Raw genomic sequence first — 70,190 nt, 5'->3', positions numbered from 1 at the left:
GAGGTGACTGGAACAAGTTCATTCTTCGGGCGATGCGTGTTGGGTGCGTAGAGCTGGCAAGACCTACACTTTCTGATGTATGCCAGCGCATCCGTATGCATCCCCGGCCAAAAGTATCCCGCGTTGTTTAGCTTAGCTACAACAGCGCGTGGACCTGCGTGTACTCCACAGATGCCTTCGTGTACTTCCCTTAGGAGGTAGTCAGCATCTTGGTTGTCCACACATCTTAAGAGTGGGCCAAGAAAGTTACGTCTGTAAAGGATGTCGTCTATGAGTTGATAATTCAGTGCTTTACAGCGTAGTTTTCTTGCCCGTGTTTTTGACTCTGGTAGTATACCCGCCGCAAGGTAATTTATTATTGGTGTCATCCACGTTTCTGTGCCGGTTTGGATGACACAAATTTCCTTGTGCGGGACTGAAGGTGCCCCGAGGAGTTCAATGCGGATGTCCTTTCCCAAGTGGGTGAAGGCTAATGACGCAAGCTTGCTTAACGCATCCGCAGATTTGTTTTCGCTACGCTTGACGTGTATGACTTTGCAATCGTTAAAATCGCGCATAAGGGTTTTTGCTTGTGCGAGGTACAAGGTCATTGTGTCGTTCACGGCCGTGTACGTCCCGTTTATTTGGTTGGCTACTAACATGGAATCCACGTGGGCTTCCAAGTATTTCACTCCCATCTTACGCGCAATTCTCAGCCCGGCCAAGAATGCTTCATACTCGGCTTCGTTATTCGTACTTGGAAAATCCAGTCGAATAGCGTAAGTGTATTCTTGGCCTGCTGGGTTGGTTAGTTTCAACCCTGCGCCTGAACCCTCATTACTGGCTGCTCCATCAGTGTAGAGTCGCCAGACATCATTGACGTCCTGTGCTGGAGAGGGTTGAGCCTCTTCCTGGCACTCTTTTTCCCGCGATGCAGGCACTTCCGCAATAAAGTCGGCCAAAACCTGGCCTTTTATGGCTGGTCTTGGCTTATACTTTATCGCGTATTCCCCCAACTCAATTGCCCATTTGGCTAGGCGTCCCGATAACTTGGGTTTGCGTAGAACGTTTGCAAGTTTGAAGTTGGTGAGAATGGTGATTGGGTGACCCTGGAAATATCGTTTTAACCTGCGTGAAGCGTGTACAAGTGCTAAGACTAATTTTTCGAGGGTAGAGTACCGGGTTTCTACGTCTGTTAGGATACGGCTGACATAATAGATTGGCATCTGGATGCCTTTCCGTTCTACTAGCAGGACCGCCCTGGTTGCTCTATCTGTTGCAGAAAGGTATAGGATTAACTCCTCCCCCGCTTCTGGTGCTGTGAGCGTTGGGAGTTCGATCAAGCGTGACCGAATCTCCTGAAAAGCTGCTTCCGCTTCTGGTGTCCAGCGGAAGTGCGTTTTCTTTAAACAGTTTCTCAATGTTGACACGAAAGGAAACGACTTATCCGCGTGGTTTGCCAAAAAGCGATTAAGTGCGACTAGTCGTCCATTCAGTGTCTGAGCCTGTTTGATGGTAGTAGGTGATTCCATTTTGATAATGGCTTCGACCTTTTCAGGGTTCGCTCTGAAGCCATCTTTAGTGACGATGACCCCTAAGAACTTCCCTTCTTCCATCCCAAAGGAACACTTGCTCGGGTTGAGCTTCATGTTTATCTTCCTGAGCATGTTGAAAGTTTCTTCGATGTCTTTCAACATCGCTTCTGCGTCAGGGCTTTTGATAACCAAGTCATCCATGTAGACTTCCAAGTTCCTCCCAATTTGGGCATGAAACTGGTTGTCCATCAGGCGTTTGTATGTGGACCCGGCATTCTTAAGTCCAAATGGCATCATTTGGTAACAAAATGTGCCATCGGGCGTCCGAAAAGCGGTTTTGTCCTGATCATCAACGGCCATGTGGATTTGATGGTACCCCTTATACGCATCTAGGAAGCATTTAAGGCGAAATGGTGCTAACGAATCCACCTTAAGATCAATTTCGGGTAACGGATAACAATCTTTGGGGCATGCTTTGTTTAAGTCCTTGAAATCTATGCACATGCGCCATTGTTTGTTATTCTTCGGTACCATAACGGGATTTGCAACCCATGTTTGATATCTGCTAACGCGTACGATGCCTGCGTCAAGGAGTTCCTTGACTTGGGTTCTACACGCGTTAGTTTGTTATGGCCCCATTACTCTGCGCTTTTGTACGACTGGCGTAACAGCTGGGTCGCACTTGAGCTTATGCTCTGCCTTACTTCGGGGTACGCCAGTCATGTCAGCTGGTGTCCACGCGAAGATGTCAGCGTTTTTCTGTAGTAAGCGTTTGAGTAAGGTGCGCGTGGGATCAACGACTGTTGGGCCAATGGTAACGGCCTGGTCAGGGTATTTGCCATTGAAGGCCCATCTTTCCGGTTCGGTGATGGTTGGTTTAGCCATCTTTGGTTTGGGTTTAGATGAGACAGATGCAATGCATACCTGGGGAATGCCGATGATCATCGCTACACCCTCAGCTGTTGGCCATCCCATCATGCCGTGGACTGACGATACCACGGCGTTGAATCTTGCCATCCCGTCTCTCCCGAAGAGAATGTCGTATGTGTGGTGTGGCTTCCTCATCACGACAAAGTCCACATCTTCTGTGCGGAAGTGTTTCCCGTCCGTAAGAGTGACGGGAAAAGATAGGATACCCAGGGGGTGTTTGTGTTGCCGTCGAACCCTTCCATCGAGGCGTAGATCGTTTCCAGGCGTTCCTTGTCTTCGTCATCTAACTTGTCGAAGAACTGCCTGTACATCACCGTTGACGAGGCGCCGTTGTCAGCAAGAGTGCGGGAAGTGAAGTAGTGCCCCAGCTGGCTTTTGATGACGATAGGGCCTTCTTTGCTGGGTCCTCCTGGCACTCGCGGGAAGCGCACCTCAGCTTCCTTCCACGCGCATGGTTCTGTCGTTCGCCTTTTTCTTCCTCTGATGTTGCCATGAACCATGTTGATGCTGATGTCAACGGGCTTTCGTCCGTTGCCTCTGTACCGGTTATCATTCCTTCCTCCCTTCTTGATTGATGCCACAAGGTGTGCAAGTCTTCCATCCTTGACGAATGTTTCAACAATATCCTTCAATGATGTACACTCCTCCGTACTATGACCCTTTGTCCCGTGGAAGTCACAGGATTTGCTTTGATCCGCATTAGGTCGCTGCCGGATGATTGAAGCTTTTGGCCATGGTAGTTTTTCGGTGGCAAATATCTCCGTGACGCTTTTGGTGAGTGGCGTCCACCGGTGTTTTCGGCTTGAAGGGTGTGTATTATCCCTTCCGCCAACAAGAGGGCGAGAGCTGGGTGAGGTGTCAAAGTTTACCCTTGACTGCCAAATACCTAGCTTCCTCTTTTTGTTCTGCCGGGCGATCCGAACATTGTTTTCTCTGGTCCTCTGCGTGTAGAGGTGTGTACTCTGGGGATGATCCCTACCCAGTTGTTTCTCAGTCTCGGCAAAGCGCTTGGCCGCCGTCATGATGGCATCCCATGTGGATGGCATGCCGTCCTTACCCGTCAACGTGCGGATAAGTTCTGGGTATTCGGCGCCCTGGATGAAAGCGGCGCGAACAAGATCTTCACTTATGTTGCCCAGACTCAGCTTTTTGGAGTTGAAGCGAGTGTTGAAGTCTAGTAAAGATTCATCCTCCTCTCTAACGCAGTTGAGGATCGTCCACTGTTCTTCAGTATATTTCCTCTGTTGGCTGAAGTGTTGGCTGAACTTGTTCTGAAAGTCCGCCCAATCATAGATGTGGTGGACCGGTAAACGATCGAACCATGCCCTGGCCGCTCCAACCAGTGTCATCTGGAACATATAACACCACGTGGGTTCCGTCCAGTTGCTGACGGTTGCCCCCGCAATGAATCTGTTCAAGTGATCGTCTGGGTCGGATAGACCATCATAAGTGCCGATGTTGGACATCTGTTTGGCACTTCTTGGGGCGATTGCTTCCGCAATGTCCCTTGCAAACTTGGACTTTCCTGCATTTGCAGCAGTTGGTCTAAAGGTTTTGGAGAAGTCACGTGGGTTTCTCCCCGCGTTCGTTGGTTTAAAGGTTACTCCAAAATTCCTTGTCGGTTGGAAGTCTGTTTCCTTACGCTTCCCTTTCGCCTTATGGCGAGGGTTTGCGTCGGTATCGGATTCTTCCCGCTCATCGTCCGAGTACTCGCACTCACTGTTCATGTTGAGATGTTGGCGAGTACTGCCGAATTCGTCAGCCTGTTGAAGTGAACGCAAGCGTTCATCCAACTCAGCTTGGAACTCTTTCTGACGTGCTTCGGCCCATGCCTTAACTTGATCGAGTGTTTGGCGAGGGAGCCTCGCCCGTTTCTCCAATTGGGCATCAGTGAACCCCAGTGAAATATTGTTTACTGCACTTGTCCCGGCTTGGGTAACCGGGGTAGTGTTCGTAAAATTTGTATAACCGCCGCTGTTCCCCCCAGTTGCTGGGGTTGTGGTTACCGGGGTTTCTTGGTCACTTACTGGCCTTAGGACCGGAGTAACGTTAACCATTTCTTCAGAAATTTTGAAAAAACTAAGAATTAGTTATAGCTTTTATGCACGGATGGCGCCAATGAAGAAACACTAATCGACCCCGGGCAGATTACGGATAATCTGGGGGTTAAATAGATGTTTCCCACGAGGATGAGGTCCAGCAAAGAAAGTTGTTCTTCAGGTGACCTGCAAAACAGACACCGTAAGCTCGTCACTGAGAAGGGGGGGTTCCTCCTTGTGACCACCCTCCGGTGTGAGAATCAGACTAGATTGCTCTGAATATAAGTGTATATTAAGAGATTGCTAGAGAAGATAAGATAATGAGATATCTCCTCATGTCCTTACCATTCCAAGGTGTTGGAGTATTTATAGCCGAAGGTAGGTTTCCAAGAAGGTACAGCCGGCTGAATAGTATTCATGTTCTACCAACAGTGGGCTACGCACGAGCCATGCTGATTGGTGGATAGGCTGCGGCTGATAGTGACAAGGCCGGCTGTATACTGTTCCTTTACTGCCGGCTATGCACTGTTCCACCAACTGTAGGCTACGCACGTCCCACAGTGAGGGTTGGTGAGTAGGCAGCGGCTAATAGTGACAAACAGTACTAGAGGGTGCTCCTCCTCGTACTGTTGTCGGTGAGCTGTCACCCTGTGATTGGTTCATGGGCTGCTTTGGTCAGATCTTGTCTATTCTGTCCATACCTTGGCAGGTATAGTACAAAAGATCTTCCAGAAGCATACGGACTGGCTCATTTGGGCGGGAGTATTCCCGCCTTGCTCATTCCTTCAGGTGACATTACTGAAGTATCAAGAGTTAGTGCCTTGTGCGTGTAGCCTTGCTATTAGTGCGGGTAGCCTTCCCTGATGGCTTGTATCCGCAGCTGCGGGAACAGGCGGGGTACTTCACCATTGGGAGGCTTTCCCTGCGGGAACAGCTGACATACTGAGCGTAAGGTCTTCATCTCTGAGCATGGTGGGTCATGCGGAAGCAGTTGGTCCTTGCGCAGACGTCCCTCTTCAAGGTGAGTCTTGCGGGTCCAACTGGGCTCTGCTGGGACCTACCTCTTCAACTATTAACATAGAGAAAGTCAATTAAATTAGAATAACTAACTTAGTAGCTTATTGGAACACAATATTAATCTACATTTGATAGACTACCTTCAATTATTATTATTTTTTATTAAGATAACAAGCATTATAATGTAAAATGGAATCATAAATCACAACACTATACAATAGAAAAAAATGATCGTAAAGTAATATCAGCACAAGAGAAAGGACCATTTGAGACCCTCGGTTACGAATGTTTTGATAAGAAAATATGTTACCATAAATCACCAAGCGTGACACAGAAATTGTCGCGCTGTGGATTTTGAAACGGTTTTAACCAAATATTAATGATTTTTGAACCAATGTTCGTATTATTTATTCTTTCAATAGTTGTACCTATAAATCTATAATTAGTATCTATTACATCCCCTTCAACTCATTACAACCACATAAGATATTAAGATTTGTCATGAAATGAAAGCTCGAAGGTTTTGGTAGACTCTTGTGACTTTGAAAGGTCATGTGTGATCGATTGCCTACTTTATTCTTATGCTATTTACTTTCGATCCCTTTTAATTTATTAGTTGCTCTCTTTTATGAATGCTTTTTTTAAAGAAACAAATTAATTACATTTTAGAACCGAAACATGTGACACAACCCGTGAACTATGCAATGTGTTGGCTCACTTGTTGTCTGGCCTGAACAAGCAGTGTAACATGTGAGCTACGAGGTGTTGGCCGGCCCTAAAAGAGTAGATTTTATGGTTGATTTCTTGTTACCCAAGTCATGTTAGCATTATAAATAGATGTTACCGAGTTATGGTTTTATAAGAGAGATTGTATAAAGTTTTTGAGTTGCGTTATCTTAATTATACATGTTGTGAGAGTTATCCAAATTCACGTGTGTTTAATTATTGCTTGGTTTAGGCTTTAAGAATTAAAGATCTAAAGTTACTTGTATATGGTCCCACTATAAGTGTCTTAGTTTGATTTTCCAAGTCTCTCTTGCTTAACTTTGACCGACAATATTTTTGTTTGTGTTATATAATACTTGATGTAAAATATATGAATGAATTGAGTTTTAAATGTATTTTACATTGATATAATTTTCATCAAGTACTATATGACACAAACAAAACTATTTACGGTCAAGGTTGCAAAAGAAAGACTTGAAAAGTCAAATTGGGACACTTATAATGGGATGGAGGGAGTAATTATTCTATTTGTGTATGTAATTACTCTATTTCACTATTTGATTATCACAATTAGCACGTTAATTTCATTTATACGTTAATTTTAGCCTATTTATATAATAAATATATAGAAAAGTTATGTCGGGTATATATTTTGGTAAATGGGACAATGTTATCAAGTGATCGGTAATATTACAAATCCCAAACCCATGAAAAATTTCAAAACTAATCATAAACTTGTTCCAAACCCTAATGGGTCGGGTATTACCGTTTCTATTATGTTGGGTTTCGGATTTTCCCATCGGGTTAGGGTTTTACCGCCATCATCAATTTGGATATAAAACGATTCCAAACGGATTTCAATAGAGAGGATCTGATATGGATGTCAAACCAAACCAGATTTTGATCGGTTCGGTTTTGGTTCAAGAATCAGTTTCGGTTCGTTTTAAGAAAATGGTTTTTCTTTAGCCCAATAATAAGTAGGCCCACCAAAAAAACAATGTCAGTGGCCCACTCCGTTACTGCACATTTGGTGTTTGTTAATGTTGTAATTAAGATACAAATTCATATTGCTAATTGATTTGAAATTTAATATCCAAATTCACAAGACAACTAACATGGTACACAACTCATATCCGTTTTAGGACTTGATTAATGTTCTTAAAGCCAATTAATTATATGGCATTTTATATAAGAAGATATACACATTTATTCAATCACTATCTCTGATAACCCTCCCTCAACTCCAAACTGTTTGTGCCCACAACATTCCTTTAGGTAGCTTTTGCAACACGCGCCTACATGTTGATTCTCCAACCCATGACTCTCGCAACAATGCCTTACCATTTTCCCGAGTTCCTCTTCAGTTATGACCTCTTTTGCATTATGATCATGATAAGTTTCATCATGACAGCAGTCGGTTTTCTTAACTACATTCTCACAACTACGAGAGCGTCTAGTCTGCGATTCTATATCTAAGCCTTGGTGTACTTCATCACTAGCATGACCACAGCAGCCATGGTTTTCATGCTTCACCTCTTGTACCGAGTGCTTTACATGCAAATGTTCATTATCATGTCCACAATGCTTCACTTCATGTTCATGTTCATGTTCATGATCATCATGTCCACAACAACCATGTTTATGTTCGGTTTCGTGTACCATGTGCTTAACCTCATGCACCTTATCAACATGCCCACAACAACCATGTTTTTGTTCGGTTTCTTGTACCAAATGTCTTGCCTCATGGACCTTAGCATCATGTCCACAACAACCATGTTTACGTTCCGTTTCTTGTACTCGATGCTTAACTTCATGCACCTTAGCATCATGCCCACAACAACCATGTTTATGTTCATTTTCTTGTAGTATATTATTAACCTGATGTACCTTATCACTATGTCCACAACACCCTTTCTTCTTTTCACAACTTGTAGACTCGTGCTTAGACGAATACTTGCCATGTTTATGCGACGAATGACAATGTTTATGACTATGTGAAGAACCCGTGACAGTTGTAGTTCTTAACAACAACATGCTGTTAAGAATAACCACCAAACACGTCCCGACATCTGCTAAAACCGCAGCCCAAACTAACGGATGACCCGCAATAGCCAATGCAATAATAGCAGCCTTGGTGATAACAGCTAGAAAAATGTTTTCAAATATTTTTCTTCGTGTTTTCCTTGCGAGTCTCACTGCTATCGGTATTTTTCTTATGTCATTCGACATTAATATCACATGCCCGGTTTCTGTTGCGAGTGCAGATCCCGATACCCCCATAGAGACTCCGATATCCGCTGTGGCTAAAGCGGGTGCGTCATTGATCCCGTCTCCAACCATTGCGGTTGGAGATAGTTTTTGATAATCTTTAATGATTCGGGTTTTATCTTCGGGTAAAAGTTCTGCATGCATCATATCTAGTGCACCCTCTAGCTGCAAAATTATAAATAAAAATGTTAAAAACTAAAAATAAGAAAAAAAAAAAATTGACTTGAAGACTTATGGTTGACTTTTGAGTTTGACCTGTTTTTGTGCATGACTGGCTGCAGCTTGACAGTCTCCTGTAAGCATAGCTGTTTTAATGCCCATTGATTTGAGTTCTTTGAGCGCTTCTTTTGCACCAGTTCGACATGTATCCGTGAGGTTAAAGATTCCGGCTAGTGAAGAGTCTAAAAATATGTATCCGGTTGACTTTCCTTCCGTGCTTTCACTTGCATTATGCAAAGCTAAATCTACAAAATAAATACAGGTTTATAACTTACAAATGTATGCAAATAAAATGGATAATTGAAATATATGAAAATGGGCTTTTTTTTCTTTATAATGGTTATTTAAAACAGAAACTTGACAAACTTTTGTGAAGGATTTATGCAACAATCATCATAAAACCAAACTAAAAAAACACAAATAAAAAAATAATAAAATAAAAATAAACTTTATTAAAAAACAAAAACAAGATAAAAAAACAAATGGCAGTCTTTACCTGTTGAATTACATCCTGCAAATAAAATGGATAATTAAAATATATGAAAATGGGCTTTTTTTCTTTATAAATGGTTATTTAAAACAGAAACCTGACAAACTTTTGTGAAGGATTTATGCAACTAATCATCATAAAACCAAACCTAAAAAAAAAAAAAAACTTTACTAAAAAAACAAATGACAGTCTTTACCTGTTGAATTACATCCTGCTCTAACAGCAATCTTTTGGTTCCCAACATAAATATTTTTCCCTTCAATTTTACCGCAAATTCCTTCACCGGGAAAGTTTTCAAATCCTTCAACATATTGTGATTGCGCTTCGACCGACTTAGACTGTGCATATTCTATAAGTGCTGCAGCCATAGGGTGACCAGACATACTCTCTACACTTGAAACCCTTCAAATTCCCAACAAAAAAATTTATAAAAAACATTAAAATAACCAAAAGGTTTTTTTTTTGCATAATATAATTTTTTTTTATTAATGTTAACACATTTGAACATGTTATCAATCATGTTAATAGTTTATAACTATACCAGTATAGCAATTGTTCTTGACTGATATCGTCTCTGAGTGAGCGGAAGTTTGAGACAGAAAACTCTCCTCTAGTGATGGTCCCGGTTTTATCAAAAGCGAATATTTTAACGTTTGAAAGCGTTTCTAGATACTCTGCACCTTTGATCAAGAGCCCGGTGGTTGCTGCTTTTGATAATGCACAAAATGTAGCAACCGGTGTTGATAAAATGAGGGCGCACGGGCATGAACTTACTAAAACTACCAAAGCTAGATGATACCATTTGTCTAAATTGTGAAGCTTCATTGCAGCCGGTATTATAGCCAAACAGGCTGCTACCACTACAACGGCTGCAAATTCTCGTAAACAAAACTTATGTTAGTAAGAATGACTGATGTAAATCTGTAATCAAGGAAACTTATGTTATGGAACGACAAAAACGAAGGAAACAATTTAGTATTTTTACTTTTTTAGTTTTTGATTTATATTTCAAGTTATAATTTTTTAATTATTTTTTTTTTGAATTTTTTAATGAGGGGTTTCAGAAATCTCAACCCATTTTGACCCATTTCAAAAACACCTCATTAAAAAATTCAAAAAAAAAATAATTAAAAAATCATAACTCAAAATATAAATCAAAAACAAAAAAAAGTAAAAGTACTAAAAAGTTTCCTCTGTTTTTCTCGTTCCATAAAAAAAAAAAAAAAAAAAAAGCTCGAGAACTGTCGACCCGTTTCAGTCTTTTTTTTTAGTTTGACCCATTATATACATTTTAATACAACCCAACGGGTCACATTTGCCGCCCCTAGTTTTAACCATGGATTAGAAAGTTTTACCTGGGGTGTAATATTTTGCGCATTCATCTATATATCTTTGAGTTTTACATTTATTATTTTGAGCTTGTTCAACAAGCTTTGCCATTCTTGCCACTACACAACCTTCAGCTAGAACAGTAGTATTAATGCTAATGTAACCTGAAGAAAGATAGCAAAATACAATATAGGTTAGCAAACTTTGACTTTTTAAAGTCAAAATAACCACTTTTAAATCAATAACTATAACAACTGTGTTATAAAATAATTAAAAAAATTTCAGAAATATGATTTATGTTACAAATTATGATGTGGGTAGCAATCATTTTTTTATAAATAATATAAAATGGATATCATTTTTAAGCTTGAAAAGTATAATTTTTTACCACAAAAGTCAACGCATACCATTTAAGTTTATTGTGCCAGCCCAAACAATAGAGTCTACTTGTTTTGACACCGGAAATGACTCTCCGGTTAAAGCTTTCTCGTCAACTTCACACGTTCCCTGCACAACGACTCCATCAATCGGGATAACATCGCCTGCCTTGACCGCGAGCTTTGTGTTGACCATGACTTCACTAGCGTTGACTTCTTCGCCATTGCTAGCCAATACTGCCTTCTGAGGTGCCATGTTCATCAATGATGACATTACAGCAGTGGCCTACAAATTTTTATTAGATTAGTACTCTTGAAATTATTTATATATTCAAGAACAAATATTTTTTTTAAACTAGTGAACCTTGTGAGATGCTCGCGATTTGAGCCATTCTGCTGTGGTGAATAAGAACACTATTGTTCCTGCTTCCCAATAATCTTTCAGAAAAATCGATCCCGCAACTGCATTATGGTATGTATTCGTTAAAGAAAGATAAAACGATAAACACGATAAAGAAGAATAAAGACAAAAAGAGAGGAAATTTTATTATCTCAGAATCAACTGTTACAAATGAAAAACAAACAAACCATATATATACACAAACATATACGGCGTATATGTTATACACATATACGGCGCATATGTAACATATACGCTCACATGGTATTAGGTGATACCTACTCAGTTACCTGTATCGAAATCAATATACGTACGTTATTATAATCATTAGTATTTAGTAACTTGATGTTATCAAAAACTAAGGATTTGTTAGGATGTATTTGAATATTTTATATTTCAAGTTGGTTTTTAAGTGAGATTAAGATTATATTTTGGGTAGTAGACATGTTAACAATTAATTTTTAACCATATTCATGAGTATATTCATATTGGTAGTGCGAGACATGATTTTATATCCTTCATCTTCACGTGATAGTAAAGAAAAAAGATGGTACAATAAATAATATATCAAGCTAAAATACAAATTACATCACATCATGTTTTAATATTTATTAAGAGTGGACACCACTAGTCTTTCCACCTTTAATTTCCTTTTCATTTTTTCTTATCTTTTATCTTTTCCAATAGTAATTTTACTTTTCTAAGTGTTATTATTATTATTAAAAAAACCTATGTAATATAATGTAAACAAAAATTGAAGTCTTTTGGATTTTAAAATATGTGTGTATGACTTCAAAACCGAACTGTATGAAAACAAGTTACAAGACTTGAAAGTTGAAACATATTTAATATTTTTATAAAAGTAGCAAGAGTTATTTTAGAAAAAAAATATTAGGATAACTTTTTTGCACTTTTTGTAAAGGTAGGATAACCTTTTTTAAGCCATAACATTTCCTTTTTTTCTTTATGGTGAAAATGTCTTCAAAAGAGGAAATAAAAAGGTTGGAATGGCTAACAAGCAATGTTAAAAGTAATGCATGCAAAATTGCATAAGGCTTTATAATACAAAACAATGAATTTATAAAAATAAAGAATCGGTTAACAGATAAAATCAAACTGTAAAACCGTCTCGCTGGTAAAAATCGACCAACTTAACCAGGCCGGTTTGTTTTATACTTTTCCAATGTCATAGTTAGTATGTGGGTCTTTAGTGTTTTAGAAAAACATGTTAAATTGGACCACAACACCCTTTGTGATCACTTGTAATCTGGACTTAGTTTTTGACTTATTGTGACTTGAAGAACCCTAATTTGTTCTTTACTTTCTGCCTCTTGTTTTAACATTTTGTTGTAGCATCCTAAACGTTTAAAAAACTTATTTATTAATGTTAGAAAATATCGTACGTAAATCGGTTTTTTGTTTTCTTTAGGAAAATTAATGAAACTAATTATTCAAGTTTAATGTTGACTTATGTCGTCTCACCTAATAATGTTGAGGTTACATTCCCATCTAAACGACTTTAAGCGTGCAAGGGGTAGAGCTTATGTTTTATACACGAATAAATATATGGGCCTTGTTTAGACTTATTAGTTTAATCTGTCAATCTGACACGAATACTTAAAATAAATAGTTCAAAATCTAAATTTTACCTGCAATAAGCATGAGGGTGTTTACATCGAGCCTGAAATTGCATAACGAGGCATACGATTTCAAAACGATTGGATAAATGCCAACAGCAACAGCTCCGAGTGCCAACCATTTGAAGGGTGAAAAAACGTAACTCAAAAACGATAACAAAAGCAATACACCGCAAGCCACTGCAAATGGGCTTGGCCATTTGTTCCTGTAGTTTGTATCTCCTTTCACTCGCACGTTCGCTTCTAATCGAGCTTGGTTGAGCACCTTAACTGAAACCAACTTAAAAAAATCGCAATTAATTTCAAGAAAATGTAAAAGTATTATCTATTTTCAAATAGCAGCCTGCCCATCAACCAATGTTATAATTACTATGTAGTTACCAAATATGGAATACATATATAACTAAAATCTAATAGGAAATAATAGGTATGAAGTTAATTATGCTAATTATGATATATCTAAATAATGTTTAAACAATATATAGGAGACAATTTTGGGCTTGTTGGTATGATATCCCTTTTGCCCTTCAAAAATAAAGATAAATAGAAAAAGAAAAATCTTATACACAAAAATCATAAAAAATGGATGCTTTAAAAAAAAGTTTTTTGTGTTTAAAAATGACGCGAATATTTCTTATGCCAACTACCAATGCATTGTTTGCACGTCAATTGTGTAACCTTTAATAGTATTTCTTTGTTGTCTGTGAGACTCAAACTCTACATTCGAGTAAACATTAAAATTTGTTATTCTATTTTTATATGTTGCGTAAACATCTATAGCATTACACATTACACGGTATAAAACTTATAGGATATCACGTAAAGGATCATACTTATCATTATCACCATTTAACTTAATATAAGTTACTTTATAACACTTAGCCGGGTAAAAGTACTTCACATTATTCATCATCCTATGTATATTATTTTTAAACAGAAAAGATAAATATAACAATATGAGTTGTGCAACTAGTGCTTATCAAAAGATGTGAACACTTTTTAAATTGTAAAACACATACATACCTCAAAAGGTATATTCTTGCAAGAATAATATATTTTAAATAATCAAATAATAAATTAGTTGATGACTATACTTTCAAAGTTTCTTGTAACCAAAATAAATAATGTAAATTATATGATTATTATAAGAAACTAGTTACATGACTAATCATCACAAAATTATTACACAAAATCTATAACCACTAAGAGTATAATATAATGTTTTGTTGGTGTAATTGAACTTTTAAATATAAGTAAAATAAATGTATATAAGTAAAACTAATATACATGGATTTTTATATTCCTTTTTTTTGTGTTAGTTAATGTAAAATTATATATTTATTTAAACATAAATATTTAACTACTCTATAATCATTACATCATAAAGCAAGTCATCCAAACATGAAAATCACAATAATCATTATAGAACCCTAGATATGAAAAATGAAATAACATAAAATGAGAACTCAAAGTTACTTTACCAATTTGAAGAGGAGAAACAAGGGCAGGATCATGAACAACAATGACCGTTCTAGACGGAACGACGACAGAAACATCATGAACACCTTCAATCGGTCGTAAAATATTCTCAATCAATGGCACCTCAGACGAACAACACAATCCCAAAACATCAAAGTAGCTTTTCTCTAGCTTCTTTGATGAAGTATCCATCTTTATAATAACTCTCTATAATATTGCAAGATAGCTTAATGTATATAGAGAATATATATATAGATAGATAGATATATGTAGGAGAAGGAATGGTGTTAAAAGTTGGTTGGTGATTGAATATTTGTAGAGGGAGAAAAGTGTAATCACAAAATAATTTTCATGGAATCTACGTGTGAAACCCATGTTCCATGTGTGGGGTCGAATCTTTTATGATATAAATACGTTAGAAAAGATTTCCAAACATACTGTTTTGTCTCTAGGTTCCTTTGGGGAATTGATATATTCGTGACTTGGTATATATTACTAGTGAAAATGTTTATAATTTTTTTTTTTAAAAAAAACAAAATAAAGAAAGAACAATTAATGATTACCCTATATATAAAGTATATGTAATCTTATACTTTTAGCGATTTTATCATGTGTATCTTTTGATGCGCCCATTGTTTTAGCTATACCGGTATTGGAGTGAAAGGCCGGCCATAAGGTGTGTTAGGGTGGTCGATAGCCACATGACCGACACCTTGCTAGTCCTGAATTTAAAAAAAAATAAATGTATTTTTATTAAAACAATATATATATTTAGTGTTTAAACTCAATTACATAACCATTAGCTTGTTCTAGTAGCAAATAGATTATAGCCAAGTAAGCTCATATAAAAAATAAATTGTATAAACCCAACAAAATACTCCTTCTACTTAAGACCAAAAAAAATTTTCACCTTCGGCCCAAATATATATTTTTTTAATTTTTTTGTGTTCTCATAGCCGACCCTAGGAGTGAAAGTGGAGATTGAGATAGAGGCCTTATGTCTCAAGTTTGAATTTGATTCTAACTGGGTTTTACTGCATGCCTAAGGGCAACGGTTTTTTTTTGCAGGTTATGAGATGGTGGGCTTAGAATACATAACACTATCTACTATCGTGGACGTATAAGATCGTCTTTTGCAACTAAATTACTTCGGATAAACTGGCTTTATGTGTGGCGTTAAAAAAAATATATATTGTGACATATAAAAGTACGTAGCACATTATTTTTCTCCCGTTCACGAGGTTTTGCATATAAAAGTATAAAGAGTGATAAATAGACAATGATTATATCTCATTATTACAGAAAGAGATATGCGGTGACGACAAAATTGCGACAGCCAAAATCGGTCTTAAAATAAATCAAATAAAAATAAATATTTATCAGTTGTACAACCATCAGTGAATAAAAACTAAGACTAAAATTAATATTTGCATATCTTTTTTTTTAATCTTTGTTTACTATATGTGTAATACGCATAAAATATATTAATCAAAAAATTATTTTAGTTTTCAAATTTAGTGTTTTTTATTTTCTTAAAATATATGCTTTTGAAGATCACTAAAAACCTTTAAAAAGTATTTATTTCATTAGAATTATTTGGAGAAAACAAGGCAATTTACCTCCTTTATAATGGGGTCATGAAAAGAGAAACTATAGACACGAAATAGATATAATATTGGTCACACAGGGACCAATAAACAAACTCTAACAAACTAAAATAATAATAAAAAATAATAATAATAATAGTAATATTAAATAAATAAATAAAATTATTAAAAAAAAACTACACACTACATTAAACTATCCAGCATTACCTCTCAACCAAAACGGATGTACAACGTAAAGCTTAGACCTAAAAGTGTTAACGCAGGTAGATAAAAATCTTTTGGTCAAAATTCAGCAATCTCAGAAGAGGTGGTAACATATCGGATAGTGAGAGTTCGTACTAAAACTGCATTTCGAATGAAAACTTTGTTTGCGTCTGAAGCTATTTGTTTCTCCGCGGTGGAGATTGTATTATTAAACGTAACTAATTGTCGTATGCTAGACGAACAAGCATACAACTCTTTGTTTGAGGAAAATGAATTCTGACCCTAAAGTTTCAACCATTATTGAAAAGTAATTTAGCTTTTGTGTCCATCATATATTTTCAAAACAAGTGTTTCTTGTCTGGTCAATTATATTGCACTTTCCAGATGGGAAAACATAAAACAAAAGCTCCTAAATGCATATTGAATATTCCTATATTAGTCCATAAAAATGATAAAATTTAACAATTCTTATAAAATAAATGAACATGCTAACCTTTACATATCTTTTTCTTGCTGTTCAAAAAAAAACATATCTTTTTCTTTATAGAGTTTGTCCGGTCTAAAACCGATGGACCACGCTATCAATATCAAACTTCATGTATTACATCGCTCTTAACTATAAAGCCGTAGATCAATATGAAATCTTTATTTTGTGCTTTAACTTCTTCATTAAGGTGCGAACCATTCAAATTTTGCTATAGAACATGCAAAAATTGTACAAGGTGTGCTGTCACATATTATGTTTGTACTTGATTTGCTATAGTCTTAGGAGTTTGTGGAGACAAACATGTACAAAATGGGTAACGGGTCAGCATTGTATTATATTTAAAATACAAAAAGATTTTGGTGTTGTTTCTTACACATGGTGGGATGGGGTGTGTGTGTTGGGTTTGGGGTGGGTGAGGGTGGGGGGGGGGGGGACCCTCTATGATTACATGGCTTTCCGGTAAAAGCAAGATTGTACCATTGATGAGAGGGTAAAAAATCTGTTTTTAGTGTTTTATACCGTATATTATAGTTGCTTGTTTATATTGAACATGATTATTTTGACTAGTTTTATGTGTTTAGGTGTTTGGAGTTTAAATGAGCTAATTTAGATCATTCAAGATTGTGAATAATAAAGTTATAGATAAAGGGAGCAATTAACCATGGGATCGGAACGGATCGCGAGCATCAAGAAAACGGAAAATGGAACATTGAATATTGGGCAAGCCGTAAGGAAAACTAGGAGGCGGATACATTCACCATCATAACGCGTTTTGGGTGCTTAATGGTAGTGGATGAGAGAAGAACTTTACAGTTAAGCATGCTCAGGTGGAATTAATATCAGGATGGGTGACATCTTGGGAAGTCTTCACATGGGCAACCAAAAGCAAATACGTGAGGTAATCGGTGGTACGTTCAGGCCAAAGCAAACAATATTATGGTGCGGGTAGCTGTGTTGTTACAGAGCAGAGTACATAAAGTGTGTTCGCTGTCGTTCAAAAAAATATTCTTTCTGTAATGACACGTGTTAATGTTTTATTGGTTGTCGTAAAAAGTAAACTTCTTCTTATGCACCAATGTCTAATCAGTCCAATCGCAACTAAGTTTTACGCCAATTATGATATGTGTCAACACTCAACATGTTAATGGTTTTGCCAGTCTAATTGACATACTAGTGTAAAACTTTAGAGCTAATTTTTATTTGGCACAAAGGTGGTAACACTGGTAAGTTATATGCAAAATGGTTCACGTGTCTAGTATTGATTATTATATATTTAGTTAACTCTTAACATGGCTATCCAAGTAAGTTTTCTTGGTACAGGCACATATAATAAACAGCAGATTAGTTTATGTCATCAGTACATTTTTATAAAAAATTAAGGTTATAAAGTTTAGCTAAAATAATGGAATTTGTAGAAGAAGATTAAACTCAACATGAGGATTATAATTAGCATCCAATAAGGGGGGGAGGGGTGGTGGATGTGGTGTGATCACTCATCACACACCCCACCCAATTATATTGTATCATATCACCAACTCAAATTCCATCACATGTGATGGTTTTTTACTAGGGGTGGTGGTGTGGTGTGATGGTGTGTGATGGAATTTTTTATTTTTTTATTTTTTTTTGTAACTTTAAAAATTAAAACAATATTTAATAGAACTTAAAAATAAAAACCATAGTTTAATAGAACATAATTCAACTTAAAATTTAGAAATAAGAAATAAAAGTTACAACGAACGTCTACTCCTCGTCTGAATCCGGAAATTCCAAACCTAAAGAACCTATATGTGAAACAAGATCTCATCTCAACCGATGATGAATATCTTCATCCCGCAAGTCTAATTGGACATCATCGGGAACGGGAACATAAGTCGGAGGATCTGGTACCCAATCTGGAGAAATTGCATTTCCATCTTCTTTTATTAACATATTGTGTAATATGATGCATGCATACACGTAGCTATAGATCGTGGGTTTTTTCATTGCACGAACCGGTCGACTGAGTATGCACCATCTACCCTTTAAAACATCGAAAGCTCTCTCGACATCTTTTCTTGCCGATTCTTGCAACTTCTTGAATGCCTTTTCATTGGTCTCGACAGGAAACGAAAAGACTTTCACAAAAACAGACCATTGCGGGTAGATACCGTCGACAAGATAGTAGCCACGTCTGTAATATCTCTCGTTGACAAAGTACGGACAGAAAGGTGCGGTGCCATCTGCTACGCTCTGAAACAAAGGTGATGTGTACAAAACAGTGATGTCGTTGTTTGAGCCGGGAACACCAAAATAAGAATGCCAAATCCATAAATCATTTGACGCAACCGATTCTAGTGAGATGGTCGGTCGTTTGATATCAACCCTAACATACGCCCCTCGCAACTCCCGTGGACAATTCCTCCATTCGATATGTGTACAATCGATGCTACCGAGCATCCCTGGAAAATGCCATCTAGCCTCGTGTGCGGCGTAAAGACGTGTAATGTCGTGTCTTGTTGGTTTTCGTAGAAACTCTTTGGCATACAATTTTATAATCGCGTTACAAAAGGATTGTAGACATTCACGTGAAGTTCTCTCAGACATTTGTAAGTATTCATCGAATTGGTCGGGTGGGTTACCTGTCGCTAGTTGACGAATAGCGGATGTGCATTTTTGAAGCGGCGTAAAACTTCGTTTGCCTCTCGCGTCGTAAGATTCTTGAAACCATTCTTTGTTTGCTTCGACGTCGGCTACAATCTTTAAGAATAAAGATTTCGGAAAACGAAAGCGTTCCCTAAACGTCTCGTCGTTGTACTTCGGCTCCTCCACAAAATAGTCGTTCATTAGCATGTCGTGGGCATGTATACGATCACGCTCCACCACCTTTTTCTTTGGACGGCTCGGGCCTTCAAGTTCTTTGTATAGCAACGGGAACCATTTGAGAATGTCATCGTCCGAAGACGAAGAGCTATCGGTGTCTAAGGGCATCGAGTGTTTCGGAAATTCCATATTTTTTTGTTGTGAATGAAGGGGAAGTTTGAGAGTGTTTTTGAGTTGGATTTGGTTTTGATTTGGATTTGGTTATGTTCTGGTTTTGGTTTTATATATATATTTTTTTTATTTAACCCCCCCCCCCCCCCCGGCTAGATCCCCACCCAACGGCTACATTCCTTCTTGGAAATCGCCCCCACTAAGCATGATGGCCATCACGCAAAATACCCATTTTCGCGTGACCATAGGACCGGCGGCGGTGTGGCTTTTCTCATCACGCGTGACGGGGAGGCCACCACGCACCGCCCCGTCCGCCCTAATGCTATTATATCATATTAACACACACACACACCAAGTGCTTTCAGGATTAATTAATTAACTAATTAGTTAGTCGGAGATAATAGATTCTTCTTACAAATATTTAATCTCTACTAAAGTATCATTAAGAAGAGCATGTGTTTCTTGATAAGAATCAAATTTAGTGGATTGTGATTTATGTATTCATGTTTGCTACTTTTTGTTACATATCACATATGTGTATCATCAATCCAACGATTTTCGATAAGTTAAACGTGATTACAATGATGATATTGACAACGATAATCACTTGTTTTGAAAAGAGACAAGTAAAATTTAATTGATAGTCATGTACGAAATATACTCTACAATTAGTAACTACCAAAAATTTACTCTATGTAATCATAATTGTTGTAGTTATATATTAAATATATTTGATCCTGACACTATATAAAACATGACAAATAGTATAACTTCTAATCGTGATTATTATGATGATTAGTCGTTTGAAAAAAAATATATATATAAAAGGAAAATTGGATTTTAATAATCCCAACTTAGTGAAGTTGACCAATAATAATTACAACTTTAAAAATAGCTGTCACTGGTCCCAACTTTCACATTATTTGTTTTCACCGGACCTCCGTTAAAAAAAATTTAACGACATTAAGTTTTTTTCAAATTTCAGATTGATATTTTAGGGCTTTTGATCAGAATGAGAATATGAATCGACTGATGTGACACATAACTCGAAATGACGCTTTAAACAGTTTGATTTTTGTTAATTAAAAGTTTAAACATCGGAATTGAAACATCCTTTAGTCGTGTGGACCACCGTTTGATGGTAAATTTTACATCAATCGACTCGTATCCTCATTCCGATCAAAAGCCCTAAAATATCAGTTTGAAATTTGGAAAAAACTTAACGTCGTTAAGTTTTTTTTAACGGTGGTCCAATGAAAACAAATAGTGTGAAAGTTGGGATCAGTGACAGCTATTTTCAAAGTTGAAATTATTATCGGTCAACTACGTTAAGTTGAGATTATTAAAATCCAATTTTCCTATATAAAATAGATTTGATTGATGGTAAGATAAAGCAATGTATATATCCTATTGGTATATATGCATATATCTCATTGTCGAAAGTAGGGTTAGCTTAATTATTAATGATGTGTTACGAGTCGTAGCATCCAATAAGAAGTGGGAGTGGTGGTAGAAAGCTACAAAATATGGTCTATGCACTTCATTGTTCCACATATTAATTAGTGCTAGAAAGCAAAAGAATATGGTCTCTCACATTAATCCACACCACATTTTGGCCGATTTCAAATGTCTCGATCATGCTACTCTCGATCCACTATAATCATAATGTTCTTTATAATATTATACATAGAAGGTTTAGTACTTTAGTGTATACATATATAAGGCTATTTATTGTAGAACTTAAGATAATGTTGAGTATTGCAAAAACTAATTAATATGTGCCATTTAGTCTAAAAGATTAATTTTTTCTTTATAAATGATTAAACCTTCAACCTTTTCTTTTGCTTGTTACAAGTTGTGTACGTCTTTATTAGTCAGTAAGTATGATTACAAATTAAAAACAAATAAATTGATCCAATTATAATATAAAGACAAGTAAGCGGGCAGATATGAGAAGACGATGTTCTTTTTCCCTATAAAAATTAAAAACAAATAAAATGATCCAATTATGATTCTTATACGCTTAATAACCTCATATTCACTTTTCATATATAATTTTTTTTACTAAACTCAAAGTTCGCTTTAGTTCAATAAATAGGTTAAAGCGCCTTTATTTTCAATAGTTAATTGTTGTCGTCTTCAAACTGCTATTTTGTTTGCATTTTTTGGGTTTAATAATTTGTCATATATTCTCCGATTAATATATTGTAGCAATCATCTTGTTAAAAAGTTGAATGTGATTTGGAATTATTGGCATATAACGTAGGATGCATGTAGCATAAACTGAAGAATCAAAACTCAAATGTTGACATTATATCACTTGTCTGGTTCTTGTAATAGCTTTTTCATGTTGGCTCTCAAATTGATCGACGGGTTATACAAAACCTAAATTGAAAATGTGTTATCTAATTATATTTCTCTGCAGAATCGTGTAACATAAAGTAAAGGTTGAAGAATGTAATCCTGATATCATATGTTTTTTCTGTAATTTATCTATTTGTTAGGTCATAAGATTTGTGTTATTAAATTACCCAAGCCTGAAATATAAATAATGTTGGGATTAATTGGATCGAGCAACACAAATAACACGATATCTTTTGCGTTAACTCGTCACAACTCTTTCAATATTGTTAGCTTAAGCTAAAACTTGATCGAACCAAGAAATTACAATACCCTATCAATCTATTTATACCAACACTAACTTGTATCATGATCCAATTCTAATTCCTAATAATACTCGAACAAATAGTAAACTATATCTCTAACTCTAACAATTATCTTCAAATAATAAATTAACTATTTATAATTCAAACTTTAAAAAAAAAAGATCTTTATCTTCAATATCTTTATCCATTTCACTTTTTTTTTACTTCTCAGTTGCTCACACTTAACCCTCCTTCATATGTAAAATCAATATTACATCTTTCAAATACTATGTTGGTATCAAATCATAAAGTTATATAGATTTACAAGGATATATACATGTCTGGATAAAGTTTGAGATGATACTTGTCTACAAGTGTACAAGTGGTGTGAAACTGTGAACAACTTAGCGGGTTGACAGGTTGATGGGTTTCGAATTAGGGTGTTGAGATTCATCAGCCCTGATAGGCCCATATACTTATTCGTGTCATGTCGACCCATTTAAACTCCTATTGGATAATGTTAGAATTTCCGCACATGTAGAAGGCATATAACATAAAGGGAAGGTCTTAAGAATAAAATCTTGATGTCATATGCATTATCCATGTTTATGTAGTTTCTCTCTTTTTTGTACGTTGCAATATCTGACAATGGATTACAAATATATGTTATGAAATCGTGATCATAAAATTATTATAGATCTACAAAGATATATTTTACTATTTTAGGACAAAGTAGACAATCAACATGATACTACCTTACATGGATACACGTCATATTTGATTTTTGTTCAATAACCACTAAAACCAGAAGCTCGTAATGGCTACACCATATATGGCCCACTACGTCAACAACCAAGAATCCATGTTTGGTAGTAACGGCAGCCCAACCCATATACGATACTTATTCAGCTCCTAAATCCCAAAGCTTTGTTTTTGGTATGATTGACTTTGTCATTTAAAAGGGGCTGCGGCACAATTTGTGCCCGTTTGTTTGCCACTTTATTGTAATCGTTTTGAGTTTAATAATAAATTTTCTATAATACAAACTGCTATTAGAGAATATTATAGAATATATTATTAGAGTTTTAGTAATATAGTGTTACCATAGTTAGGAGATTGTATTTGATTTGGTTTCCTTGTATTTATCTCAATTGTACTCCTAGATATAGTTGATCAATAATAAATTACACATTACGGAGTTTTCATTGTTCTACAACTGCTTTTTCATATAAAATTTCCGATTTTAATTTCCAATGTAAATTCAAATATTCGATATTTCGTAAAAGTCTAATGCAATTCTTGCTATATAACCATAAATCGTATTAGGTGATGTCTTGTTTAGTCTTTGATCAACATGGTCATTAAATAAGTTTCATACCTTGTTTCATTTTATTAAAATTGTCTTCATGATTGACACATTTGATAATCTAGAAAGAATGATTCTTATAACGAGACATTTAACTTAATTTACATTTGAAACTAATGTGTCTTTAACCGTGTGTTTTAATTTATATGGTTTTAGTTTATAAGTGTAAAATCACTTTAAAAACACACATGTATGAATTCAGAGGCAGATTTAGTATAGATTTCCAGCCCATTAGTGTTATTTATATAGGAAAAGACTTTAGGCCCAACCAATGTTACCAAGAGAAATGAAAATGGAGACAGAATTCAAAAGACGCATTTTTCAAAGACTTAAAAATTTGTAAAGATCATGTAGAAAATAAAAAAAATAACGTATGGAAATACTACTTTTGAGTAAAAAAAATTTAAAGAAATAGTATGGACGGCTTCCTCAACCTTTAAAACTTTTTGGCTAGATTTGTCAGATTCTTTACACTTGTCAGATTTTAATTTGTCAAAAATCTCGTCAGAACGTTACCCAAAGTGTCGCCCAAGTCGAAATTTCTTGTTCCATTTTATTAAAGATTAGTGAGTCATTTTCCATTTTCTCATCAAATGATCCATTTTGAGAAACTTTTCATTAATTTTTCTATTAAAGAACCACATCTTTAACTGATCCTTTTTATCTTCACTAACCAAAAAACTTGAATTTGTCAGAATTTATATTTATTTAGAAGAATTTATTATGTGTACACTTAATAGCCAGCTACTTGATGCATCATCAAATGTATTGCCTCGTTTTTGGGGAGTGGTTTGGGTTATAGAATTATGGCTCCCATTAATAATATTAAATAAGTTATCATACCAAAGAGCCACATTTTAATTCCTTTAATAATTATTGCATATGTTAAAAAATAAATCTTAGTACATCTTTCACGGGTTCAAACTGTAAAAACAACCTTTTAGACAAAAGATATAGAGCGAAACTGCATACATCAGACCGTGAAGTGATCCAACCTCTCCCCAGACCCTACGTAAACGCAGATGCCTAGTGCATCGGATACACCTTTTTTTATAAAAAATACTTACTTTTAAAATAACTTATTATTACCGCTTGTATTGTGCTTTGTCATCAAAACTAATTATATATTAAATAACAGGTAAATTTTATATTTAACTGTTAAAACTTAAAAGGGAATTAGTTGCATAATTATAAAATTGTATTTATTGTTCTGATCTGTTTTACATTTAATTTCCAGAGTTATTGCATTAACTGAATTTATTGGTACACGCCATGTATTTATTTTTTATAGGTAAATAGAGAATGCACTACGTAGACTTTATATAGCATACATACTTAAATGCAACATTTTATATTTCACACCACCTAAGTCATATACAATATAAGAAAAAGGTTTTTGTTTTGATATTTAACTGTAATGCACTCCTGAAGAAACACTAACCAGACCCCGGGCAGATTACTGGTAACCTGGGGTTAGATAGATGTTTCCCACGAGGGGTTAGACCCTGAGAAGATGGTTCTGATAACCTGCAAAACAGACACCGTGAGCTTGTCACTGAGAAGGGGGGGGGTTCCTCCTTGTGACCACCCTCCGGCGTGAGAATCAGACTAGATTGCTCTTTAAATATAAGTGTATATTAAGAGATTGCTAGAGCAGATATCAGGTATAATATGATGATAATATGTTGAGATGAGATGGTCATACCATTTGTGGTATTTATAGCCGAAGGTAGGTTTCCAAGGAGGTGTGGCCGGCTGCAACAGTGTTCCTGTTCCACCAACAGTGGCCTACGCACGTACCCTGCTGATAGTTGGTGGGTAGGCAGCGGCTGATAGTGACCAGGCCTGCTGTGTACTATTCCTTTTCCACCAACTGCCGGCTACGCACGTGGTATGGCAGTAGTTGGTGAGTAGGCAGCGGCTAATAGTGACATGGTACAGGAGCATGCTGCTCGCCATACTGTTGTCAATAAGCTGTCGTATGTTTAGTCAGATCTTTTTCCCATACCTCGTCAGGTACAGTACAGAAGATCTTCCTGTATCGTACGGACTGGTTTATTTGGGCGGGAGTATTCCCCTCCCGCCCTTGTGCGGGATAGTTCCCGGCTTCGCTCATTCCTTCAGGTGACACTGAGTGAGAGCTAAGTGCCTTGTGCGTGTAGCCTTGCTGCGCGGGTGGCCTTCCCTGATGGCTTGTATCCGAGGCTGCGGGGACAGGCGGAGTCCTTCACCATCGGGAGGCATTTCCTGCGGGAACAGCTTGCGTACTGCGCGTAAGGACGTCACGTCTCTGAGCATGGTTGGTCCTGCGGATCCAGTTAGTTTCTGCGCAGACGTTCCTCTTCAAGGTGAGTCTTACGGGTCCAACTGGGCTCTGCTGGGACCTACCTCTTCAAGTCCCCCCAGTCCAATGTTCTTCTCATGAGTGTTTAATAAAGTGAGGTGAACTTTTGGACTTAAGCAGAGGGTTTTGAAAAGGGTTTTTTTAAGGTTTTCCATGAGGATTCCTCCCGCGGAAGTCCTTGTCACTTGCAGAAATTCCCGAGTTTCCTGCTTGGTCTTTGAGTATGATGCGGGCAGGTCTGTAACCTCCTCGCAAGTCAGGAGCGTTGAGTCCCACTTGTGTGGATTCTCCATGAGGTTTTGGTTGTTTTGAACATAGTGATCAATTATGTTAAAACCACCAATTCCATCCTGGAGCTTCAAACAACGTAGTTCTCGACGTTCCCGCTATGCGGGGATGTTATTTCCATTTCCGCAAGCATTGCCCAGAAGATCCTTCTTGGTTTCAATTCCCAGCGGAGCGCTAGGTATGTGAAGGGTTTTGCCTTGACACTGTACCCGCGCTCGTCTTACGGTTACTTTACTTCCAAGGTATTCCTGGCGTCAATTCCCTGCGGGTGCTAGGTATGTGAAGGGTTTTGCCTTGACACTGTACCCGCATCCGTCTTACGGTTACTTGTTTGCCAAGGTTTTCTTGGCTTCAATTCCCTACGGGTGCTAGGTATGTGAAGGGTTTTGCCTTGACACTGTACCCGCATCCGTCTTACGGTTACTTGTTCGCCAAGGTAAGGGGTATTTTCCCGCTTACTTTTTAATATTTTTGAATTTTGAATTTTGAAATTCGAAGAGTTGGTGGAAAGATAAGAACAGTCCAAAACTCTGAAACGTCGTGCGACGGTTTCTTCTGACTGTGTCAGGACGTGCAGGAAGTTATGGTGACGTGACAGTACATGGTCATTCCAGACGCTTTTTCAGGCGCGTGGGCGCGATTTTTCGGGCGCGTGGCCGCTAAATTAATGGTATGCGTCCTGTCAACAGCTGTTGCCAGCTTGCTTTTTGCCACGTGTCATAGTTTCATTGCACCTTCGTTTTCTCTCTCTTCCGCATTAATTTCATCGCATTAATTGCGATTAGTATATAAAGGGGTAGAGGGTTCTTTGTAATCCACACTTTCACTCTTCCCTTCATCTTTTAAGCGATTTCCGGCGAATACTCATCCTTTTCAGGCAAGCATTCTCCCGAAATCGTTTTCTTCTTCTTTTACAAGATGTCTCGTGATATCGATTCTACAGCTGATGACAAGAGTACTGCTGGTGAGTGCCAGTGTGCTCTGCCTGGCGATCTATATCGGTACGTCGTCAGGAAGTTCATGCTCGAGTCTCTCGAGCCTGAGTTTCCTGAACCCCACCAGACGGTATACGATGCCCCCAGAGGCAAGAACGGGGTTTATGCTGCATTCTTTGTCTATGGGAATCTTAGGTTCCCATTGACAAAGTTTGTTTACCGTGTCCTTGAGAGGCACGGTGTTCATTTGACCGAGTTGCACCCCATGGCGATCGCCAAGATTCGCCACTTTGAGTGGGTGTGCCGGATATTGGGCGTTGAGCCCTATGTTGACCGCCTGATGACCTTCTACACTTGGAGGTGCATCCAGGGGTGGTACACGTTGACAACCCGGATTAAGGGTTTAAAGATCTGCGCGACCGAGCGCAGTCTTCGCTCGTGGAAGCGGGAGTTCTTCTTCATATCCGCTCGCGCCATCCCCATTGCCATGAAATTCAAGAATGGGCAAGCACTTCCCAGCCTTCACGCCTCCAGCTACCAGGAGGCGGAATGGTTTGCGAAGATATCTCGGGTCCAATCTCCGGTTTACCGGTTTGCGGAGTCCGGGATGGTGATGCTGGGTATGAGCCGGGTGTGGAAGGAGGCTGATGCGCGCAAGATTCCGATCGTCCTCGAATACGGTTCGAACTATGTTCCTTACGGTATGCCTTTTTCCCTTTTGTTGATTTTAAATTTCATCTAACTTCTTTCCTGTTTATTTCAGAGGGGAACGACTTGCAGTCGCTCCTAAACCCGCGGGAGGCTGACGGTCCCGCACGGATGGGTACTCGCGCTCTAGATGAGAACGAGTTGCCCATCCTAGAACAAACGGCGGATCGGTTCGTGGAGGTCTATCCGCTAGGCCATGAGATCCTTAGCGCCCGTCGGCCAGGTAAGGCGCTCTTCGACCCTCGACCCCTCAATGTTGAAACCTCTGCTGGAATTCCTCTAATCGTATGTTCTGATGAGGAATCCGCAGATGGTCCTCCGTTGGTGCGGAAGAAGAAGGCTGCCGGCGGAAAGGGGAAGGAGAAGGCCTCCACTGCCGATCCAGCGCCTCGGTCTGATTCGGAGACCGAGAGCGAAGAGGTGGCGGGGAATCCCGGTGGTGATAAGACCACTGCTCCGGAGGCTGGGACTGTCACCTCCGGAGAGCCAAAGAAGACGACGGTGACCGGCGCAAAGAGGCCGGCTCCATCGGGTCCGTCCCCGCCTCTCCGTACCTTTAGGCTCAAGAAAACCCGTAAGTACAACTTTCCTTTAGCTTTTATCTTCATAGCTTAATCTTTTAACACTTTTCTTCTTTACGCAGGCGTGGATGTTGGCGCATTCCAGGGTGAAGCGCCTAGTAGTATCTCTCCGCCAATGACGGTAGGCTTGGTCAGCCTACCTGAGGCGTCGACCCAGGCGCCTGCGCCTGCTTCCGCTGGTTCAGTTGCTCACACCTTTGAGCCGACTGTTCCAGCCGAGATGACGTCACCGCCGGCTGTGAGTGCGATTTTTACAGCATCCTTCACCGAGCCGGCGGTTACTATTGCTGCGGATTCCGCGGCAGCGACCGCGGCGGCGACCACGGCGGCTGCTACCATGCCCCCGCCATCGGCAACGACGGCCGGTCCATCAGGTACGCATGGGGCTTCCCGCCAATCTTTGCCACATTCCCATCTGCCTGACCTCTTGGATGGATTTCCTTTGGGTTCAGGTGATGGGTTCGGCGGCTATCGGCCTGTTATTGACCCTACAGGTGCGTAGGGTTCTTCTGGCCCATTTTATATATATATATTTTATCATCTTTTCCTAACTGCTTTGTGTTTTTTGCAGTGTCGGATTCCAATGAAGTGTATATTCCACGATGGAACATTCGCCGAGGAACAACCCTTCGCACCCCTGTGGAGTGCGTGGAATGGGCTCGTCACGCTGCTCCCAGTGGTGCGTTGGGGGAAGCCATGGCTAGCTACCAGGAGGGTAGGCTAACCAATGAGCTTCGGGTTCTCCTGGCCCGGATGCAGCCGCGCGTCGAGCTGCTTTGTCGTGAAAACGACAAGTTAAAAGCAGCTCGCCTCAAGGAAGTAGCTCAGGCGCGGGCTGTCCGGGAGGAGAACCAAAAACTTGCCGCAGTGGCTGCGGAGAAGGAGAAGGCCTTCAAGGCCCTCGAGGTTGAAGTTCAGGCTCGACTCGAGGCCCGTTCCAAGGCTGCCCAAGCTGTTAATGAACAGCTTCGGCTGGCTAAGGAAACTGCCAGGAACGCAACCGAGAGGGCCACCAAGGCTGAAGCTGTTGCTGAGCCTCTGCGCGTGGAGAATGAAGAACTTAAAGCCAAATTAGAGGCTCTCCAGCAGGCTCATGATGCCTTGGCGATGGAAGACGCCAAAAAGCTCCAGGAGATCTTGGACCAGAGGGGGGTGCTTGACCATACTGAGCGGAAGCTAAAGGGCGTCGAAGAGGCTGCGGCTAAAGAAGTGTTGCTTGCCAACCTTAACAAGAGTGAAGCCGAACGCGCCCGTAACGAAGCTCAAGCTGCCCTCCAAGAAGCTCTGGTTGCCAAGGAATGGCTTCTTCGAGAAGCGTTGTCTCAGGTAAGCTTTCATGTCTTTACGCTCTTCTTTGTAAATAGAAAGGGTGTTGACACTTGTATATTTTATTTTGTAGGTTGTGCATCGGGTCTTCTCAGAGACATCTTACGACGATGCTATGAGCGCAGCCCTCAACGCTTCTCACGAGGATGGGGAACGGGCCGGCTTCCTGCTTGGTCTAGGGTTCGTTGAGAAAGGCGTCCCGCCTTCCAACTTCCCTTTGTATAATGTGGATACTGAAGCTATTTACGACCAAGCAGTGAACCAGTATGCTGCCTTCCCGCATCCGGTGGTGGAGAAGGTGAATGAAGTTGCTGCTGCTGATGATGGGCTAGCTATCCTTAAGGCTTTCCTTGAACTGCCACGCTCTACTGACGGCGCTGGTCCAAGTGGAAGTGGCCCTGAAGCCTGATCCTGAAGATCCCTTCCCGCTGCTAGGATAGATTTAGTTTGTATAGATTTACTTTCTTGTAGGCGGGTAGTTACCCGGCCATTCTTGTAACGAATATTTATGAAATATAAATCTTTGTGCGGCTAAGACCGCTTCTTTCATTGGATTCCTTGCTTTATAAACGTTATATGACTTGCATACTTTAGTTTAAATTAGCAATTTTCCAAGTGTTTAGAATAAGTTAACCTTTGAACGTGGTAGATAGGTGTGAAGTTTTGCTTCCTCTTCCGTGATTGTGCGGGTAGGACCGTCACTTGCACGTAGTAGGATGGCTAAACTTTACCTATATCTGACATGCGTGTTGGTTTTCCTCATCCTTTTGAGGATAAGTTAACCTTTGAACGTGGTAGATAATAGGTGTGAAGTTTTGCTTCCTCTTTCGTGATTGTGCGGGTAGGACCGTCACTTGCACGTAGTAGGATGGCTAAACTTTACCATCTGACCTGCGTGTAGGTTTTCCTCATCCTTTGAGGATAAGTTAACCTTTGAACGTGGTAGATAATAGGTGTGAAGTTTTGCTTCCTCTTTCGTGATTGTGCGGGTAGGACCGTCACTTGCACTTAGTAGGATGGCTAAACTTTACCTGCGTCTAACCTGCGTGTAGGTTTTCCTCATCCTTTTGTTAGAAATTCTGTTTTGAACCGTTCGACGCGCGGTTGTCAATAGGTTAGTGTTCAGTTCCCTTTTTCATGATTCATGCGGGTAGACCGGCACTTTCATTTAATGGGACTGAACTTTTCCCCTTCAACTGACCTGCGTGAAGGTTTGTCGTTTTTTGGGTTTATGCGGGTTTTGCAGCCTTCCCCACGCAACGACTTTCCACGTATTTATGCGGTGAAAACCGGCATATCCGTGTTGAATAAATTAACCGTTCGACACGCGGTTGTCAATAGGTTAGTGTTCAGTTCCCTTTTTCATGATTCATGCGGATAGACCGGCACTTTCATTTAGTGGGACTGAACTTTTCCCCTTCAACTGACCTGCGTGAAGGTTTGTCGTTTTTTGGGTTTATGCGGGTTTTGCCGCCTTCCCCACGCAACGACTTTCCACGTATTTATGCGGTGAAAACAAGCATTAGTGTTGATAGTTCATAAAAATGTAAAATCATCAGCGTCAATGTTTTAAGGAGAATCGTTTCCATTAGAAGTGGCTCTTGGCCTTTACAAATTTGGAATTGATTTACATGCAAACTGTGTAAATGAGCTCCCTTCCATGTTGTTGGGATGGGAGTGCCATCGAGCCGATACGCACCTGGTTCGGGATCTCGTTCTTTACGCAGCATGTAGTCTCCACATTGAAGCTGGAATTTTATTCGTGTTTTCCCCAGCTGGGGTTCTACACGCATCAGCCTGCTCAGCGTTCATTGCGCCACGAGGTGCGCGAGCGTTCCATCTCTGACGAATGCTTCGACCATGTCCTTTACGTCTATGCATTCTTCAGTGTTGTGGCCTTTTGTCCTGTGAAAGTCACAGTATTTGCTCCGATCGGCATTATGACGATGTCGGATTATTTGAGGCTTTGGCCATGGGAGCTCCTCGGTGGCGAATATCTCGGTGACGCTTTTGGTGAGCGGCGTCCATCTGGAGTTCTTATTTGGCTGTACGTTATCCCTTCCGCCTAACCGATTTTGTAAGCCGGATGAGGTGTCAAAGTTTACCCTTGACTGCCAAATGCCTAGCTTTCGCTTTTTGTTTAACCGGGCGGTAAGGACGTTGTCTTCCCTTGTTTTCTGGGTGTAGAGGTTTGTGCTCTGTGGGAGATCTCTACCCAGTTGCTTCTCCGTTTCCGCAAAGCGTTTAGCTGCTGTCATGATGGCATCCCATGTGGATGGCATGCCATCCTTACCCGTTAAGGTGCGGATGAGCTCTGGTTCGTTCGCGCCCTGAATAAAAGCAGCGCGAACAAGATCTTCGCTAATGTTACCCAGACTTAGCTTCTTCGAGTTGAAGCGAGTGATGAAGTCTAGGAAAGATTCATCTTTTTCTCGAATGCACTTGAGGATTGTCCATTGCTCCTCGGTATACTTTCTTTGCTGGCTGAAGTGTTGGCTAAACTTCTGTTGGAAGTCTGCCCAGTCGTAGATGTGGTTTACCGGTAGACGATCGAACCACGCTCTAGCAGCCCCGACCAGTGTCATTTGGAACATGTAACACCATGTAGGTTCCGTCCAACTACTGACGGTTGCCCCCGCTATGAACCTATTCAAATGATCGTCTGGATCAGATATACCATCATATGTGCCTATGCTGGACATTTGTTTGGCACTTTTTGGGGCGATTGCTTCCGCAATGTCCCTTGCAAATTTGGACGTTCCCGCATTTGCAACGTTTGGTCTGAATGTTTTGGAGAAGTCTCGTGGACTTCCACCTGTGCTTTTTGGTTTGAAGGTTTGTCCAAAATGCCTTTTCGGTTGGGAATCCGTTTCCTTGCGCTTCCCTTTTGCCCTATGGCGAGGGTTCGCGTCGGAGTCGGATTCCTCCGAGTCATCCAAGTAATCTTCGAATTCGTCAGCCTGTTGGACGGAACGCAAGCGTTCGTCCAACTCGGCTTGGAATTCCCTCTGACGTGCCTCCGCCCATGCCTTAACTTCATCGAGTGTTTGGCGGGGGAGTCTTGTTCGTTCTAACTGGGTATCGGTGAATCCCAGTGAGCGATTATTTACTGCACTTGCCCCAGCTTGGGTAGCTGGGGTAGTGTTCGGAAAATTTACTTCACTTGCCCCGGCTTGGGTAGCCGGGGTAGTGTTTGTAAAAACTGTGTTGCCGGTATTCCCCCCAGTAGCTGGGGTTGTGGTTACCGGAGTTTCTTTAACCATCTTAGAAGTTTGAAAAAAACTGGAGAAAAATGGAGTTCTAGCTTTATGCACGGATGGCGCCAATGAAGAAACACTAACCAGACCCCGGGCAGATTACTGGTAACCTGGGGGTTAGATAGATGTTTCCCACGAGGGGTTAGACCCTGAGAAGATGGTTCTGATAACCTGCAAAACAGACACCGTGAGCTTGTCACTGAGAAGGGGGGGGGGGGTTCCTCCTTGTGACCACCCTCCGGCGTGAGAATCAGACTAGATTGCTCTTTAAATCTAAGTGTATATTAAGAGATTGCTAGAGCAGATATCAGGTATAATATGATGATAATATGTTGAGATGAGATGGTCATACCATTTGTGGTATTTATAGCCGAAGGTAGGTTTCCAAGGAGGTGTGGCCGGCTGCAACAGTGTTCCTGTTCCACCAACAGTGGCCTACGCACGTACCTTGCTGGTAGTTGGTGGGTAGGCAGCGGCTGATAGTGACCAGGCCTGCTGTGTACTATTCCTTTTCCACCAACTGCCGGCTACGCACGTGGTATGGCAGTAGTTGGTGAGTAGGCAGCGGCTAATAGTGACATGGTACAGGAGCATGCTGCTCGCCATACTGTTGTCAATAAGCTGTCGTATGTTTAGTCAGATCTTTTTCCCATACCTCGTCAGGTACAGTACAGAAGATCTTCCTGTATCGTACGGACTGGCTTATTTGGGCGGGAGTATTCCCCCTCCCGCCCTTGTGAGGGATAGTTCCCGGCTTCGCTCATTCCTTCAGGTGACACTGAGTGAGAGCTAAGTGCCTTGTGCGTGTAGCCTTGCTGCGCGGGTGGCCTTCCCTGATGGCTTGTATCCGAGGCTGCGGGGACAGGCGGAGTCCTTCACCATCGGGAGGCATTTCCTGCGGGAACAGCTTGCGTACTGCGCGTAAGGACGTCACGTCTCTGAGCATGGTTGGTCCTGCGGATCCAGTTGGTTTCTGCGCAGACGTTCCTCTTCAAGGTGAGTCTTGCGGGTCCAACTGGGCTCTGCTGGGACCTACCTCTTCAACTCCGTAATGGGGCGACAATTTGCCTAAAATGGGTGAAGGAGGGGGGGGGGGTTAGAGGGGTGGGGGTCATTTTTTTTATGTCGTGCAGTCCTGGATGCCCTAAGTTTAGGCGTTTAGCCATATAAATGACTTGCTCAATCTCGAAATGTCTTTGGAACAATTGGATTCCTTTGAAAATACGTAGATATCACATTTGCTTGGTGGTTTCATGAGCATATATATTGTAATGTGAAATATTTCTTTTAGCTTTTTTAAACAAAATAGTGGAGACTTATCATACCTTTAGGAAAAGTTTTGTTAACTTATACTCACCCTTTCAAAAAAGGTTATCCATTGATGAGTATCTTTTTGTCATCACATAACCATTTATCTTCTTAATTAAGTAAAATTAGTAGCTTAATTTATGTCACAAAATCAAACCATGCATGCTTTCCAACACTAATATCAAATTAGCTATTTATGTCTATTTTTTTCGTTTGTAATTTTGCCGCAAATAGCTTTCTACGACCAATATATGTCAGATTAGCAGTTGTGATGACATAAACCTTCATATGTAATCCCATTAATTTTATGAACGATTTGATTCACAACAGTCTTTTTTGTGACAGATTTTGACGACCATTTTTAGATGCTATACCTAAGATTTGAAAGTTAACGTGGCTAAAACGACTGATTACTTGGTGTGTTCACCTAAAATATAGTTCACACAATTTTTCGAGTAAACTGTGGTTTTCGTCTATATGATTTGTGTATGCGGTTTCAGTCAAGTAGTTTCAAATTTGTGATTTTCATCCTTGTGGTTTCATTTCACTTGCAATTTAAATCTGTATTCATTAACCTCGTTAAGTCTGGTCATTAAACCCATCAACACACTCCTCACGTGAGGGGCATTTTTGTCCTTTTACTTCCAAAATAAACTCAGTCCTAATTCACAAGCCCCCTTACGTGAGGGGCTGGGGTATTTGGGAAAAAAGGACAAAACTGCCCCTCACTTGAAGGGCATACTAATGAGTTTAACGCCCAGACTTAACGAGATTAATGAATTCAGGTTTAATCGCAAGTGAAATGAAACCACAGAGACGGAAATTGCAAATTTGAAAACTATTGGACTAAAACCGCAGATTCGGACTAACCACAAGAACGAAACCGCAGTTCACTCCAATTTTTCTTTTAAAACTAGATGCTACAAATATATAACAGACATATATATATATATATATCATATCTTAGTGATACATAATACTCGACACCCAAACCATAATACGTATATATCACACACATGAACCTTTCGTGTAATTTATTAATATTTATATTTGTTAAAAATGAAACTGGTAAGCATATAAAAGTTTAGGGAACGTCACGATGCATGGATGTAATGGGGTCTCTATGGGACCCTATTTAGTTTTTGTTTCACTTTTGCTTTATGCCCAACTTTTTTTTGCTTTACCCAAATTCTTCCCTATTGCTTTTTGGTATTGTTTTTACAAAATGGCCCTTAGACATCAACTTATTACGAAATTGCACTCCTAAGTCCTACTTATTGCTTCATTAGTACACACTTTGAACGACCAAATCACTTTCCTAAGCTTTTATTTTCACTACAAACTATCATGAGACTGAGTTTGTACGTTGACGGGTTTATTTTTGCATGTTGCGGGTTTATATAGGCGACATGATTCTGCTAAATAAAAGTCATTTTTATATTTGAAGGACTAATTATGTAAAAGGTTATTAAGTATAAACTACAAAGACTATATATTTATGTAACTTACAAAAATGATAAAAACAAAACAAAATAATAACAGATTTCCATTCCAGCACCCACTATCGATCTTTAAATACATTTACTTATTATCAGATAGTATGTTAGTTAATATAATGCTTGGTTTGCGGTTTGAAATCACTGTTAGTGTTGATTTCATAACAGATTGAAACGTTAGGAACCATCGACAGTTTTTACGAAAGACCAGTATTATTAAAAACAAAAAAAGAGAAACTCACAATGCGTACTTTATTTACAGCGTAAACAAAATTGATGAATAAAACCTATCAAATCAATTGATGCCACTTTGTGTTCTCATGTTCTTTTTTATGTGTTCTCATGTTCTTTTTATGTTAGTTTTCATGTGTCTTTGAAAGCAAGAACAAATTTTCTAATTTTCTAACAATCAAACATCGGTATTGTTTGAAATTGGTTACTAAACTATTTATATGTTTATTATCCTATTTTAAATCATTTTTAACTAAGTTAGATTTTAATAATACAAAATATGATTCATTAAATGATAATAAGCCATGCTTATAATTCAATCATTGCTGTTAATTTTCACTTCTATAGCTAAGATAGTCTCATTTTAACTAAAGTAACTTTGTAAATTTTATGGTATCTCAATTTTCAAAAACACTTTACGACAAACCAAGTTACTTTTTTGTTGTTATTGTACAATAACAAACAGACAAAATTATTTTTTTTTTGTTATTGTACAACAATAAACAAACCAAACTCTTTTTTTTTGTTGGAGTGAGAATGCTAAAAGTGTTATTGATCAAATTGTCCGTATAAACTATTATTGGTTAATATATCTTATTTGAATTATTAAAATTCAATTTATCTTTGTTTTAAATAACAAATATGACCAAGTAATTGATACCAAATTACTTTATTGTTATATAAAATTAAGCTTTACCAAGCTGTTTGTCTTACCAATTACCACTAATGTTTTTAAGATCAGACCAGACTGTCTAGTTGAACTAGTTGGATTGGGAACCGATCCAGTTAAGCCTTCTTTGACCATTCCCCATTTGAACCGACCAATTACTAGTTAGACCGATTCCTTGCTAAATCTGGCTTCATTACACTCGATCATTGACCGATCAATGACCAACTAAGGCTCTTTCTTACACTTTTTACACACACAAAAAATACGATTTTAATAGAACCCAGAATGATAATTTACAAAACGAGCAAGCTTACCCTAGCTCGGGTTCAGATTACTTACAAACAAGTCGATTTCGAGCAAGCCTAAGTTAGTTAAAGAAAGAGGGACAAAAAGGGAATTTTACAAAGAGGAGTGGGATATGGCAATCTCTTTCATATGATTCTTTCCTTTATATTCAGGCCTCCAAACATTAAACCTTTTTATAGCCAAAGGATCTTCCCACAACACCCTGGATCTTCATACACCATTTTTCGTTCTATACGGCTCGTATAGTATACGGTCGTATAAGACCTGAATCGTGTTGTCTGCCATCGTTTATTGTGCCTCGTATATAGGCCATAGACACAATGATGACCATATATACAATATATGTAATTTATACGGGTCGTATTTGGCTCGTTTATAGACACTTTAAAAAAATGATGACCATATATACAATATATGTGATTTATACGGGTCGTATTTGGTTCATTTATCTTAACGGGTTTAAATGTTGAGCTCAAGCTTAGCTCGTCAAAAGCTCAAGACTGTCTAGGCATATTTGTTGCTTACATAGTTACATATAATAAAAATTTGAGGTTTTTTTAACATCTAGTCAACATGCATTAAAGTAAAAATCCATCCCAAAATTTGAGGTCTTTTTAAATCGTTTTCTGGCAGCGATTAAGGTAGTCTGAATGTTTCTGCAAATGTTTTCTATACGGTCGTATAGCCCTATACGACCGTATAGCTTTTATGGTTTTGTCTGAATGCAATATGAGACATTTAATGTCTATACGGTCGTATAGGCCTATACGGTCATATAAGCTGTAAAAAGCTATTTTTTTCTCCTTGTCAGGCATGTGTACCCTATACGGCCGTATAGGCCTATACGAGCGGTATAGGCATGTGGGGGTGGTGTGGAAGGATCACACCCCTTTTTATAAAGGCAAATGTTTTAAAACAATAATAAAAAAAAACAAGCATTAATATATTGTAATAAACGCATTAAAGTCTGTACCTTGCCATAAATGTAGCAAATATTAAGCCTGGAAATAATGTTCCCATTAATTCTCTAGCTTTAATTTTCTTTTATGCTATGCTTTTTATTATATGTTCCCACTCTAAACACAGTTTTGACCGTTGCACTTTCTCTCTCTAACACACCAAAACAACAAGTGTGTGTGTTTGTGTTTGTGTTTGTGTTTGTGTTTTATTATGTGTTCTTGAAACATATGTTTTTCTCTCTCTTGTGAACTGTGTGTGTGTTCTTGAAGCTGATCTTGTTCCTGTTCCACCATTGATATCTTAACAAAACAGGTAGTAATAATAATAATAATAATAATAATCTCAGCTTTTTATTTATGTTTGTTATTGTTTCTTGATGTTACTGCATGAAGGTTTTAAGATATTATCCAGATTTGTTTATTATTTGTATAAATATTAGTTGAATGCACTTCCAATTCTAGATTTTTATTGTGATTTTTGAGGTTTAGTTCCAGTTTTATAAATTTGTTATTGACCAAGAAATTAAGTTTATACATCTTTATAACATAACAAAATAATCTTTTAAAGTTAAGTATTTGATTTAATTTCATTATTGCTTGTTGAATGAATAGTTGAATTATATCTCATATTTCTTCCCTAAATTAATGCTATTTTTTTTTATTAATATTGTGTTATTCTGGCAATTTGGTTTAGTCAAGAAGAAGTTTTGTTTAGTTTTTTTTTAATTTAATTATTTTTGGAGTTTCCCAAGGTTCTAATAATTCCCTTTTTCTTTCTTCACCCAATGCTTTAACAAAAGCTAATTAGTTACATATATTTTTATTGTTTTTAATTGCTAAAAAAATTTATTTTGTATTTTTTAACCCATGTGATGAACTCTGCAAGGCTGCAGCTTGTACTGGACCTTTATCCTCTTTTGTATATTTAACACTAAAAAGAGAAATTCTGTAGTTATTATCCTCTTAATTAGTTTCCCAGATTAATCCCATTATTGTTATCATTTTTATCATCTATGAGCTTAATTTTAAATTTTACATTATTTACGTTAATGGAAGCTATGCCGGTTTTAACAGAAGTTCTAGGCCGAACCGTTAACTATGGTTTTTGAGAAAACTCGACCGAACCGGCCAAACAGACTAAAATGGTCCGGTTTTGTCATTTTAGAAGTTTCGGCCTTTTTCTTTATGTTGAAAAGTAAATAAAAATAAATTAAAATTTTAATTTATTTTTATATGGTTTATGTATGTATATTATAACTAAATATTTAATTTATTTTTATGCATATATTATAACTAAAATTTAATTTATTTTTATTATAATTATAGAGATTATTTTTTTTTAACTTTTGACTTAATATCTTCGCCGGCCCTAGCTGTGGAAACTTGGTTTTTCCAACCGTAAACCAAACCATATTATTCCTAGCCCGGTCGAACCAGCCAATTAGCTTTGGTTAGGTTAACTCGGTTTCAACTTTCAACTATCAACTGTTTTTTAAAACTAGTATATGTAAGTTACCTATAACATTCCCAATAGATTATTCTAAAATTTGACCTTTAAAAGTCAAATTTTAGTTCACCAAACCTGTGAGTGCATATGTAATGTCTCACACTCTTAGCATGTTTTCTTTAACAATATGTGTTTCAGTAGATTTTATTATAGTAATAAAGAGTTCTTAAAACAAAACATATATGCACCAATTTTAATTTCGAAAACCATATGTTTGACCTTAATAAAGTCAAAACTTCTTGTGTTTTTCATCCTAATTATGACTCATTTCTCTTCAACAAAGCAGGACCTCAAGACCCTTATGAATCATAAAAACCACCCGTGAAACCGAGAAATGGGATGTTCTTCATCAAAACTAGACGACGAAGAAGCCGTGCAACTTTGTAAAGACCGAAAAAACTTCATCAAGAAAGCCGTTGAACATCGCACCAAATTCGCTTCGGGTCACAAAGCTTATCTCCAATCACTTAAACGCGTCTCAGCAGCCCTTAAAGACTACGTTGACGACGACGAACCCCGCGAGTTCTCATTAAATTCATTCACCGCACCACCATACCCATCGTTGACCAACCAAAAGTCAACTCACTTAAAACCCCCCCAAAAGTCAACCCAAAAAACCACTCCAAGATTCATCACAATTTCCCCCAACTCATTCACCATTGACCAACCAAAAGTCAACTACCTTAGATCCGGCGGAAACGCATCGGTTTACGTCGAAGAAATGCCGCCTGACCCGCCCGAGGTTGCCAGAGTGGAGTCGTATAACAACCATTCGCCAGCTTACTATTACGCAGCCGATAGCTTCTTCGGTATGCAGTCGCCAATGCATTCACATTCGCAAGTGCAATCGCAAGCGTCTATATTTAGTTACAACCGGCCGAACATACCTCCACCGTCCCCTCAAAGATCATCACAATGGGACTTCTTATGGAACCCGTTTTCGTCATTGGATTATTACGGGTACAATGCAAGAACTAGCGAGTTCGATGACGATGTTCACGGATTACAACAAGTTAGAGAAGAAGAAGGGATTCCTGAACTTGAAGAAGAAACCGAAACCGAGCATTTGGATTGTGATCATGAAGATGACATATCAGTCATTGATGAAAATGATCATGATCATGTTAATGTTAATGATAACGATGACGACGATGACGAGGATGCGTTCGAGACAGATAGTGGGGACGGAAGCGAGATCGAAAGCGAGCACGAGTTAGAATCGCCGCCGGTGAAGAGTAATGTTAAGAATCTTGAGGTTATGAAAGGTGAGAATTCAGGGAAAGTTGTGAATAATGGGAAAAGTGAAGGTGGGCCCGGGCCCAGGCCCGGGTTCACGGTTTACGTGAACCGAAGGCCCACGAGCATGTCGGAAGTTATTAAAGATCTTGAAGCTCAGTTTCAGATTATTTCGGATTCAGCGAACGAGCTTTCGGTTTTGCTGGATGCTAATCGGGCTCAGTACGTGTCAACATCACATGAACTCACAGGTTCGAGTTTTGTTTCTTTTTGTTATGTAATTATATTATATCTAGATGGTATTCAAGTGTTATATTATTTTTCGTATATGCAGCTATGAAGATTTTGAATCCGGTAGCATTGTTGAGGTCTGCATCGTCATCTCGGTCAAACTCGGCGAGATTCTTGGTGAACTCTTCAAAGGAAGAAGGTTATGATAGCAGCAGTGATCAGTCGGATGACTCGTGTATGTTTCACAATGGTCATCAATCGACTCTTGATAAACTATACGCGTGGGAGAAGAAACTATATCAGGAAGTGAAGGTATGCTACTTTTTAAAAAGCCCGTTTTGATCAGAACCCAGTTGGCCCGTTATCCGACCCGACTGTTTGGCCCGAACCCATTTTGACCCATTACCTGACCTGACCCGCCTGTTTTCACCCGGATACAATATGACCCAAATCTGTTTTGGCCCGTTACCTGACCTGATCTGCCCGTTTTGGCCCTGATCGTGTTTGATCCAAACCTGTTTTGACCAGTTACCTGACCCAGCCCGCCCATTTTTACCCGAACTTACCAGCCCGTTTCGACAAGCTCACCTACATTCATGGAATTTTAGTGAATGGTAACTATAGCTTTGTTTTGGCTAATTTGTGCAGGCTGGTGAAAAAATTCGTATCGCGTACGATAAGAAATGCGCTCAACTTAGGAACCATGATGCTAAAGGGGACGATCGTTCTTTGGTTCATAAAACAAGAACCGCCATTAGAGATTTACAAACACAGATCAAGGTTTCGATTCACTCGGTTGAAGCGGTATCAAAAAGGATCGAAACTTTAAGGGATCAAGAACTTCAGCCACAGCTTCTTGAACTCATCCAAGGGTATATTTGTCATTTCACAACTTCATGTTTACCTACTTTCTGTTAATAGTTTTCATTATGTAATGACAAAGATGCCATTTTTTTTCAAGATTATCAAGAATGTGGAAAGTAATGGCAGAGTGTCATCAAACGCAAAAACGAACGCTCGACGAAGCCAAGATATTACTAGCCGGGACACCGTCTAGACCGAGAAAGTACACACCAATGCACCCCACCGAGCCACACCGGCCAGCCCAGTCGGCTTCAAATCTTGAATACGAGTTACAAAACTGGAAATCTTGTTTCGAGTCATGGGTCAACTCTCAAAAGTCCTACATTCACGCCATAACAGGCTGGCTGCTACGCTGCATTGGATCAAACTCGAATAACACAACAAAATTCCCATTTTCTCCCCGAAGGTCGGCTGGGGCCCCACCGATGTTCGGGGTGTGTATCCAATGGGCCCGGCTGTTGGACTCGGTTAGTGAGGGCCCGGTGTTGGACGGGCTAGACTTTTTTGCAGCCGGGGTTGGTTCTTTGTATGTGCAGCAAATGAAAGAAGGTGGAGGTGGCTCGGGGGTTGGGTCGTCGAGGCGGTTTAGTGGCGGTTCCGGGATGGAGATGGTGGAGAGTGGGTGGCAGGAGGATACTGCAGAGAAAATGGGAGAAGTTGCTATTAAAGTGTTGTGTGCAGGAATGTCAGTTGCTGTGAGTTCATTAACTGAGTTTGCTCTAAGTTCAGCTCAAGGGTATGCTGAGTTGATCAAGCAGTGGGAGAGTGCCACGTGTCCAGGAAGTAGTGGTGGGCCCAAGGTGTAGTTTAATAGTTTTTTTTGGGGGGGGATGTAATTATTTAAAATTAATTTTGATCATATATAAGCTCCAATATATACTTGGATGGATAGTTGCTAGTATTGGTTGTGGGAAAAGTGAAAAGAACTTTTATATTCTTTTTAACTTATATTAAATTCTTGTATTAGTATCCTTAAAAAAAATCTATACTTTGTATAATGCATGTACTTGTGAAGACAATATTTAGAATAATAACTCGTTATCGTTAAATATTTCAAAATTGCGAAAGAGTTAAATATAAATAATATATTTTGACAAAAATTTAATTTTTTACACACCTACATGCATTCTAAACATGCACAACGATTTTAATATAGCAAAACTGGATTGAGCGGGGTTTTCATGTTTTTTTTTCACATGCGTAGAAGCTTTTATATGCAAAAATAAAATTTTAGTATAGCAAAACTAGATTGAGCAGGTTTTTCATGTTTATTTTTTACATGCGTAGGGTCTTTTATGTGCCAAAATTATGTTAATTGACTTTTTCTTTTAAAAAAAATTATATTGGTTTTTTTATGATATTATCCGTAAACTTGTTTACACAGTAATTTTACGCGAAAAAATCATTCAACCAAAGTGCATGGTAATAGGAATAACAGTAAGCAAACAGTAATAAAAATATAAATAAAAATAAAAACAATTACATGGTTGGGTCTAGGAATAACATGACATTTATGACCACACTAGCAAGTCAATCTAACTAATATCAGCTATAGGCTCAACATTTTACAATAAGATAAAACTTATATAACATAAAACTGGTCAAAAATATGTTTTTTCCTAAACACGGGTTCATCATTTATGAATATTGGTAGTCAAATGCATCATCAGCAACCACCATTTTCATGGTTGTTAACACATTTTATGATCCCGGGTGTGGGCTCATGTTTATCTACGGAAATGTATGTTTACAACAGCAGGCTGCAAAAATAGAGTCTGCTGAACCGAAAGGGCGAGGGGCAAAATTGGGTGAAAAAGAAATGACGATATTCTCTTTGTCCTGCAATCTGTAACGCCAGCTTCGGGTCCTGGTAAATAAATATAGTCATTGTAATCTTGATCTAAACATCGAAAGTTTTGACTTTAGCGGTCAAGGTCAAACATATATTTCAACTTTAAAATTGATGATAAAGATAAAGATTCATAAATTTTGTTTTGATGAATTGTATCGAACTTGTTTAAAGACGTATATAAAAAGAAAATTGTCGGTAAAATATCTTTTTTTATTTTAAAATGTAACATTTGACTTTTTGGTCAAACGTATTTTACAAATTTGAAATTGACGAGGAATCGACGATTCGTCAAGTTCTTTTTGATGAAACATATCAAAATTCACAAAAAACTAATGAAAGAAAGTTGTAGGTTTTTCATTTGTAACAGTCATCTTCTTGATCTGGACAGGGTGAGGTTTGACTTTAAGGTCAAACAAACTAATTTTCAAATTTAAAATTGACAAGGATTCACAAAAAGTTCTTTTTTATGCAACAGTTTCAAACTTATTAGAAAAGTACATTAAAAGAAATTTGTAATAATAAAGTCATCTTGACCAAAACGCATAAGGTTTGACTTTTGCAGTCAAACAGACTTTCGAATTTAAAACTATATCAGACTTACTAAGATTATAAATCTAAAAATTAAAAACACTAAACCAAATAATCTTCTTGTTCTAGATTCTAGACAAAATCATGTTCGACTTTTGAGGTCAAACAGAACAACGTTAAACTACAAAATCAACAAGGATTCATAAAGCTCTTTTGTTGCAACTATAACAAACCTCTTGAGAAACGTTACATAAAGAAAGCTTCTTTTTATAATTTATAAAAGAGTCTTCTACTAGATTGAATTTAGTAAGTAACCAAAAGTCAAAGCTGACCTTTTTTATTAAAATGAAGAGTACATTCAAATAAGCGTACCTGGCTTGATTTTGAATTTCAGGGTATGTGGAGGCCTCCTTAAGATAAACTTAATTGGATGATCCGTTGACTGTCGATGTCGGTCAGCTGCAGAAATAAGCTGCAACCAGATAATATCATAATTAGTCATTACTAAAAAATAATAATGAAACAACACATGCTTATAAAGTCATAGGTAGTATAAAAAATGCACCTTTTCATCAAATCTAAACAGAGACTGATCGAAATAAGGCGAAGGACTCTGAGACTGACAGTTAAATGGTAAAGAGACCAGCACTTTCTTAATAAACTGCATATTTTGAAACCAACAATAAGAGATCAATTGTAGAAAACTAAATAGCGTTTGACCACAAAAGTCAAAGAATAGTTTTTTACCAACGGAAAGCTTGTAGCTTTATTTTTACTGCTTTTTAGTTGCTCTAGAGCATGAATATTGTTGGAATGTGATGATATAAAATTCATATACGGGGAACTTTTTGACGGTATATGAAAATGATCACAATATTGTTCAAACAACAGATACAGCTCCTCCGATGACATCTGCAAGATATTAGAAGACCGATTAGTTAACTTGGTGCACAAAAAATATATAAAAGAAATTACCCTTTAAATGAATACCTGATAAAATGCAATAATTTCTGTTGATTCCATGTTATACACAGCAAAGAATGCAGGGTGGCTATCAGCGTTTCGCGACACCTATATGAATAAACTTTTCATAAATATTTGTAACTTAAAACATGTTATGTAACAATGTTACATGAATTCTCTTTTAATAATTAACACAATACTTACTGCTCCATCAACACTCCCAAACTTGATTAACAAGTGATGTCGGTCTAGAAATTGCACCTGCACAAAAATGAAAAATGAAAAATAAAGATTTTTCTTTATCATGATTTTACGAAAGGGCATAAAAGGAATTTAAATCAATTCAGCACGCATGACGCACCTTCCATATAATCAAATCGACATAATCTTGAAAGTGAAAATAGAACTTCTTTTTAAGGGTTTGAATTCTCTGAAAACCAACAATTAACAAAAAAAACATTAAAACAATAAATATGCAAATCAAATGAAACAAAATATGTATAAAGTATAAACCAAAGATTATAAAACCGACCAAAGTTTCGTCTTTTTCTTCATTCTGGATTCCACGCACTATAAACGAAAGCAATCTTTGCTTTATACCACTTAGAAATGGGCTTTCTTGAGCAGGTTGTTCGGTACGAGGCACATTTACAATATTATTTGAGAGCAGATGTTGTGGGCCTCTTTTGTCAGCACTTGCCTGTGTGCTAGAATTTAGAAAAAGTTCATCGTCTTCGCGACAAAATTCCCCAATTGCCCTTAAGTCAACGAGGCTACCGGAATCCCGAATCTGAAGTATGTGAATACGTTGATACCGAAGAGAAACGATAGCAAGTAAATCATCAAATATGAACACACCCATGCTGTGTGCTAAATTGATGTAATCATTGCAGAAAACCCGTTCATCAAGTACAACTCCATCTTCCAATCTATAAACACATACAAACAAGAAAACTACCATTTCAGTTAAATGCTACTATAATAGTATACACTATTAATGGTAAATCCAGGTTATGTTCTATCTCTAAAGGCCTGTTTGGTAAATTAATAGTTAGAAAAGAAACAGGTAAAAAGGGTTGGGAATCACACAAAGTGGATTTTGACTGCATAAAACTCGGCCTGTAAATGATCACGAACAAAGACCATGAGACTTTCTTGCTTGCGTTCGTATATTAAGAAAAAGAGTGTGTTCGTGTCCATTTATGTTCGTTTGTTAATAGTATAAACAAACGGTTAACAAACGTAAACAAACGAACATAACTGAAAATAGATGAACAGACATAACTGAGTGAGCACCATTAGAAGAAGTAAAAGGGCCTAAGAAATTTAAATGAATATGTAAACAAACAAACTTATAAACAAATGTAACCTAACAAACATAGATGAACGTACACAAACGACCATTCAAAAGCATAAATGAACAAACGATACATGTTCTTGTCCGTTTATAAACTACACGAACATAAACCAACTTCCCACCGAACAGTTCATGAACGGTTCACTGAACATTCAGTTTGTTTATAGGCCTACATAATAGCATACCTTAAAAGATGAAACGTTATCTTTTCAATAGAAGGAACTCCTTGAATAGCACCACCGGTAGCAGGCGCATCATAGATTTGAGCAGTTGAAGTTGCAAAAAGTCCAAATTGGTTACTTTCTGCATAAAGAAAGAAGTCTTTACATATGAGCTCGTTTGCAGACGCAAGCGGGACCGAGTACAGTTGAGTGAAAAAGCTCTCAAATTTCTTTGCTTTTTGTGGTAAATCTTGGCTATCACAGTCTTCTTGTTTGCATGAAAACGATAACCATGTCGGTCTGTAGACGATTAATTCTTGGTGGTTTCTACTGAAACTTATTAGATATTTTCCATCTTCGGTGAACTTGCGAAATGAATGATCAGGACATTCGACGTCGTATATTGTAGAACTTGGAACTATGTTTTCATAAAATCTTCTCGCGCGATGAACCTATAGATATAATATTAATAAGTTTGGTGAGTTGAAGTTCATACATATAGGAAACTTGCATTTAAAAATGATTACTTTCGCTATGATACACGATAATCAATTTCAAAACATAAATCTAAAGTTGGTAATTTTCTTCACAAAAATAACATCTAAACACAATAAATACTATTTTCACAACTATAAAAGATTACAGGCATCCATCCTTTCATTCGCGTCTTCTAGTCTCGAGCAAAGTACATAAAACCAAGAATGTAATTTTTGTTTTTTTTTGGAATTAAAGAAAAATTAAATTGAGAATGAAAAGATAAAGAATCAAAAAACAAACACCAATTAAAAAAATAACTTTCATTTAAGCTAATTTGTTACTAACGCGTGTTACTCGTATCACAATGAACATTAAACAGGTCGACCCGAAACACAAAATGTTTTAAGCCGGTCCAACCGGCCAATCCGACACAATTACACCCCTAAATTATAACATTTATATCCAACTAAAAGGTAATACCTTTTCCCCCCAAAACCCATACCAATTAACCTAAATTAATAAGCAAAATGAATGCTTTATGAATAATTAATTAATAATAATATTAAACGAAAATCAATTGATAATAATTGTAGAGAACATACAGAGGTACCAGGAGGTGGAGTATGAATCTGACGATCAAATATCCTTGCAGTAATATTATGTCTTCTTCTATACATCAGTACTACTCTGTAGTGTTAAATAACCAATCACCAACGATTCAACTCTCGATTATTTTTTCTTCTTTACATTACCCTTGCAGTAATACTTGAATCTAGAAGTGGGTTTCGAATTTGGGTTCAATTGGATTGGTGCAATAATAATAATAATAATCGAAGTGATGAAGTGAAGTGAGGCAAAACCCTGTGGTTTGTGGGTATGGGTTTTGTTTAGTATTGATTGATCGGATAGGTTACGCCGTGCTTTGGCTGACGTGGCTCTATCTTTCGCCACGTAAGTTTGTGATCAAACTGTTACTACTTTTGGAAAGGATCACCTTGTTACCAAACACCCCTAATTTTGTCATTGCAGTTAAGGATATAAAAGTACTTAAATCTATATCATACAAGCTGAGGGTCTCATCGGAATCGGCCTACCTATCCCTATGGGGTAGAGGTAAGGTTGTCTACCTCTTACACTTCTCAGACCCTACCATAGTTTTCTTATTGGTGGGACATACTGAGTACGATGATGATGATATCCATATCATACATAAAATATAAAATAATAATATAAGGGTCTTTTTGATATGGGCAATGGGGCGGGTGACGGAATGGATCATTATCATTTTATTGAGATGTTTGGTTACGAAATGAGATAAAATGAATTAGTACTTTGTGTTGTTTGGTAGCTTAAAAAATGTCCGAATAAAATAAAAATGGTAGTGAGTGGCGATGGGCGGGAGCCTAGAGCGATGGGTGGATAGGTGGTGGTAACGAGCGGTGGTGGTGGTAATGGCTGGGAGCGATGGTTGTTAGTGGTGGCGGCGGTGGGCCACGGTGTGCAATATTTCTTATTTGTTGCATCATTGAAAACATCAAAAGAAATTGATTTTGAACTCCAATAGAACTTAGCGACACTGGTAGCTGGTGGTGGCCCGTTGACGATGATGGTGGGTGGTGGTGAGAGGGCGATGGGTGGTGGAGGTGGAGGTGATATAGTGTGAAAGATAGATGGAATGGAAAAAAAGTGAGTGTGTGTGTGGGGGGGTTAAATGAATTTGATGTGTTTTAAAGGGAATGAACATGGTAACGGACTAACGGGTGATTTAGTTCCATTGATCAACCAAATATTTTTTTTTCAATTTCTTTGTAATGATCTATTTCATTCCGCCTCTCATTCCGGCATACCAAAACTCCACCTATATGTTTAAATAAGATTTAATATTTAACCTTAGTAAGTGTGGACCCACACCTTTCTTTTCTTTTTCTTTATCGAAAGTTCGGAGTTCGGACACTGTCACATACAAACGCTTCCGAATGAAATCTCTAACGATGGCGTATTCATGAGTCTATGTTGAAATTTTGAAAACTATTTGTTACTAGATAGTGCAGCATTTATGTGTTTGTTATATATATGCGTGTTTTTATGTAAAAATGTATTTTCCATGTGATTGAATTTGAATAGAAATTAAGTGTATAACGATGAAAATTTATGTTGATTATACGAGTGTGAATGTCATTAGACATTAACAAGGAAATAAAAGTTGAGCTTCACTGATTAAATTGTCACTATGAATCACATAATAGAAGTGATCTAACAACCCAATATATAATCGTTCTACTTAACGAATACATTTTACAGAAATCGACCGACTAAAAAAAATCAAAATTTGGTCAAAATAACGGATCAACAATATGGTAAATCTATGAGAAAAACAAACAATCATTGTGTCCTAGAAATCCAGCACTTAACCTAAAAGATCACCCCTGCTGGAGGTGCTTCCTCAGGAATCTGCAAAGGTAAAATAAAATAGAAAAAAGATGATGATGACTATTCGAGTTTGTAAATCACTAAGCTAAGATTTAAAAAAATAATAATAAAAAGTACCAAAATAACTGTTGACTGGTTATCAAAAACTAAAATAAACAAGGGAAGCCTCTAAAAGTCTAATATCTAGGGCTTCATGAAAATTAAGGACCTCAGAAGTTGACACATGGGTGATACGTATAGGCTTTGGGGCCTTTATCTTATAGACGGACACACAAACAGACCACTTATTTGCTGACCTTTTTAGACGCTTTTATATGTTTCCTCTAATCCTAGACGTTAAGACAAAACGTCTAGGGAGCAAACATTTCCCCTTACAAGAAATCTGCCACATGTCAGCACATAAGTGGTCTGTATGTGGGTCCGGCTACCAGAAAAAACCCTACATCCCAGACGTTTCCCTTATGTGTCACCTTCGGAAGCCCTTGTTTTTCATGAAGCCTCCAAGTATCAGACTTCCCATGTCTATTTTGGTTTTTGGTCAATGGTCAATGGTTATTTTGGCTATTTTAAATGGATGAAAACTTCAACTGCTTACCTCTCCTGCTCTCCATTCATCTTTTAACCATATAGTGTTATCTTCACTATTACTTGAATGCTGAATGTTTTGCCTGCACATAAAAGCAAGAACAGAATATTATTATTATTATTATTATTATCTTTTTTGCTAATCAAAATCAGATAATCAGTTGTAACAAAACAAGTCGCGCTTACGTATTTTGAACACTGGGAATTGATGCAGGAACAACATTTGGCATAGACGGCTGTTGACTTGATAAATTAAGATTTGGTGAAGTTGCAGTAGAGAAAGCACTGGGAAAGGTAGGTGTAGTGGCTTGGGCCAGGTTACTAAATAACTGTGTAGAAGGTTGAACGCCGAGTTGACCTACAAATCACCACACGATAACTTAAACATGAAAACCTAAAAAAAATAAAAAATAAAAAGAAATTGCATAAATTATGAAATTGAAAGCACACCTTGATTTCCAAATCCAAAACTGTTCTTCTGAGCAGGAGCTTGAAACTGATTTACTTGAGCAAACGCGTTATTTGAAGCAGGCGCACTGAAAAGTACAAATAAAAAACAAAATATTAAGCGTGACACGTTGCTAAAAGAAAATGCATAAATCCCAATTATAAAAAAGAAATCTTGCCTCATTTGGAAACCAGTATTGATGGTTGAATTCAACTGGTTGAAACTTGAAACCGCAGGAGGGGCATTGTTTTGAACCGGTTGAGCAAATATATTTGTATTAGTTCCAGGAAGGGTATTTTGGGTATTAAAATTTGAAGTTGGTTGAGGGAATATATTTGTGTTAGTTGCAGGAAGGGTACTTTGGGTATTAAGATTCGAATTTGATTGAGGTGCATAAGGGTTTCTAAGTAGGTTTTCAAATTCGATCAGTTTAGCATTTAGTAAACTTCTCTCTTTCTCAACCTGCATAAATGTTAACTTCATTAATTGTCATGTCAAACTTCAATAATTGGTAAACAGGGTTGGTGATTCTTAATGAACTTACAATTGACTGAATGTTGGTCCCACGTTTAGCATCATCATAAGCGGAAGCTCGTAATTCTTCATAGCTAACATCACCAATAATATCACACGGGCCACTAAAGAAAAAAAAAGGTTTTCCAGGTTATATTATATATATGAAGCAATGCTTATAAAGTAACTGTCATTAATAATCTTATATTTCGAGTTGTATATCATCTTACAGAAAACAAATATTGTGTGTAATAATAAGATATTTGAGTGTTTGGAAAAAAACGATTGACTAAACGACATTTTGTGAAATGGGAGTAAACACTAAACAGTCTCGAAATAGGTTAAAAGGGGTAAATTGGTAACTTTCATTTACCCTTAACTGGCATCATAAAGAAAATATTACTCATACAACCAGAAACAAAAACTTTGTAATTTGTAATGGTAAATAAACTCAGGTTCAAATTTACCGATAATACAATAATACTGATATGAAAGATGTGGAATAGCATACTATTTGCAGTGTCCATAACACGTGAGTTTCCAAAGCGGTTTCTCGTGCTCAAAATCTTCACTAAATTGACGCTTACAAGTCGCTGAGTCTGTGCAACTGTTTAACATCAACATCACATAAAATCAGTTCTCACGATTTATCATTATATAAATGAATAAAACTATATAAACAGTTGATTATATTCTTACACGTGGGCATCTTGTTTTTGCGGGGCAGACTGAGTCTGAGTACCACTATTTGGAGCAAATCGGCTCCACTTGTTTTCACCAGGCTGATTAACATAACAAATTAAAAACTCACTAGCATGAACATAAACAGAAGTGTAAAAGTTTAGGATGCACAATGAAGTACGAACCCTGAATTGATTAGAATTGGAGTTGTTTTGAACACCAAATCCAAACGGGTTGGGCTTTTGCGGTTGAGTAGTGTTTTGTGCACCATCGCCGAATCCAAACGGGTTGGCCTTTTGCGGTTGAGAAGTATTTTGTGTGCCAAATCCAAAAGGATTTGAATTTGGTTTTGCTTGCTGTTGATTAGCATGAAGATATCTGCAGTGTTCACCATATTGGCAGCTGGAAGACAAAATCAAATGTTTCAACTTTCAACTTTCAAGAAGGAAAAGATACTATTAATTAACAAAACTCAAGGAACAACATATAATTAACCATTTAACAAACAACAAGAACTGATAAATAATAATCTGAAGTAGAGGCGCACACTGATACCGGTTAACCAAACGAAACCAAACCTACGACCCGACTCGAAAAAAAACCGAGTCTGTTTGGAACCAACAGAAGCCGTAGGTTCGAGAGCGGTTTGTAATTCTGACCATCAAAGATACCAATTAACCAAACCTATGACCCGAACTTGAAACCGAATCTGTTTGGAACCGGTTTGTAACTCTCACCACCAAAACAACTTAACCAAACCGAAAACCGATCAAAAACTGGTGAAAACCAATCATAAACCACTTTCAACCCAAACCAAAACCGATCACAAAGTAGTTTTGACTTTTTGTTGACTGAACCGAACCTACCAACCGAAAACAAATCGATTTGGAACCGATAGAAACCTACGGTTTGTAATTCTCACCACTGAAACTACTTTACGGAGTGTAAACCGAAAACCGATAACAAACCGGAATTGACCGGACTGGATTAGGGTTGGGAACCGGTTAGGGGAGTCTTATTGTTACTAATTACATCACTAAGATGATTAATTACATTAAAATAAAACAAACCTAATTAAATGAATTGAAGCTGTTCATTACAATCAATTTTGCGATTGTATGTATAATCTAAATATACAGTAGTAATAACAATGTGCGTGTAAATATATTATTAATGAGATATATTATTAATATTAAACCCTAAACATATCAATGAGATGAATAAATTGAATTGAATTGAATAATAATAAACAGAAGAAGATAAAGGCGTACTATCCACGCTGGAAGTTCCGGCATAATTCCTTCTTCGGAGGCATAGCGAACGTCACGGTTACCGGAGTATTATTATTATTATTATTATATACACCGATGGATTGGCGATGGAGTTGAACAAATTGTTTGCTTTCGTCCTAATTTCCCAAATTCAAACTTCTTCGGTACATTGTTTTAACTTTTAAGCAAGCAAGTAATATTTATATTTTCCGTATATATTACAAACCGACAAAACAAATACAGTAATAATTTTAAAGTATTTTTTTTGTTTAAATAAAATGACACGGCTTAGAAACACGTCTTCTACCGTGTACAGGATCGGATAGATAGAAAGTCCGTGCTAAACCTGAGCCTCAAATAAAATTCACTTATTTTATCGTGACCAAACTCAATTCTTGTATGGAAATTCTGTTTAGGCTTGATGAGCTTTTACGAGCATTGTGTATGTTTAAGTTTTACATATATTGAAGTATTGGACTTCTAGTTCTATGTATTGATTGTTCATTGTACAGTCGAGCTTGAGATGAGATTTGGCTCCTTTAAGGTACACGAGATTGTCGAGCTTAGTTCCGTTTAAGTTTTTTCTCAAAAATATATAAAGTAATTAAAATCGTATATAAATTCTTCAATAAATAATGAACGAGTTGAGTCCGAGTTTTTAAAAATAACTCATGAGCCAAGCTCAAGCTTTAGAAAAATATCTTGAAATGAGCTGAGCTCAAGCTCTCTCAAGTCAAAACGAGTTGAGCTTGGGCTTGTTTACACCCCTAGCAGAGACGTAGATGCTAAGAAGGATGTGTGCTCACAATGCTAGATGGAATTAGAAATGATGTCTTTCATGGTAAATTTAGGGTGGCATGCATTGTGGATACAATTAATGATTGAATATTAAGATGGTTTGGATAAGTGAATAAGAGACAAAACAACATCCATACGAAGCATGGAGACCATTGATTCAAGGGAGGATTGACTATTGAGATAGTTTGGACATGCGAAAATGAGACCAATGACAACGGTATACATGCACCTCTTCAAGGACATGAGCAAGGATACGAGTTCTTGAAGACGTAGGATAAACATGAGGTAATTTAATTGAGAAGTATAGATTTGCTTTGGTTTTGTCTCTGTCTTGACTTGTTTACCTCCTCTTACTTAAATGCTAGGTGGATCATCTTTTCTTTTTCTACGCCTTTAATGTTCTCCATCTTCCTTATCTCTTACACTACAAGTTGCAGTTATGTTTTCTTTAATGTAAAAAAATTTTGTTGGGTCGACGATCTCATATCAATGATAAGAAAATAAGGTTTACCCTCGTCTCACCTTCCCCGATCTATATCCATACTTTATAGATGTTAAAATATGTAATGAGAGACTGAGTGCTTGTGAAGCCAATGATGAGGTGTGATTGTTTCCATACTACGAAATTTTCCAGTCTTTTTGTTGCTTCTCTTTTACATGTTTTCTAACTTTTTAAACTAAACTCTTATCAAGAAACAAATATATGTCAACCTAAAAGCAAGACACATGAACATCATTAATACATATCTTCTTACTCATCCTATAACAAACAAAAAATGGAAGTAATAGTCCCAATCATATCTTACATACTTTGATCAATCAAATCCCAATCGAGTGGTCACCCGAAGCTAAATCCTTAAAGAAAAATTAAACTCATATCATAAACAAATTCGGTTGAAGTGTATAGTAGAAGTGAAGATGCAGTCAATGGTCACCGGGCAAAGCATTTCATAACCGAAGAAGTCAAAGAAGACGTTAAAAACCTCATCCCCGCTGATCCACCAGGAAAGTACGAAATACAGTAGTAAGCAAGCGCAAGAACCTGTCATAAACAATAATGTCAGATACCATCAAAAGTAGCCATGGTCAACTTTTGGGTCAATGAACATGATCTTTCATACCTGAATTACAGCAAAAAACACAGAAAGGATATAGCTATGAAGCACCATGGAAACATAAATGGTACCAGCCATGCTTCCTAGGAATCCCAAAGTGAAAGGAAGTCTCTGCAACATGATAATAATATGTTACAACTTAGAACCTATAGCACAAACTGTCACCTTTAATTTAATTTGACTGTTAACGAAAACTATTAACAATTACCTCTGTTGAAGTCATATGCAGAAACTGATTCTTTGGGCCTTTGAGCATGAAGAACGAGCCGATTATAAACCCACATCCAACAGTGAAACATAGAGCAAACTTCTGAGGTACAATTACTATAACAGGTAGGAAAACTGTAAATGCTATAAACACGAAGAACACTCCAGATGCAAGAAGAAGCCCAAAATACATGAGTGATTTTCCTGAAGGGATGTTACTGGTGGCTGACTGCAAATTCCCTGGTATGTTACTCACTCCCCTTGTCACCCTAAACAAGAACCAAACAACCAATATTCAATAAGAAATTTGTCAATCTTTAAAGCATTGAATTCAATTTGCAGAATAAACGGCTTGCGTTATACAAACACCGCTTGAGGCCTATACGACTCGTGTAGAACCTGAATTGTATCAGTTTGTGTCGGCATGTTTCATTTTTTGGTGCCTCGTAGGCTCATATAGCTCTATATCAACAGCAGAGAATTATATGGCTTGTATAGGCCTATACAGCTCATCAGCTCGTATAGACACAAATTTACACTGCAAATTGATTCTATACGATTCGTATAGGTTTTATGTTGTGCTAGACTCTAATGCTATATACGAGCTGTTGATGCCCTATACGACTTGTATACGGCTATACGGGTCGTATAGGCTGCAAAAAGTTGTCTCACTGTTTCCTCCGTACACATGTCAGTCACGTGAGGCCTATACAAGTAAAACAGGCCAATACGAGTTGTATAGGCCTGTGTAAACATCATGAGGGTGATGTTTGCATATAACATCCCGGAGAAACTAAGGATGAACATTTTTTACTGTATATCAGTGCCGTACCGATCAAGTACCAACCAAACACGATCGGTGCTCGTACCGGTACTCTTTTTCATGTATTCGGTATCAGTACCATTCAGTACCTGTACCGAACCAAAAAAAAATCGGTCCACTATTCGCATATGGTTCTGCTTGTTTTCGGCATTATCAATTCCGGCACCAATCCAATCCATAGGATAATCAGCCTAGATACCTAGATCAGACCTAAATAAGTATTTTCCCCAATTATGAACCTAACTCTAACATCACAATGCACAAACTCACAACAAATTCATAAGCATTCAAACAGATCACAAAATCAAATACCTAAACCCTAAAAACTAACTCAACAAGTGACTTACACGTTGAAGGTGCCAGAAACGGTGTCGTTTGCAGACCTAACTGCCGATTCAATATCGAACGAGCCGACGAAGCTAGATCCTGCATCGGAATCCTTTGTAGCAGCATACGAGTTCCAATCCGATAACAGTGATGAAGATGGAGCTGATAATGACTTCGGTAGTGAATTAGGATTTCCAGCACTGCCGCCGGAAAACCAGCTTTGCATACTTACAGTTCGGAATTGAAACCCTAGACTTTGATTCGGTTATTGGATCGTGACTGTAAATAGACGGTGACGGAGTACTTGGTTACTGGTTAGCTGTTGTTATTACTGGTGGAGTCGTGTGATTTCGGTTCTCTAGTTAGCAGTTTTTCATTAATCTTTTTGATCATAATGGAAGGTGCTTGACTTGAGCTTAGCTCGATTAATTTATACATAGTTTAAGCTTTAGCTCAGCTTGATTTGAGCTATATTTCTAAATAAGGCTGTAAGCGAACCATACGTCCGATGGACGTCCGGTCGTTCGTTCGGCAAGAATTTCGTTTGTGTTTGTCCATTTAATAAATGAACCGGACATGGACACAAAAATTTCGTCCGGTAAGCTTAATGGACAAACACGAACAAATGCCATGTCCGTTCAATAGTGTCCTTGAACGTCCGGTAACGTCCGTTCGATTACGTCCAGTAATGTCTGTCCATTAACGTCCATACGGATAGGTTTGTGTATGTTTGTTTAATGACATCATTAGTGTCCGTTGCCTATTAGTGTCCATTAATGTTCATATGTTTGTCTATTAATGTTCATATGTTTGTTTGTCTATTAATGTTCGTTAGTGTCCATTAATGTTCATGTGTTTGTTTGTCCATTAGAGTCAATTAGTGTATGTTTTGTCCATTAGTGTCCGTTTGTCCATTATTGTTCGTTAACATCCGTTTACAATATTTACGGGCGGACACGGACGGACATGGACAAACTCAATTTCTTAATGGACAAACATGGACGTGAATTTTCGTTCGGTTAAGTGTTCGTGAACCGTCCATTTGTCCGTCAAAAGCTTAACGGACGAACACGGACAAGGTCTCGTCTGTGTCCGTCCGGTCCGTGTACACCCCTATTTCTAAAGCTTGACCATGGCTCTTGTTTATGTTTTCAAGCTCGAGCTTGACACGTGCTTTTCTTGTTTACTATTTATAATATATTATAAATGTTTTTATGTGTATTTATATATTTATAAGGTGTATTGGTTTTTGTTAATTGTAACTATCATTTTTTTAGTTGATGTTGGTCCTAACTAATAATTTGGCTGATAATGATCACACATTTTATAATATTTGTTCTTACCATTCTGTGACTAACGAAATACTAACGTCGTTAATTACAGGTCGCTGAAAACATGTTTTTAACAGGAAAAGTCACCGAATGTGAATTGAAGCGAACCTTATGATATGAATTTGTCCAAATTAGAGTGGATACAAGAGGTGCACAAAATACCAGGTTTTGAAGCTGACCCAGTGTACTCGATCCGAAACCAGATTCTACCCGTACCCGACCCGCGAGTACGACCTAGTATTGGGTTCCTCCTCGAACATGTACCCGACCTGAACACACCAGAATCGTTTCCACCTCTACCCGGTCATAACCCAACCCCGAAACCCATAAAACCCAGAAAACTCAACCAAACCTAGTCAAATACTTGACTATATCCAGAACTGATTCCTAACTCTTATAAAACTTTCTACAAATTTAGGTGGGCTAAAACCTAAAAAGTTTGAATAATCAGGAGGGGTATATATGTGGGTCAAGGTCAACCAACCCGATCATACTCGAAACCCGAAAAATTCCTGAAAACCGATCAAATATTCAATAATACTCAACACCGGTTCTTATCCAACCCGGTTTTGATTTTTATTGATCAAATCCAAAATTCTTAAAAAACACTCGGTTTGTGCACCACTTAATAAAGCTTTCTATAAATTTAGGTGGGCTAAACCCTGAAAAGTTATAATAATATCAGGGGTATACATTTGGGTCAAGTTCAACCGACCCGGCCCATAAATCTAACCTAACTCATTACTCTGTTACCTCATCAAGCTGCTTTCGTTTTGGTGTCCGGTGAGAATGGACGGAAACGGAGAAGTAACCGTAGAGAAAACACGGATACACATCGGCGGTTTAGGCGCCGGAGTGACGGAAGATGATCTCCGGAAAACCTTCTCGGCGTTAGGTGATGTAGTCTCCGTCGATGTTGTTCGCACCAAAGGCCGCAGCTTCGCTTACCTCGATTTCCTGCCTTCTTCCGATAAATCTCTTCCAAAGCTCTTCAGCACGGTTCATCTCTTATTTATTATTATTATTATTATTATTATTATTATTATTAGTTTGGATGTCAGTTAGGTTACCTTTTTAGCTGCAGTTGACCTAGGGTTTACAAAACTGTAAGTGTTAATTTTATTGCAGGTGTAGTTAGGAGAATAACTAAGTGGACTGTTATAAATTTATATTGAGCATATTATACTACCTCTATATTTGCACCTGTGTTTGGTAGATCAAGTTTGAGCAAAAGTAGGACAATTGAAGTGCTGTACTCTTTAATGTTCTGTTTTTAAAATGTATGATAAACGAAAACGAGTAGACTGCTAAAGTAATCAAAGTTATATTTAACTGGTATACGGTTTTAACATCCTTGAATGTTGTAAAGCTTTAAATATGTAAGTGATGAAAGTGGCCACAACTCAGAAGTATACATCATGTTAAGACGTTTCTAGTTTATCGATAACTGATAAGCAACAAATTTGTGTAACTGTATTGTAAGTGTATATAACACCAAAAGAATTTCTCTTTAATAATAATGTATGCTTAAGATTAAATTGAGTAAACACCATGTCATTACTTTATTGATATAGGCATCTAGATACATTTGTGAATACTGATTTTTTGGTATTTAAATTCCCCCATTCTTTTGTGTTATGTTTTGCGCTTCTTATAACATCATGAAATTCCTTTACTTTAATTTACAATGCAATTTATAGGCCATTAGTAAGTTGCTGTGAGTTGTAATTTTTTTCTGTAGCTTTTTAGTTATTTCCTAATCATCTGTGAATATACTGATACAATAGATATTAATGCCTATTTTTAACACACAAAATTTACAGTATAATGGATGCATGTGGAAAGGAGGGAAGTTGAGGCTTGAGAAGGCTAAAGAACATTATCTTGTTAAATTGAAGCGTGAGTGGCAAGAAGAATCTGAACGTGCCAGCAAAGCATCTGATAATTCTAATGCTGATGCAGCAATTAATCATGACACTTTAGATAAACCAAAGAAACCGACCCCTGCAGATAAAACACAGATTCAGTTATTCTTCCCCAAACTAGGAAAGGTAATCTTTATGTTTACATTTTACACTCTCTATAAACATAATGTCTCGATTCCACTTTATTTATTTTGTTAATTCTATTCATAGGTAAAATCATTGGCCCAAGTTGGAATTGGAAAGCACAAATACAGCTTTCAGCAGATTCAAGTTCCCACCGTTCCAACTCATTTCTGCGATTGCGAGGAGCACTCGGCTGATTTTCCACCACCAAATAAAAATCTGTCTTCTGAAATTGACAATGAAAGCTATGGAATTAATGAGCAAGAACTGAATAAATGAACTCAGTGATGAATAAGATATTTGAAAGGGCAAATCCGCCTAAGCAAGTAGTTGAGGTCTCTGAATCGACAAATGGAAAAGATGAAGGGATTGCTGGTGAAACTGATGAGGAAGATCATCTAACGGATGAGGATAATCTGATTATTAATGTGGCTAATAGGAAAAATGACAGCATGGATTTGTTAGGTGAAATGAAAGCTATGATGGCAAATCAGGTATTAGCTATAATCGGTTAGTGTTATTCCTTTTTTAATTTCTTTTTAGTTTAGTATGAGTTGAATGTTTCCATCTGCATAAAAGATTTGGCGACTTAGGTGTTATTTATATCTGAAACGAGTCGAACTATTTGAAATTTAAAACTAAGCTAGAATAGAAAAAATATAAAATAAAGGTCAAACGAGTCAACAAAGTCAAATAGGTCAAAAGTCATCCAAGGTGTTTCAAATGCTTAAAGCTTACTAAATCTTAACTATTTATCCTGGCCTTGCCGACCCATCACCACGTTTTGTCAAGTTCAATGTTGTGTGTGTGTTCACTTTTCTTTTTCCTTAAAAATTTGAACGTGTTGAATACAAAAGATAAATTGTTAAAGTGGCAAACTAGCCCAACCCGAATATTTTTCCATCTTTACTTTTAGTATATAGCTTATTTTCAGTTGGCCCAGAACTCTACTTGATCCGATCGCAGAACACAATAGTTTGTTTTTTAGGTATGGTATTGTGTATGGTTTTTTGGTGTGCTTTAATGGTTTGAAATAATATAAAGTCTGATCTTTCAAGACGGCCCGTTTTAGGGTTAAAACTAATGTATTTTGTCCTATACTTGTCTGGTGCTTAGGCTCAAGCACCTAAGAAGCTAAATACTTCTACCAACAAACCAAATAGTGTGAAGGACAATCCTCAAAAGGAAACCGTGCCGCTCACTAAGAAGAGAAAATCATCACACTCAGAAGAAACTTCTAGAAAAATTCGGACCCGTTTGGATACTCCAGAAAACAACAAAAATGAAGCGGAGTTGGTTACAAAACAATCGGGAAATAATTCTTTTAAGGTCATTGAAGTCCACATGGAAAGATCTGCTTGGTCAGAAACGCGAAACATCGTTCAATATTTCTGAGTTCATTGCATCTATTCCTCAAAGAAAAGAAGAGGAGTTTCACAGTGATAAAAATAAAAAGTTGGAGGCTGATGGGCCTGGGCCCGGGATTGAACCAGAAGTGGGTGAAGCTACCACCAAAAACGATATTCCCGACATTATTGCAAACAGCATTGTTGTAGACGATTGTGAGCAAAAAGAAGAGGAACCAAAAGCCGATAATACAGTTGACCAAAAGAAGAAGAGCCTAAAACTGATGATCTTGATTCCATCTTGGAAAAACAAGAAAATGATCAAGATTTAAAGGAACCAAATAAGGATTCACATGTGAAAAATGATGAAGATTTGATTAAAACAGCTAGAGGTGAATTTTGGAGGCATAAATATTCATGGACACAATTAATCAGCACTGCAAGTCATACTTCTTTTAGCATTTCACATATTATTCCCAATAATGATTTTGAAAAACATGATTAACAAGCGGATACACACGATTCGCAACCGCCAAACAAGAATCTTGATGATCAGATCCCGGTTGTGAGAAAGGAAGCTGCTTTGCCTCCTCTGAAGAACATTCCAGATAAAAAGAAGCTTTTATCGGAAGCTGCTTTACCACCTGCGAAGAAGAACATTCCAGAAAAAAATAAGCTTTTATCTCTCGGGAAGTTAGAATCTGATGAAACGTGCTCGTTTATGAGGACCGAGGAGTCTATAAAGGAGTGGAAGAAGATGAAAGCATCTTTAAGCGGGTCCGTTAACAAAAAGAAACGGTTAGTTAACGAGTCTGCATAATGTTATCTTGAATATTGTTCATTTATCTTTGTTTTGTTTGATAGATTATATGTGATGCAGTTTACTTGTGACTTATGTTTGGTCAATTAAGTTATATTTTTGTAAACTATTTGGATTTTGAATCTGTTGGTAAAAAACTGTTTGTTTGCTCATAAAAATGTAAGATATTATCACTATGTACCCAATAACAATGTCATTCATTGAAACTTCCTTTACTTCTACAAAAGTTTACCTTTTTAAACTATAGCTTTTTAACTTTTACATTCTATAAAAGTTTGTTTGCGGAAGGGCACTAAGTAAACCAATAAACGTGCGTAATGGCATAAACCAAGTTATTTAATCTTTTTTTTTTCTTTTTTCAATTTTTAATAACTGAATGTGATTGGTTGAAAAAAGTTGTGCCCCATCATTACCCTTTATCCACACTCTCCGGCACTATTGCAATAGTGCCTTCCTCCTTTGCATCCCCCATGAAGGTGATGTGGCTGGCAACGGGCATCGCCCACTACACTTAACGGTCTTGGCATCGGTGACATCAGTGTGGTGCCGTGGACGAGTAGAGGTTCCGGTATCAGTTTATATGGGTTGGTTTGAAATAAAAGTATTTCCTAATTATTATATATATTGAAAACAACCTTGTTGCTACACTAAATTTAATGTGACTATGAGGTGAGTCACAATCCTATGACTAGATGATACATGGTACGGCAGGTCATTTTCCTTTCTTCAAAATTTCCTCGAACTTTGTTATATACATAAACTTCAGGTTTTGTAGGGTGGATATTTAAACTAAAATAAGAAAATAAGCCCGTTAACTACACTATGATATGAGTTAGACGCTCATAAACGGTGGGCCACCCTTGTCAAGCCCTATATCCACATTTTGACCATGTCATAACAACACCAGGGTTAAACTTTACTAGTTATTACAAGTATAATTGAGTTGTGCTATCTATATAAAAACAAAACCGTTTCATTCATACACGTGGGTTGAATTTCATACACACCGATGGGTCCCACCAACAACATAAAATATCTATTCTACTTTGGGTTAATAGTTAATGGTTCGTTACAAGTATTCCACTTTGGGTTAATAATTTCCAACCAAACAGTTGTTGATTATCAAGTCAACGCAAAACTAATCAATCATTTTAATTTATACATCAAACGATCAAATTCCAGACAAGATGAGAGACCAGGTGTGTGGGTATACACTAGATGAAGCACTATGCGCAATCAGGTTCGGAAGGTTCCAAGTCATAGTACTAGCTTATTCGGGTTTGGGTTGGGTCGCAGAAGCCATGGAGATGATGCTTTTGTCGTTTGTGGGACCCGCCATTCAACCCGAGTGGGGTCTTTCCGCGAATCAAGAAAGTATGATATCCACTGTGGCTTTTGCTGGAATGCTTGTTGGTGCATATTCATGTGGAGTTGTATCTGACACTTATGGCAGAAAGTAAGTTTCTTTAATAATATTAATATTGACCATTTTGCCCTTGTTAGTTATTTCTGTTAGTTAATGAATATAATTAATAATATTGTTTTGGTGTTTTAGGAGGGGGTTTCTTGGGGCTGCTATAGTAACAAGTGTTACTGGGATTTTGAGTGCGTTCGCGCCTAATTATATATCGTTGTTGATTCTTCGATGCTTGGTTGGTGTCGGGTTAGGGTGTGGGCATGTGTTTACATCATGGTTTCTTGAGTTTGTTCCGGTAACGAATAGAGGGGCTTGGATGATTGTTTTTTCGTGTTTTTGGACGCTTGGTACGGTAATGGAGGCTTCACTTGCATGGGTAAACGCTTTCAAACCTTTTAATTCGGGTTATAAAGAATATATTTTTTATCTCTAACGAGTCAACCTGACCCGACCCATTTTGACTTTTATCTCTAACGGGTTAAATATATTTTTTTTTATCTCTAATGGGTTAACCTGACCTGGCCCGGTTTCACCTGTAGAAGAAACCCCATTTGATCTAGGTTACTTTCATCTCAAACAGGTCAAATAAAAAATCTTATCATTTCTAATGGGCCAACCTGACCCGTCCCGATTTCACCTGTACAAGAAACCCCATTTGATTCGGGTTACTTTTATCTCTAATGGGTTATATATAAAATACCATTTATCTCTAAAATGTTGATAAACTATGATTTTTTTTTACATAAATCCTTTTATATATAACACAAACCGAGCTACATCTGGATAATGGGTAAGCGAGCAACAGGCTGCGTCGCTATCCCCTTTTGAATCGCAAAGCCTATTCTACTAAATATAAATCCTTGGTTCCTCGGGCTCTGTGAGTCACAGTGGACCACCTTCTGCACCCGCTCCAAGAAGCGAACCGCCTCGGGAGCTAGGGATCCAAGTGTCGAAGGCAAATGGAATGAACACGTGTTGATTCTCCAAACACGCTATCTCATGCTTAGCAACCTTCCTAGATTCCGCTCTCAAAACCGCCTGTCCCGGAACGAAGCCACTGTCTCTCAGCCCCACCAACGAGGACACCCCAGTGAGGTCAACACACGCATGCTTACCCCCTGTCCAGCCAAACACAAGAACATCCGCAAGACGCGGGGTAGATCTTCCCTCTCGCGGATCAGTCAAAAAGTTTACAGGTGCCTCTTTCTTGGCTGAGATCCCGGCACGTCTAAGCACATCCCATAAGACATCTCTAACCCAGCCATGACGATACCTGAATCCCGGCAATTCCTTACAGTGGAGGGCATGCTCACCAAATCTATCCAAACAAGCTTTTTTACAAATGGGGCCTGATTCATCTGGAGGGAAAAGAGGAATCTATCCAAACCGTACCAAGCGTCCAAATGGGGCAATTCCTTACAGTGGAGGGCATGCTCACCAAATCTATCCAAACAAGCTTTTTTTAAATGTTGATTAAAAAAATCTTTTATAATGGTTGAACCTGACCCGACTCGTTTTCACATGCGCAAGAACAAGAAAGCCCATTTGATTTAGGTTACTTTTATCTCCGACGGGTTAAACAAAATAATCGTTTATCTACCCGACCTGGCCCGTTTTGACCCTTACAAGAAACCAGTAAGCCCACCATATGATTTATGAGTTGATTTCATTGCAGGGAATCATGCCTACATATGGCTGGAGGTTGCTCCTTGGACTATCTGCGGTTCCATCTATCGTGTCACTACTGTTTTACCGTCTTGTACCCGAGTCTCCAAGATACCTTTTAACACAAGGACGATTAGCCGAGGCCCAACAAATTCTCGTGAACGGAGCTGCACTCAACCAAAAAGAACTCCCAGTTGGCCGACTCGTTTCTGATAATATAACCAACGAAGACGAGTCCTTAGAAAGTACCATGTTACTCTCTTCAACAACTAAACTAACTAGTTCTAAAGCAAACTCCCCGTCCATACGCATGCTTTTATCACCAAATTTGATCAAAACAACGCTTCTCGTATGGTTCTTGTACTTTGGCAACACATTTTCATATTATGGCATTATATTGTTAACGTCACAATTAAGCGTGGCGCAAAGTGAATGCGATTCTCCTACTTTACACTCAGATAATATTAAGGATCCGAGCTTGTATGTAAACGTGTTCATCACTAGCTTGGCAGAGCTTCCTGGGCTCGGTCTAGCAGCTTTTATATTGGACCGAGTAGGTCGTAAGATCTCCATGGAAATCATGTTATTTGCAGGGTTCGCTCTGTTACTTCCATTAGTCGTTCATCAGAATGAAGTGATGACCACCGTCTTTTTGTTTGGAGCTCGCATGTTCGTTTCTGCAAGTTTTGATGTTGTTTGTATCTATGCTCCAGAGGTATGTATGCCCTATGTTAATGTTTATTAGTTAATAATCAAAATTGTAAACTTTCATTTGATGTGGACAGGTGTATCCTACAAACTTAAGAGCAACAGCAGTTGGCATAGCGACAGCAATAGGCAGAATCGGCGGTATGGTGTGTCCGTTGATAGCAGTTGGGATGGGTAGCGGTTGCCACCAAACGCTGCCGGTTATTCTGTTTGAGGTTGTATTACTTTTGTCATGTCTGAGTGTTGTGCTTCTTCCATTTGAGACCAAAGGGAGGGAGTTAACAGACAATATAGGCTCACCTATTCAAGTAGAATAAATGTCTCAACTCTCAAACCATTAAAAGATCAACTTATTATGATACGAACCCGTTCGGATCTTCCAAGGGAGATGAAGGGTCCAAGGAAGATGAAGAGCTAAAGGAAGCCGAATGGTTACGAAAGGTCTAAGTAACCGCTTCAATTATTACTACAATTCGGGTTCTTTTATATGTTCTTTTAATAATAGGGCATTGATGTTTATGTATTAAAATTACGGTTTCTTGACATTGTATTTGGAGAATTGCCATCTCGGATTGGCTAATCGGAGATCCATCATGTCTCGAATGTGGCTAGTTACGTTAGTTTCAGTAATTTAGATTTCTAGTTTCTATCAATAGCTTATTGACGATGTGATGCAGCGTACTATGAGAATCCGAAGGCTAATCACGTTGATTCTTGGAATACCCGTGAAGATCCTTCACCAAACCCCCAAATTCGACCCCAAAAGGCAAGAATTTGAGAAGCCAAAGTATTTTTATTAAATTCTGATCAATGATTAGTCACAAGACTCACAACTAAACATAACATATTAATAGAGAATCCAAAATGGGCTTGGGCGGACACAAACAATCACAAGCCCAACAACAGCCCAAAACAAAACCGAAAACTAGACAAAAAACATAAAAGTCGCCCAAAAGTCTATCTAGAAGACTTATTTTGGAAAAATAAACGGGATAACACGCCTACGACATGTTACCACAACGTGGCTCACATTCAAACGGTCGTTTTGACTGGTAGCACGCTTGAAACGGAGGCCCGTAGCCCAAGTTATGCCCATTTTCGTGCAACACCTCTAGAAGCGTGATCTTGGGCCTACATCACGATGGCTATTTGTTACCGCCGAGAAGCGTTAACTGATGCAAGTTTTTGCTACAGAAAAAGTAACTAACTGCTTATACAATTAGTGTAACTAGTAATAATGCCCAAGTGAAGAGTAGGCACATAGGGGTAGCTTATACAAATTGTGAATACCCAAGTGAAGTTTTAATTTCTTGACAGTATGGTTCCTTGACAAATGAAGTATTATATGATCAATTTGCTACTAGCGTGTGGGGTCAAACTAGTATGTTATAATACAATAAGATACCACATAATATGATACAATGTAATATAATACGATACAATATATATATATATATATTTTCATAAAAAGGTGTATTTGAACCTTTCTTATTAAAACCTTTCTAAAAATAATGATTTTTTCTAAGTAGGAATATGCAATTTGTTGTTTTGTCAAATTCACACATTTCTAAAAGAATATGCTATGATCCCACCATTAGATAAAGTCATAAAATCAATATAAAATATTTAACTTGAAACATATTGTATCAACGTGAAACATGATTTCGTTACATATAATATTTAACGTGAAATTTGACTCAATTATTAAGAATATTGATCAATCAATCAAATATCAAATCAGCTGCAAATATTCAATTGTTGACAAGATGGGAGATCAAGTGTTTGGTTATACACTGGATGAAGCACTTTGTGCAATCGGGTTCGGAAGGTTCCAAGTAATAGTACTTGCTTATTCGGGTCTGGGTTGGGTTGCAGAAGCTATGGAGATGATGCTTCTGTCGTTTGTGGGACCCGCCATTCAACCTGAGTGGGGTCTTTCGGCGAATCAAGAAAGTATGATTTCAACTGTGGCTTTTGCTGGATGCTTGTTGGTGCATATTTATGTGGAGTTGTGTCTGATACTTATGGCAGAAAGTAAGTTTCTTTAAGAATATTATTGACCATATTGCCCTTGTTAGTTATTTTTGTTAGTTAAATGGATAATATTGTTTTTATGTTTTAGGAGAGGATTTCTTGGGGCTGCCATAGTAACAAGCATAGCCGGGATTTTGAGTGCTTTCGCGCCTAATTATATATCATTGCTGATTCTTCGATGTTTGGTTGGGGTGTCGGTTTAGGGTGTGCGCATGTGTTTGCATTCTGGTTTCTCGAGTTTGTTCCTCTTCCAAACAGAGGGGCTTGGATGGTTGTTTTTACATGTTTTTGGTCACTTGGAACGATAATAGAGGCTTCGCTTGCATGGGTAAACACCTTCAACCCATTTGATTCAGCTTAAAAAGACATTATTTTCTCTAACCCGATATGACTAGTTTTGACATGTACAAGAAAACTCATATGATTCAGGGTACTTTTATCTCTAACGGGTCAACCTGCCCCAACCAAATTTCACATGTACAAGAGACACTATTTGATTAAGGTTACTTTTATCTATAACAGATCAACCTGGCCCAACCCGTTTTGACATGTACAAGAAACCTCATTTTTTTACTTATAAAAAAACAAAGTCTATCTCTAATGTACAAGAAACCTCATTTTTTATTTATAAAAAAACCATGTCTAATAAAATGTTCTTTTCTCTCTAATGGATTAAGTAAAACATCGTTTATCTATAATGTACCTGACCCGAACAGTTTTGACCTGAACAAGAAACCCCACTAGATTCATGGTATTTTTAACGGGATAAATTTATATATATATATATATATATATATATACTAGTTTTTAGCCCGCGTGTTACGCGGGTTTATTTAGCTTTTAATTTCCAGTCGTTTTGCAATTGTATTTTTCAACCGAGTTTTGTTTTTAACGTTTGACATATTTAAGTTGAGATTAAAAGATTTATAGTTAGTTGGAGTTGAAGTTTATAGTTGGCGTCTTGGATGGAGATGAGTATAGCTGGAGTTAAGTTTAGTTTGTGGGTAATTAGTACGTTTATATGGGCGTTTTGTTGCGTGCTTGTTTTGAACTTATATGAGTTTATAGCCGGGTTGGAGTTTTAAGTATTTCTTGTTATCATAAAAAATTCATAATTGTTAAATTTGCGATTGGTAGGTAAGTATTAAATTAGCTATTCATAGCAAGTTATTAGTTAATTCTTTTAAACATAAAAACTGATAAAATACCGTAGAATTGTTTAGAATCAACCCTGAAATTTGGTGGTTATGAAAATATAAATTACATGTAAATCTTGTTAGGAAAATTCAATTTTGAATGGGATGAGTTTAAAACTATGCCTCTTGCTTGACACAAAATAATGCTTTGAGGTTTGAAGTGCCTCAGCTTATGCATGATGCCACATCCACACCTCGTGTATACTGACTGAAGTTCGATTCTCGACACTTTTAATATTAAAATATAATATTAACAAATCGAAAATTAGGGTTGTCACAAAAATGTTTGCTACTTTATCACCCAATCTACAATACTACAAACTTTCACTCTTTAACAATCTCGTTTAGCAGACATTTTTAATAAAAACGTATCTTAAATGAGTTAGACCCGAAGTTGTTTGGTGTTGGTCTCTTTATGTGTTCTTCTTGTTTTGATGGGATGTAAACGTATTTGAAATCCATTCTTGAATCCGTATTAAAAACGAAACCTTGAGCTATTTTATAGAGAGATGAGAGCTCATGTGTGTTTTTTATGGTGTAAAACAGGAGAATGGTCTCCATTCCCCCGCCCCTTGCAATTTATACCTTCAAGGCCCATGACCAAACTTGTTTCGTTTAAAGCTCAAGTTTACCTTTTTTATTATTATTATTTTTATAGTGGCGACAATCTACGATCTGACTGCATGGTCGTAGGTCGGCTTGCGGTCGATCCTACTCATCCTAGTGTGGAACCCCGGAGATTTTCTCTCAAAAAGCATAACCCCTAGTTATCCGGTCCAACCTTCTCCCCTGATGTCTTTTAACACCGGTTGCGTCACCACAAGGATTAAAACCCTCTTGTTAACACATGTATAAAGTCAGCAAAATGATGAATAACAACATGCTAAAAGATATTACATGGCATTCAATAAGGACACTTAATATCGGATTTTCTGGTCAAAACAAAAAATTATATTGTAGTAAATAGTTAAATCATAACAGTATAAAAGTTAATATTGTAGTAAATATAGTTAAATCATAACAGATTAATGTTCAAATTTAACATTAATGCGAAAGTTACATAATTGACTTTTACTTTAGTAAACAGCTTTTGACTAACTATTGAATTAGATATTTATATTTGAAATGTTATTAA

General features: G+C 37.7%; 7 protein-coding genes and 1 pseudogene across 10 annotated transcripts; 3 read left to right on the top strand and 5 right to left on the bottom strand.

The window, feature by feature from the left end:
• Positions 1–7,411: 7,411 nt before the first annotated feature.
• Positions 7,412–14,692, bottom strand: LOC143551875 (putative inactive cadmium/zinc-transporting ATPase HMA3). Of its 2 annotated transcripts, none has more exons than XM_077042222.1 (9): positions 14,428–14,692; positions 12,959–13,216; positions 11,274–11,371; positions 10,940–11,195; positions 10,559–10,696; positions 9,745–10,072; positions 9,400–9,605; positions 8,750–8,952; positions 7,412–8,659 (listed from the first exon to the last, which is right to left on the bottom strand). In XM_077042222.1, the coding sequence occupies exons 1-9, from the start codon at positions 14,615–14,617 to the stop codon at positions 7,433–7,435; spliced, it is 2,904 nt and encodes a 967-aa protein (XP_076898337.1). In that variant the 5' UTR covers positions 14,618–14,692; the 3' UTR covers positions 7,412–7,432. The 2 variants fall into 2 exon arrangements, with proteins under 2 accessions (XP_076898337.1, XP_076898336.1); XM_077042221.1 differs by having other exon boundaries at positions 7,413–8,659; positions 8,750–8,958; positions 14,428–14,691.
• Positions 14,693–18,526: 3,834 nt separating this feature from the next.
• LOC143551855 (protein ANTAGONIST OF LIKE HETEROCHROMATIN PROTEIN 1-like) lies at positions 18,527–19,715 on the bottom strand. The gene has a single exon (XM_077042197.1). The coding sequence runs from the start codon at positions 19,712–19,714 to the stop codon at positions 18,527–18,529; it is 1,188 nt and encodes a 395-aa protein (XP_076898312.1). The 5' UTR covers position 19,715.
• Positions 19,716–39,937: 20,222 nt separating this feature from the next.
• LOC143551873 (nitrate regulatory gene2 protein-like) lies at positions 39,938–42,770 on the top strand. Its single transcript, XM_077042219.1, has 4 exons — positions 39,938–41,110; positions 41,194–41,402; positions 41,739–41,962; positions 42,052–42,770. Exons 1-4 carry the CDS (start codon positions 39,958–39,960, stop codon positions 42,758–42,760), a joined length of 2,295 nt encoding a protein of 764 aa, XP_076898334.1. The 5' UTR covers positions 39,938–39,957; the 3' UTR covers positions 42,761–42,770.
• Positions 42,771–43,458: 688 nt separating this feature from the next.
• On the bottom strand, positions 43,459–48,235 carry LOC143551874 (light-mediated development protein DET1-like). The gene is made up of 10 exons (XM_077042220.1): positions 47,895–48,235; positions 46,840–47,267; positions 45,830–46,226; positions 45,659–45,727; positions 45,502–45,558; positions 45,325–45,405; positions 45,082–45,246; positions 44,900–44,995; positions 44,707–44,806; positions 43,459–43,821 (listed from the first exon to the last, which is right to left on the bottom strand). The coding sequence occupies exons 1-10, from the start codon at positions 47,967–47,969 to the stop codon at positions 43,682–43,684; spliced, it is 1,608 nt and encodes a 535-aa protein (XP_076898335.1). The 5' UTR covers positions 47,970–48,235; the 3' UTR covers positions 43,459–43,681.
• A 1,271-nt stretch (positions 48,236–49,506) lies between these two features.
• Positions 49,507–53,384, bottom strand: LOC143551854 (zinc finger CCCH domain-containing protein 46-like). 2 transcript variants are annotated; one of them, XM_077042196.1, is made up of 10 exons: positions 53,221–53,384; positions 52,135–52,351; positions 51,968–52,050; positions 51,780–51,875; positions 51,300–51,393; positions 50,934–51,217; positions 50,758–50,843; positions 50,494–50,665; positions 50,318–50,390; positions 49,507–49,743 (listed from the first exon to the last, which is right to left on the bottom strand). In XM_077042196.1, exons 1-10 carry the CDS (start codon positions 53,262–53,264, stop codon positions 49,705–49,707), a joined length of 1,188 nt encoding a protein of 395 aa, XP_076898311.1. In that variant the 5' UTR covers positions 53,265–53,384; the 3' UTR covers positions 49,507–49,704. The 2 variants fall into 2 exon arrangements, with proteins under 2 accessions (XP_076898311.1, XP_076898310.1); XM_077042195.1 differs by having other exon boundaries at positions 51,968–52,351.
• Positions 53,385–54,896: 1,512 nt separating this feature from the next.
• On the bottom strand, positions 54,897–56,839 carry LOC143551853 (protein transport protein sft2-like). The gene is made up of 4 exons (XM_077042194.1): positions 56,511–56,839; positions 55,342–55,609; positions 55,140–55,244; positions 54,897–55,060 (listed from the first exon to the last, which is right to left on the bottom strand). Exons 1-4 carry the CDS (start codon positions 56,714–56,716, stop codon positions 54,950–54,952), a joined length of 690 nt encoding a protein of 229 aa, XP_076898309.1. The 5' UTR covers positions 56,717–56,839; the 3' UTR covers positions 54,897–54,949.
• A 1,745-nt stretch (positions 56,840–58,584) lies between these two features.
• On the top strand, positions 58,585–62,248 carry LOC143551837 (protein REPRESSOR OF SILENCING 3-like; annotated as a pseudogene). The gene is made up of 6 exons (XR_013138559.1): positions 58,585–58,820; positions 59,645–59,872; positions 59,957–60,363; positions 60,986–61,457; positions 61,490–61,802; positions 61,857–62,248. The product of XR_013138559.1 is annotated as a protein REPRESSOR OF SILENCING 3-like (transcript).
• An 892-nt stretch (positions 62,249–63,140) lies between these two features.
• Positions 63,141–66,487, top strand: LOC143551852 (organic cation/carnitine transporter 7-like). The gene is made up of 4 exons (XM_077042193.1): positions 63,141–63,491; positions 63,591–63,828; positions 65,128–65,832; positions 65,903–66,487. The coding sequence occupies exons 1-4, from the start codon at positions 63,223–63,225 to the stop codon at positions 66,140–66,142; spliced, it is 1,452 nt and encodes a 483-aa protein (XP_076898308.1). The 5' UTR covers positions 63,141–63,222; the 3' UTR covers positions 66,143–66,487.
• Positions 66,488–70,190: the final 3,703 nt, after the last annotated feature.

The sequence above is a fragment of the Bidens hawaiensis genome, unplaced genomic scaffold (assembly GCF_021521415.1).
Source record: "Bidens hawaiensis isolate Kalapana, Puna unplaced genomic scaffold, B.hawaiensis_p1.1 tig00016672_1, whole genome shotgun sequence".
Classification (NCBI taxonomy): Eukaryota; Viridiplantae; Streptophyta; class Magnoliopsida; order Asterales; family Asteraceae; genus Bidens; species Bidens hawaiensis.
This window is presented reverse-complemented; position numbering and strand designations above follow the sequence as displayed.

Excerpts from the sequence above, each read along its gene's own strand:
- LOC143551855 (XM_077042197.1), bottom strand. The coding sequence starts at position 19,714 with ATGGAATTTCCGAAACACTCGATGCCCTTAGACACCGATAGCTCTTCG.
- LOC143551874 (XM_077042220.1), bottom strand. The coding sequence starts at position 47,969 with ATGTATAGAAGAAGACATAATATTACTGCAAGGATATTTGATCGTCAG. Across the intron at positions 45,406-45,501 it reads TTGGGAGTGTTGATGGAGCA|GTGTCGCGAAACGCTGATAG; the intron begins GTAAGTATTGTG and ends TTATTCATATAG. Across the intron at positions 44,807-44,899 it reads TGTTTAGATTTGATGAAAAG|CTTATTTCTGCAGCTGACCG; the intron begins GTGCATTTTTTA and ends ATCTGGTTGCAG.
- LOC143551853 (XM_077042194.1), bottom strand. The coding sequence starts at position 56,716 with ATGCAAAGCTGGTTTTCCGGCGGCAGTGCTGGAAATCCTAATTCACTA. Across the intron at positions 55,610-56,510 it reads GTTTCTGGCACCTTCAACGT|GGTGACAAGGGGAGTGAGTA; the intron begins GTAAGTCACTTG and ends GTTCTTGTTTAG. Across the intron at positions 55,245-55,341 it reads TGCATATGACTTCAACAGAG|AGACTTCCTTTCACTTTGGG; the intron begins GTAATTGTTAAT and ends ATCATGTTGCAG.
- LOC143551873 (XM_077042219.1), top strand. The coding sequence starts at position 39,958 with ATGGGATGTTCTTCATCAAAACTAGACGACGAAGAAGCCGTGCAACTT. Across the intron at positions 41,403-41,738 it reads AACTATATCAGGAAGTGAAG|GCTGGTGAAAAAATTCGTAT; the intron begins GTATGCTACTTT and ends TAATTTGTGCAG. Across the intron at positions 41,963-42,051 it reads CTTCTTGAACTCATCCAAGG|ATTATCAAGAATGTGGAAAG; the intron begins GTATATTTGTCA and ends TTTTTTTTCAAG.
- LOC143551875 (XM_077042221.1), bottom strand. The coding sequence starts at position 14,617 with ATGGATACTTCATCAAAGAAGCTAGAGAAAAGCTACTTTGATGTTTTG. Across the intron at positions 11,372-12,958 it reads CACCCTCATGCTTATTGCAG|TTGCGGGATCGATTTTTCTG; the intron begins GTAAAATTTAGA and ends ACCATAATGCAG. Across the intron at positions 9,606-9,744 it reads CAAGAACAATTGCTATACTG|GGTTTCAAGTGTAGAGAGTA; the intron begins GTATAGTTATAA and ends GGGAATTTGAAG.
- LOC143551852 (XM_077042193.1), top strand. The coding sequence starts at position 63,223 with ATGAGAGACCAGGTGTGTGGGTATACACTAGATGAAGCACTATGCGCA. Across the intron at positions 63,492-63,590 it reads TCTGACACTTATGGCAGAAA|GAGGGGGTTTCTTGGGGCTG; the intron begins GTAAGTTTCTTT and ends TTGGTGTTTTAG. Across the intron at positions 65,833-65,902 it reads TTTGTATCTATGCTCCAGAG|GTGTATCCTACAAACTTAAG; the intron begins GTATGTATGCCC and ends TGATGTGGACAG.
- LOC143551854 (XM_077042195.1), bottom strand. The coding sequence starts at position 53,264 with ATGCCTCCGAAGAAGGAATTATGCCGGAACTTCCAGCGTGGATA. Across the intron at positions 51,218-51,299 it reads GGACCAACATTCAGTCAATT|GTTGAGAAAGAGAGAAGTTT; the intron begins GTAAGTTCATTA and ends ACATTTATGCAG. Across the intron at positions 49,744-50,317 it reads ATGAATGGAGAGCAGGAGAG|ATTCCTGAGGAAGCACCTCC; the intron begins GTAAGCAGTTGA and ends TTACCTTTGCAG.